Source organism: Notamacropus eugenii, chromosome 3 (genome assembly GCF_028372415.1).
Source record: "Notamacropus eugenii isolate mMacEug1 chromosome 3, mMacEug1.pri_v2, whole genome shotgun sequence".
Classification (NCBI taxonomy): domain Eukaryota; kingdom Metazoa; phylum Chordata; class Mammalia; order Diprotodontia; family Macropodidae; genus Notamacropus; species Notamacropus eugenii.
In genome coordinates this window covers 105,503,579-105,575,667 of record NC_092874.1, presented here as the reverse complement: position 1 = coordinate 105,575,667, position 72,089 = coordinate 105,503,579, and the positions used below count along the sequence as shown (strand labels likewise).

Below are 72,089 nucleotides of genomic sequence, written 5' to 3'. Positions count from 1 at the left end.
TATTTAAACCTAGTAGATAAAGATTTATATAGATGTATCAGTGAAAATTTTTGAGAAAGGAAATTTCTCCATTTTATTTAATAAATTACTTTTTATAAGCTGGGTAGAGTCTCAGAGTTAATTAATTAAATTAAAGACATATTGCCCCTTCAATAATCTATGAGAAAATATAAAAACATACCTCTTGATTGTTTAAGAATCAGGGTTAGAAATTAATAAAAGAATGATAGAGAGAGGTGTGATCTCTCTGCACAGGAAACATGTGAGTGTCAGCCATTAACCTTGTTTGATAAAGAAGCAATAAATATTTGTAAGGCCAGACTAAAATAGAAAGAGATACAATTACTGGATACCTCCATGCATTAGGAAGTAAGAAGCAATGGCAATTTATGTGTACTCTGCAGTTTGAATGGATATGTAGCTTACTGAACAGTAGTCACGTTTCCCCCTATCTCTCTGGTTTTCTCTTGATCTTCCTCAGAAAGTGTGATTTTTGTATTTTTTTTCTTTCTTCCTCTGCTTCCACAGGAGCTCAGAGGGAATTCCCTCTCCTATCATTTGTCAGAACTTTCTCCCTTTTCTGAGGACTAAGAAGCTCATAAATTTCCTTAATTTTTAATTTTCATTGACTATCCAGGTGCTACTTATGCATTCCAGTCAGAATCTAACATGATCCAACAGGAGGAAGGGAAAATATCTTCATTCCTCTGCTGTTTATCCAAAGTAACTTACCAAGTTACAATCTTGACTTCTCTGTCCGATATAATTTGCCTGTCTTTTTCCTTCAATGAAACCTAGCCATGTTCATCTCTCTTCGGTGTATTTTATCCCATATCCCATATTTCACCCTGGTCTCTAATGAACAGGAAAAAAGTTACCTTTTCAAGGCAAGGAAAAAGAAGTGACTTCATATGATAACAAGTACAGCTAGTTTGCCTGCATCAGCTTGGTCGCAGGGACATGTGGCCAAGTTCTACTGTGTTCACACTACACTAATATTGGCTGAATTCATAGAAGGTGTCATTTTATAGCTGGAAGGGAAATTGATGATTATCTAGGCTAACAAACTCATTTTATAAGTGTAAGCAGGAAAAAGTAATTTCACAGTTATACAACTAAACAGAAATGGGGAAAGGGAGGCTTAGAAATTTGACTTCAAGACTGTGTAAGTCTTCCCACTCTGTCCTATTGAAAGCTGAATAGAACTGAGAAACAGGAGACTGTACCACTTATCTAGAGCTAACTTTTATAAGGCTTATGTCCAGAGAGTTCTCTGAATCAGGTACACTCCTGGAGAAATTTTAAAAAAAATTATGGATATGTTTTATATTTGGATTCAGTCAAAGGGCTGCACTTGAGGACTTTGAGGGCCTCATATGGCCTTGAGGAGGGAGGTTCCCAACCCCTGGACTAGCCTATATTGGGTTTTTCTCTATTGGATGAGGCTATAAGTAATGTTGAGAATGACCTACTCTCTAATCAGTGATGACTAAGAACATAGTCAATTTTTCTCACTTTTTCTACCCTACTCTTTCCGTCCTCCAAAGATCGCCAAGACAAATAACCATGGAGTTAGTGCAAGTGATGACAAACAGCTGTCACCAAGGTCCCAAGGGACTCCTTGATCCCATTTTCTATTCCCATTGGAAATCTACTAAGAAAGATAATATATTTCCAGCTAGCCCAGATTCTTATTAATTGGTACTAAGTAATCAGACTTCCAAACAAAAATGAAAGAAAAATAACCAGGCAACAGGCAGCAGGTGCCCAGGGAGAAAAAGAGAAAGCAGTGAACAAAGGGCAGAGTTCAAACAGAAGCATCATTTGTCTCATTTTAGGACCCCTTTCCATCTGGCCTCTTCCAAGTTCACACTCTCTCCTTCTATACTTAGATGGATGCTGCCACTGGATATTGCTGTGAGGGACAGTGAGGCTCTTAGCAGAGTCCACCTTAAGGATTTGGGTCACTCTGGTGTGTTGGTGTATTTTATTTTGGTATGCCTCTTCCTTTCTTCATTCAGTCAGGGGAACTTTTGCTCAAATTGATCTAATTCCACCTAAGTCAGATTTCACTTCTCCATCCTTCATCCACTGAAGAATTCTATTTAGGACAAGGATCCTCATATCTCAGCCAGAGGAATTGTGATGTGCCAGTTAGGAGATGCCAGAGGTAAGTGAAAGGGAAGTTCATTTAGGGAACACTGAGCTAGCTGAGAGACTCAACAGGATAAAACTCATATAGGTTGAATTTCTTCAAATGGCTGAACTGTGAAGTGGTTTCCTGCTATGCAGTACTATGAAGCTAAGAGCTTTTACTGAAATTTGGCTTAATGTTAGGCCCCAAATTTAAGGTTAGCATTGGGCACAATGGGCACTAAGGCTACTCAGGGGTCACTTAAGACAGTCCTTCATCTCTAAATCTGGACCCTTTGACTGTAAGTTATAGAGCTCCACAAAAGGAAGACTGGAAAGTCTAATGTGTTCCTCTCTACAATGGTATTTCACTGTAGAAAATGAAATGATCCCATTCAGCTTCAGTTAATTCCGTTTTAAGTTTTATTTCAAGAATTCTAGAGCCTCTAAGTGCCTTTCTGGAAAATGGGAATATTTATTATCCTTATAACATCTAACCTTGTACCAGAGAAACTTCATGGATGAGTGATAAACTCAGAAATAGGCACAAGAATTTTACATTCGTTATCTCATTTTATGATCACAACTGTTCTGTGATGCACACAGGGCAGGTATTTTTCTCCTTATTTTACAAAAGAGGAAACCAAGGTTCTGAAAATGTTGGGTGAATTACACTGATTGAATTTGAAACCTTAAATAAACTTCAGGTAACGTCTAAATTACTCATTTAATAGAGGAATAAATTTTGGTAAAGTGATTTGCCCAAAGTCCCAGAGCTAGTAAGTGGAAGACTGATAGCTTAGCTCAAATCTACTGACTTCAAATCTAGTCCTCTTGCCACTAGACAATCTTCCTTATCTAAAGCATTGTGGGAATGTATATGTATATCAAAGTGGTATATACTTTTAGCAGTAGTCTTTTCTCAGATCAACATAACCTGCTATTGTGCTTATTTGAGCAATTGAACTCCCACAATTAGAAAGACTGTCCCCTACATTATCAGGACTGTGGATGCCTTCTTTGCAACAACTACTGTCTAATAAAAATTCTGATTTGGGCAAGGTTGAGCATCCATGGATCACTCAGAGCTCAGGGGTTCACATAAGTCATCCTTTAACTAAAAACATATTCCCCTATTCTCAAATGGAAACAAATTCCCAAGGTGGTTAAAAGCAGTTTAGGAAGATAAAAACAGATAAGTCATTGACAAAGAGATAGTGAGATGGATCTTTCTTTGATTCTTCAAAAATAGACAATGTCAATCAATCAGCAAGTATTAATTATGCAAATATTATGTGCAAGGTACCAGCCCTGGGGATAGAATGGCAAACACTAAATACTCCTTCTCCTGAAGAAATTTAGATTCCGAATATATGTGAGTGTAAACGATGAGTAAAGGTGCCATGGAGGAAGGTCGCATTTGATAATTGCTTTGCAAGAATCCAGAAATCCTAAGAGGTTAGAGGAGAGTACCTTTAAGGCATGAGTAATAGACTGTGCAAAGGCATGGAAATGGGAGATGGACTATTATGTTCAGTATCAAGTAAGCAATCCATCTTGGCTATAATGTAGAATATGTGGAGGGTATGAATATACAACCCTGGAAAAGTGGGCTGAAGCTAGATTTCTAAGGGAAAAAATGCCAAATAGAGGAGTTTGTATTTTGTACTAAAAGCAAGAGAGAGTCACTGGTACTTCTTGAGCATAAGGGTGACATGGTCGGACTGCTTTAGGGATATCATTTTGGCCACTTTCTGGAAGATGATTTGGAGAGGAGACAGGCTGGATGTAGGGAGAAAAATTAGGAAGCTATTACAAAAGTAGGAAAAAAGTAACAAGGCACTGAATTATTGGACATGTGGTGAAGGATGAGAGAAAATAAAGAGTTACGATGGATTCTGAGGTGATGAAACTGGATGCCTAGTAGAATGGTTATACTTTGCATAGAGGATGGGAAGGGAGTAAGAGGGATAGTTTTGGGAGAAAAGATAATGAGATTTGTTTTACGCATGTTGAGTTCATTGTGTCTGAAGGAATTCAACTGGAAATGCCCAGTAGGGAGGTGGCAATGGACAACTAAACCTTGGGAGATAACCTACAGCTGGATCTTAGAGTTATCTGAAAAGGGATAGTAATTGAAACAATGAAAGTTGATGAGAGAAGGTCTAAAGAGAGGGGAAAAGCACTCATGAAAGAGCCTTGGGGTACACGCACAGTTGGTTAGGGAGCAGGCTACGGGTGGTGTTTGATCAAAGAAGTTAAAGGAAGTGTCTGGACAGATGACGAAGACGATAGTAGTTACCGTTTACATAATAATTTAAGAGTTTTACAGTCCCTTATAAGTATGATTTCATTTTGTCTCCACAACAGCCCTGGGAGGTAGGTAGCCCCATTTTACAGGTCAGGAAACTGAGGCAGACAGGTTTCTTGCCCACCATCACATGTTCAGTAAATGTTTGGGGCTGGATTAGAACTCCAATCTTTCTAATTCAGAACTTTATCTTCTAGGCCACCTAGCTACCTAACTGAAAGGAGAGCCAAGAGAAGGCAATGTCAGGAAGACCCAGAGAGGAAACAGTATACAGGAGGAAAGGGTGTTCCGTCCAGTCAAATGCTGTAGAGAGGTCAAGAAGGATGAAAACTGAGAACAAATTTCACTTGAGAAATTAAAAGATCACTTAAACTTTGGAAAGAAAAGTTACAGTTGAATGATAAGATCAAGAATCTGGACTACACAGAATTGAGGATTGAGTGAAGGAGAAATGGAAGCCAAGAGTAAAGACAGTAATATCTTCATGTTTGGCTGTTAAAGGGAAAAAAAGATAGAGTTGTTACATTAGGAGGAGGAGGAGCTAGCCAAATGAAAGCCTATATTTCTCAGTAATGTACAAAGCAAGATCCTTTGCTGGGTCCTAAGGAAAATAAGGGTATAGGATTCTTGTGGCAATGATTAGATGACTTTCTTCCTCTATACTCCAGGGTTGGGAATTGACCGAGCCTGGGCAGCAACATAGGATCAGGAGGCTAGAGATTCAAGGGTGAAGGAAAATATAAAGTTGAACTATAGGGTTAGGGTGGAAAAATGTAAAGCATGAATCCATATCAAAGGTGATGGCCAGGTAGAATATTGAGGAATGGAGGGAATGGAGGTCCTGGTAAGGACAAAGAATACTTTTAGAAGGATGGTAGGATGATAGTTTTGTAGGTTAGGGAGCTCAATCTGAGGCTTGTTTAGGCTTCATCAACCTAAAATAGTTATTCCCATGGAATAATCAAGGCCAGCAAGACACTCAGTATTTTATAAGTTGGTTAAGTATTGAACTCAAGAAACATTTATTAAGTATCCACAATGTTCAAGGCACCTCTCTTAGTCAGTTTCCCTGTCTATGCAATGTCTTCATGTTCCATCAATCTCTACTGTGCTAATAATCCTTAAGCTCTGGTGATGTTGCTAAAGCTTCCAGGTTATTAACACTTAAGAGTCACTGTAATTGTAAGTTTTAGAAACTTCAAGAGTGTGAAATCAAACATGACACAGGGCAATGTGTGCAAATGTGCTTACAAACATGAATAGGCACATTTCCAACAGTACATGAAAGAGCATATGGGGTGGGGAAGATGAGTTGGTTGGTAAAGTGATTTTAAAGTTGATAATAATAAGGACAAATTAGATACCTCTGTTACTAGACTGAGCATCTGAAGTGTATGGTAGAATATGTACCTCTGGAAGCCATCAGAGAAAACCAGTTACCCACCGGGTTAAGGTTAGATAGAATCCTTTTAGCCCACATAAAAAGCTGGACTAATGATCTTTCTGAATGCTGTTAATCAAAACAGACAGCAAAGGTCAAACTAAAGGGATTTTTGTGTATTTATTTCATATTCTGGTTGTCCTTAATTCAATAACACTAGTAAGCTTTGAGGTTAACTGAAAAGAAATGAGAAGGAATGTTTCACCACAAAGACAGGGCTTACATCGAAGAAACATGTATCCAAGGAAGCAATAAATTAGCCACTGAGCTATAGTGACAACAAATCCCCAAACCTAAATGATAATATTAATTGGCTTCTTGAGGAGCCTCTGATTCATTTTCATTCTTTTATCTCTCTTCTCCTCTTTCAAAATGTCTCACTGGGTATTTTTATTTCTCTTTCTGTGTCTCTGTTTTTAATTTCCATTCTCTGGGTATGTCTCCCTTTGTTTTTCTCTTTATGCCTTTTTCCTTATCTCTGAATCTATGTCCTTTTCTCTCTTTTCCTTTTATTCTATTTCTTTTACTTTTCTGTAGTGTCTCTTCTTTTACAATTTATCTATTGTCTTTCCCTCTTGATTCCAACTCTTTCCCCTCCTCCCAAAACTCTTTTTCTCTTCTTTTAAATACAGGTGACTTTGGTCAGAAAGTATGGGAAATCTGAGCCATCCATCTGAGTTCATCCTATTGGGCTTTTCAACATTTGGCAAGATACAGGTTGTGCTCTATGGGCCCTTCCTGGTGCTTTATCTCTTGGCTCTTTTAGGAAACATAATCATCATTGCCATGGTCCTTACTGATGCCAACTTACATACCCCCATGTACTTCTTCCTGGGAAATTTTGCTCTATTAGATATCTTGGTCACCATGACTGTAGTGCCCAAGATGCTCTCAGATCTCCTGGTCTCTACCAAGACAATTTCTTTTACCACCTGCAAGGTCCAATTTTACTTCTATTTCTCCTTTGGCTCTACCACTTCTCTCATTCTGGCAGACATGGCTCTGGACCGTTTTGTGGCCATATGCCACCCGCTACGCTATAAAACCCTTATGAGATGGACAGTATGTACCCATCTGGCAGGGGCAGCCTGGGTAGCACCTTTCCTGGCTATGGTGCCTACTATTCTCTCTTGGGTGCAGCTCTCCTATTGCCATGGCAACATCATTAACCACTTCTTCTGCGACAATGCCCCACTGCTACAGCTAGCCTGCTCAGACACATCCCTCCTAGAGTTCTGGGACTTCATGTTGTCTTTAGCCTTTGTCCTCAGCTCCTTCCTGGTGACGCTTCTGTCCTATGGCTACATAGTGACCACCGTGTTGCGTATTTCCTCTGCCAGTGGCCGCCAAAAGGCCTTCTCCACCTGTAGTTCCCACCTCACCCTGGTCTTTATTGGTTTTGGTAGCACAATCTTTGTCTATGTTCAACCTGGCAAGGCTCACTCTGTGGAGCTCAACAAATTTGTTGTTTTAGTCACTAATATTCTGACCCCTGTCCTCAATCCCTTCATCCTCACTTTTCGCAATGAGACAGTCAAGGCTGTTATCCACGGACAGATGCAAAGGCTTAAGAGTCTGAAGAATTTGGCATGAGTGGAAGGGTTGGGTGCATCCAGAAACATAAAATATCAGGGACTAACTGGAAAGAAAAGCGATGGTACATGGCACCTCATGAGAAGTCAGGTCAATAAATTTCATAATAACACCATGAGGTACCGTCTTCTCCCTTCTCCCTTTTTGATACCATCCATGAGTTCTGTTACCACCTTATCCTAGACCTCCATATTGCCATAGGTGAAACTCTCCCTGTCTAAGGACACCAAGCATACTTGGTATCTGGGTCCATTAGGTCAGTTCTCTCCCCCAAATTTCGCTGCCCCCTTAAAGGTATGATTAAGCTAGGATTACATTTATATACTTATGTATTTAAATGCAATGGTTTTTGTATGTTTTATTTATTTTTAAAGCTGTTTTATTGAATACTACACTATTTAAAAAGGAAAATAAAATCTTTGAAAACTAAATTATTATGATTTTACTTATATCTTGGATACAGCTTAACCAAATAATTCACTGTAAGAAATATATACATATATCTTTTTCAGAACAAAGGAATAAAGTAAATCGTTGTGTTAAGGGTTTTGTTTGTTGTTCTTGTCCAGTTGTTTTAATTGTGTCCAGTTTTGTGATCCTATTGGGGGTTTTCTTGGCAAAGATACTGAAGCAGTTTGCCATTTTCTTATCCAACCAATTTTATAGATGAGGAAACTAAGGCAAACAGAGTTAAATGACTTGTCCAGGGTCGTATAACTAGTAAATATCTAGGGTCACATTTGAACTCAGGAGGATGAGTCTTTCTGACACCAGGCCTAGCACTTTATCCATTGTACCACCTAGGGTACAGTGGGTTTAGCCCCACTGAAAACATTTTTCACCTTCATGAAAAAATCTCCAATCACAATTTTATTCAATTACAAAACTTAAAAAAAAACTTAACCTAAATTAAGTCAAATTATTCCCTTTGGAAATGATATCTTAAATTCCTATATTTAAAAATAAATGACTCACCTTTTCAAAAATAATAAAAATGTTTGCCTGAATGTCAATTGTACTATTGATAAATAAAATGAAACCCAGTATCTCTGTGATTTTGTTATTGTTGTTATTGCATCTTTGTGGAGATCCTACAGTCCAGAAAATGATCTAAAGAAGATGATAGTTGGAGCAAAAATTGAGAGATACCACTCACTAGTCAACAAATATTTATCAAGTACCTACTATGTGCCAGAGACAAGCTAAGCACTGGGGATATAAAAGAGGCAAAAGATTGTCCCTTTCCTCAAGGAGCTCATATTCCAATGGGAGAGTCAACCAGCAAACAAATATGTACCATCAAGCTATATATGGGATAAATAAGAAATGATTAAAAGAGGATAGGCACTAGAATGAAGAGGGATTGAGAAAGCCTTCCTGAAAAAGGTAGGATTTTTAAAGGGATATGAAGGAATTGGGGAAGTCAATAGATAGAGATAAGAAGGGGGAGCATGGAGAAAATGTCCATAGCAAAAAGATGGAGTGTCTTATTCATGGCCAGTATCACCAGCTCAAAGAGATAGTAGACAGCAAGATGGTAGACAGCATGGTCTACGAACACTAAAAGAAAGGGTAGGTGGAAGATACTAGGTTATGAAGGGCTTTGGATGATGAAAAGAGGATTTTGTATTTGATCTGGAGATGATAGGGAGCCACTGGCATTTATTAAGTAGTAGAGGTGCTCAATCAGAGACTGTACCTACTCTCTCTGAGACAGGGAGAACATAGCAGAAGCTATCCTGCCTCAAGTGCTCTGTGACTGGAAGGCAGGAGAACAGGTCAAAGGAGTGCTACTTGTATACTTCCATCCTTTTGCCTTTTTCTACTCTCCATTTTCCTTCTCTCCCGCTTCTTTTGAAATCCCTCCTCTGTCCTCATGATGTGAGCTTCCTCTGAGATTTAAGTATACTAAGACTTAAACAGGACACTATAAAAATTAGACAGACATGGGCAGTGAGGATTGGAGCAGTCTGGCAGCCAGAAAGACAGTCATGTGCCTGCAGGCAGTGAAATGAGAGATAATATCTTCTCTCCTTTCCCTTTTAGGTCTCTGATCCTAGGGTCAGAGAGAACAATCATCCCTCCACTTGTTTTTTTCTATGAACTTCAGGTGAGTGTTATTTTATTTCACCCTTTTCTATTCCCACTCTCTCCCCCACACTCCTATGCATACCTAGAGATCTGGAAGGAAGCAAGGAAGAGGGGTAGGAAATTGTTGGTGGTGAATATCTCCATAGAGAAATCTTTTTCCATTGTGTTTTTTATAGACAATAAACTATGTGATCACAGGATGCTAAATCTCTAAATCTTCTAGTATATGGGAAGGTAATCCAAAATAATAAAATATTTCATGTGGAATCCCAGTCCCAAAGCCCTTTGGCATGAAACTCTCTGCTTATCAGTGAAGATCAAAGCCCTATGTCCCCAACTCAAGAATGGAACAGTGATCTCTACCAATAAGGAGAGAGTCCAATACAAATGAGCTTTGGGACTAGGGTTGTACATGTAAATGGAAGCTCAGAGAGATATAGACTGATTTCATATTTAATATTTTGTGTGATATTCCATTTTATCCCCAGTGTTACATCTGAAACCCAACCAACATAGGATTAATCAAAGTTGCTTTGGAGCTATGTACCAAAGGGAAAGCAGGCCATGTTGGTGAAGCAGCCTAGGTGTCTTCAGTATGTACACCCTCAAGCAACTAGTGATTCTGTGTGGAGAAAAAAATAAAAAGTAAAGTGAAAATCTCTCCTGAACTGATCAGGGAGAAACTGATAAGAATAGGGTTGGTAACTCAAATTACTTGGTGACCAATTTAGATAGACATATCTCCTAATTAATCTCCTTTGCTGGATAATTAACACAGTGACACAATCTCCCTTTGGGCTTAAGAAATGGAGGCAAGAGCCAAAGCAAAGTGTCACAAGATAAAATAAAACAAAACAAAATTAAAAGATAATTTCCTCTGTCTAATCATGTCACTTAGCCTGTTTCTAAGCAAGGCCTTTCTCTCCCTGCATCCTGACAAGCCCTCATTCTTCTGAGGATTTAAAAAGTCTCCAATTATATTCGTTGGCAAGGAATCTTGTTATTTTTAACTTGTACTCTTAAATCAACTTTCCTCCTCTTAACTTATCTGAGGAATAGCTCCTGATCTTCAACCACTGCCAAACTAAGTCAACTTCTCCATTTCTCCAGTTATCTTGTACTTCCAAATCAGTTCTATCATCATCATCATCATCAACACTGCAATCATAATAATTGGTTGGTTGTGTTCTTTGTGCTTGAAGAAGACCCAAAGGACATCACCGTTAAAGGATAAGGGTAGAGTCTGTCCAACCAACTGTGGCTGATCAGACCAATATGAGTGTTGGAAGGTTCTGCCACAGGTGGGGCATACATGAACATTTAGAATGGAGATATCTTTAAATATGTGCATCTTGTGTTTCTTTTGAGCTACCACAATTCTGCTTTGCAACAATAAAGATAATACCAAACATAGATATTCTGATTTATAGTTCACATGCATTTTCTCGAGTTTATGTTCATAGCAATTTTGTGAGAAATTTGGATTTCATGGTTTCAAGAGTTCTTTGCAGCTCTAATTCCTCTGATCCTATGAAATATGAAGGAGAATCCTCTTTGTGTCCTTCTTATAGACACAGAGAACTGCAACTCTTAGCAGTTAAGTGTCTAGTGGTCATCATCACAAAACTTGCAAGTGACAGAACTAGGACTAGAGACCAATTATTCAAACTGCTAATCCATTGTTCTCCCCTCTGAGACCTATTGGAAGTGGATCACGAGGGTCCTACAGCTTCTTATGGTCACTTGTTTACACATTATGCATTAACTCTTAATAATCCCTCTACAGCCTAGACCCTTAACATGGCTGTATCAAAGGTTAGAGTTAATGATACCACAGCAGCTTCACGTATCAGCAAACAGGACAATGGAGACTTTTTTTACCGCCAGAGTTCACTTTGTGTTCAGGGTATGTAGCTGCCATTGAGAACCATTGAGGAAAGTCCCTTTTCTTAAATTTTTTTCTACATCCATCTACCACAGTATAAGATTCTACTAACAGGGAGTCGGTCCTTAATTAGCCACCTTTGTTTTGTTATTCTTGGAGAAATATGCCAAATCCTCATCAGACATTTACACCTTAGAATGAGATAGGTCAACAGAACAATTTCCCTGTGACAGCCAGAATAAGAACAGGGCACTGAGGAAAAGGGAATTTTAGAGGAAAAGTGTATTGCCCTGGAAGGCCAGGTCTGTTTTAAGGCAAGAGGCTTCAGTGGGTAACATCGTCACGTTGTCCCACTGAGGGAAGACAGTTAGAAATAAAGGGGAGTGTAAGTACCCCAATAGGGAAAACCAGTATCTTTGTCAAGAAAACCCCGAATGAGGTGACAGTCAGATACGACTGATATGACTGAACAACAAGAACCACCAAGATAAAGTTGACTTACTTTATATACAGTTTTCTCTTCTTGATATAATACTGTTTCTAGTTTATTTTTTTTTACTTCTAGTTTCTGTTAGAGCAAAAACAAAACTTAAGCTAACTAAGATAGAAAAGCAAATTGTGAACGTGATGTGGAGATATTTGGAGTTTCAACAAAATATTTGTTGAAGAGGAGAAATTTGAGAGGAAAAGTTGAGAGGGAAAAATCTCCAAGTTAAAATTCTACTTCCTGTTTTCTAAAAGGATGCAGGAGGAGGAACAAGAGAGAAGAACATAAACAAGTCTAATAAGAAGAAAGTATCAAGGTGATTCTGAGGGATTTGGACATAATTTGGGACAGAGATTCAACTTGCTGGATAAAAATTTTGGTAGGACTTGAGGAAAAGCTGAAGGAAGAAGAGGATTAGGAGGGTAGGACCCAGAGAAATGGAATCCAAGAGAAGGCATAAGAGAAATAATTAGCAAATCAAGGTAAGAAAATTTAAGTAAAAGAAATTTGCAAAACAAGTTGGCATGTAAAGTGACTTTTCCCCATAAATAAGAAGTTAGTTAGAAAAGGGAGAGTGGGAATTGTTCATCAATTTATTAAGTCCAAAGGAAGTTGATCATGTCTGTCATGTTAAGAGACAATAAATGGTTATAAAAAGAGGAGCTTAGAAAATTAGGTATTAACAATCAAAAGTAATTAGAAAAAACAGCTGCCAGCCTCAGTCAACATGAAAAGCAAATAGTTCTTTACAGCAATTTGACTTGAAAGTAAAATGCTTTTATATCTTCCACAGCTAAATGAATACCATCTGTGTTCTGAATCTAGACTTGTCTCTCTTCTGGAAGAGGAAATAAAAGTACTCATGAACTGTCGCTGTGCTATCCAGGCTATAAGCAACAGAATTTTGGAAGTGTTTTTAAAAGAATAATAATTTCAAAAAACCAGAAAAAATGTAAGTGCCACAATGAAACAAAGGAAATAACCTTTAGTGAGAGAAAAGGACAAGAACTGGCTCAATGGAAACTTGACCATTATCAGAAAGATGGAAAGGGAAAGGAAGAAAAAAGACAACTATATTCTTTGAGCTAAATTCAAAGCAAAACAAAATGCACTAGAGATTCTTCCTAAAGAGAAGGAAGGTAGGTTCTCTGAGGAGCAGTCACTTGTCCTGCAAAGAAGAAAAATGTAGACTTATGGTACTTGCAAATGAGAATTAACCCAATAAGAATGAAAGAATTGAAGTTATAGGTGACTCTCTTCACAGGAGTACCAGAACAGCTGTCTGTTGATCCTTCAACAACAAAATAGAGGTTGATTATCATCCCAGTGCATAAATCCCAGACATAACAGTGAATCTCCTAAGACTTGTCAAAACATATGATGACAACTCACTTATGATGATTCATTTGGGTGCCAGTGATACTGGTGGAAGGAACTTAGAACGTATCGTTAAACATTACTAAGACTTGGGCAACAAATCTGAACACCACAGGGAAAGATGCTGTGTTTTTCTCACTGCTAAATATTAAAGACAAGGGATGCAGAAGAGAAAAATGGATTTAGGAAGTGTATATTTAGAAGATGGTATCTGAAACTGGGACTTGGATGTCTGGACCACAGTCTAGGATATATGAGTAACAGCCTCCTACCCAAGAATATGCATAACAAACACTGGCAACAGTATATTTACCTGTCTCTGACACATCTAACAAAAATTACTTTAAAATAATATTTTTAAATTAAAAAAATGTGAAGAGAGATAATTGCTTGTATATTTCAAAAAAAAAAAAACTAACTAAATACCATAGAGAGTAGCTACAATAAAGGAATAAGATTAGTAGATGATAGATTCAAAAGTTTATAAGAGCTCAAATCCAAGAAGAAAGCCAGCAGCAAAATAAATGCCTTAAAATGTCTACACAAAAATGCTAAAGTTTAGATAAGTAAGAGAAATTAAAGACGCTAATACAAGGAATCAATTCTGAAGACATAAAGGGATATAATTCCCATCACAAGAAAAATGGAAGCTATCTGAAGAGACGAATTCAGAAGGCCAGGGAACTCATCAAGCAACTTAGATTTTAAGAACATCTGCACAAAATGCAAAAGCAAGGACAGAGAACAGAAACTGATATTGCTATAAGTGGTGAAAACTCAGATGAGACTAGTGAAGAAAGTAAGAAAAGCAAAAAGAGGCCTTTAAAAATGAACATTCAGGCAAAGAGAAGAATCAAAGAAGGGATAGGATTATTGCTTGGGATTGATCTGATGTTGATAACTGAAAACAAAAATTGCACAGAACCACTCCATTCAAATTGGACTTACGTTTTCTCCGCCAAAAGAATAACTTCTATATTGACAATGACAGACCACATAGCTAACAGAGATTTAATAATAAAGTTAAATATGAAGAGTGAAAGAACCCTGGGTTGTCTTTATGAATTCAAATCACTGACCCATATGAATTATATCCTCTGTTACTGAAAGAACTGGTGGATATAATAACAGATATTGTCAGGGATGGGTGAAAGATTGTGGATAGTAGGAAAGTACTAGAGAAGAATTAGAAAAGGACAAATGTCCAATTTTTTCCCCAAAGTGAAGGAAATAGTGTTGGCAAATGATAGGTCTTTAATTTGACATTGAATCTTTGGATATAGATCCATTAAAGTTAAGAAGTCAGGCCAGACCAACCTTTTCCTGACTAAGTAACTAAGTTGACAGATTAGAGGAAAATCATACATAGATATGGCTTACCTCGATTTTTACAAAGAATTGAATGATATATCTAATGCTATTCTTATGAAAAATATAAAGAGATATGGCCTCGCTGTAATACAATTGTATGAATTCAGAACTGGTTGAAAGGATGAATTTTAAAAGTAGTTCAGTTTCAACTTTGCAGTATAACAGTGTGGTAAAACTCAAGCACACATCATCTGACTGAGTTTGGAGGGTAAGGGGGAAAAATGAAGAAGCATTTACCCTCTCCTTTGGTCCTCACCCTTGTAATATAGGATTGCCATGCTTTCCCTTTTCTCATCCTGGAATGTCTAAATCATTACTTCCTAGTCACAAACTTTACTCCTTCCCTAAAGAGACTGCTTTCTGAGCCTAGACATCAATGGAAAGGATAGTGTGACATAACAGTACTCATCACTCAGGGGACATCAATGACTTCTGGTTTGTTTTAGCTTGGGGGGGGGAATAAAAACAGTGAGATAAGCATTGGAATGTTCATAAAAAATTATGACTCAAAAATCAATGAAATTTTCTCCTTTTTGGATCAATCTTTCCAACCAGGATTAGTTTCTGGTTAGAACCTTGGTCCTTTATATATCTATGTACCAATCGTAGACATTCACTGGATTTTTTCTTTCTGCTTCACTTATATACATGAACAGGAAGTTAGGCTCAACCCTTGATTTCAAATTGGCCATTTTATTACTAATTAAAACAAAAAGTAGATAACTAAATAAGAGAAAATAACTCTAGATTAGATATCTGCCCTCCTGGAAGGGAAGAAGGGAAAGAGGCACTTTACCAACTGTATAATTGCTTTGTCAGAAGGTAGGTCAGCACCAATCAGGTATGTTTTTCATTCTAACCTCCTGGGAGAAGGTAGTGGCAAAGGCAATGAAGCCTAAGGGCCCTCAGCACCAGCCAGACTAGTTGTCTACCTTTTCCTCTGTCTCCCTAGCCCTTTTCCATCCTCCTCACTCTTCCTTGTCCAAAATATTTTGAATCATTTACTCGGCATCTCCTCCCTTCATCTCATTTCACAACTCCAAAGATATTCTCTTTGAGATTACCTGCAGAAGACAATTGGTCTCCCCAAAGTCTTACTACATTTGTTTAACATTTCTATTAATGCCTTGAAAAAAGACATTGGTGTCATGCAAATCAGATTTGCTAATGTTACAAAGTTGGGAGAGATGGGAAAAACATTGAATTACAAATTCAATTTAAAGAGTGAGTTTTATAGAAAACTAGAGTGAATCTAATAATATAAAATCAAATGCAGTCTAAGTTTAAAGCCTTACAAACAAATTAACTTCAGAAGTACAAGATGGGCTCCTCAGTTGATAAATGGTCAAATGATATGTACAGACAGTTTTCAGAGGAAGAAGTTAAAGATATCTATAATCATATGAAAAATGCTCTAAATCACTTTTGATTAGAGAAATGCAAATCAAAACAGCTCTGAGGTACCACATCACACCTATCAGATTGGCAAACATGACAGAACAGGAAGATGATAAATGTTGGAGAGGATGTGGGAGAGTTGGAACACTAATTCATTGTTGGTGGAGCTGTAAGCTGATCCAACCATTCTGGAGAGCAATTTGGAAGCATGCCCAAAGGGCTACAAAAATATGCATACCCTTTGTCCAAGAAATATTACTTCTAGGACTGTATCCCCAACAGACCATAAAAATCAGAAAGGGACCTACATGTATAAAAATATTTATAGCACCACTTTTTGTGGTGGCCAAAAACTGGAAATCAAGGGGATGCCCATCAATTGGGAAATGGCTGAATAAATTATGGTATATGAATGTAATGGAATACTATCTTGCTATAAAAAATGATGAGCAGGAAGACTTCAGAGAGACCTGGAAAGACTTGTATGAGCTGATGCTGAGTGAAAGGAGCAGAACCAGGAGAACTTTGTGCACAGCAATGACCACAGTGTGTGAGAGTTTTTTCTGGTAGACTTGGAACTTCATTGCAATGCAAGGACTTTAAAAAATTCACAATAATCTTCTAAGGCAAAATGCCTTCCACATCCAGAGAAAGAACTGTGGAACTCAATCGCAGAATGTAGCAGATCATTTTTTTGTGTGTGTATTATGTTTTGGTATGCTATATGATTTCTCCCATTCATTTTAATTCTCCTGCACAGCATGACTATAGTGAAAATGTATTTGATAGGAATGTATGTGTAGAACCTATATAAAACTGTATGCCATCTCAGGAAGGAAGGAGGAAGGGAGGGGGGAGGGAGGGGAAAATATCTAAGTTATATGGTAGTGATTGTAGAACACTGAAAATAAATAAAACTAGTTAATTAAAAAATAAAAATAAAAAAGTACAAGATGGGGATTAAACAGCAGTTTGTTTAAAAGACACCAATACAAATCAGAAGTGGGATGTCATAGTAAAAATAAACTAAGACTTAGGTTCCATTCAGAGAAATATAGATTCTAGAAATATGAAGATTATACTGCCATCGTTCTCTGCCTTGTCAAATCACATCTGAAAAAAACGAGTTCAGTTCTTAGGGTCATAATTTAGAAAGGACACAGATAAAGCCAAAGCATGTCCAAAGGAGGCCAAGCAGGATGGCAAAAGGCCTTGAGTTCATATCATGTGATAATCTGTTGGACAAGCTAGGGATTTTACTTTGGAAAGAGAAGACTCACAGAGCATAACTGTGTTCCAGTATTTGAAGGATTCTCATGTGGGAAAGGGATTAAATTTATTCTAACCCAAAATGTAAAATAAAGAACATAAGAGTAGAAGTTGCAAAAACAAAAACTTAAGCTTGATCTTGGAAAAAACTTCCTGTCAACTACATCTATTGAAAAGAGGAATGGATTTCCTCAGAAGGAAGTCGATTCTTCTTTATTGGGTGTTTTTAAGCAGAAGTTGGGTAATTTGTGTTCTGACATGTCATAGTAGAAATTCCTTTCTTGGTTATGCAAAGACCTAGAGGCTTTTGAGGTTTTCCCATCACTAATCTGCAATTCTTTGATATCAGGGGAAATCATCTGAGAAACTTTGACCTGACAAGCCAGAATGCTCATGATTAGCCACACCCACAACTTATAATTCCCTATTTATTGAACATTTCCTGATATTTTTCATGCTTCAGTAATCTATCCTCCAGTAGGAGCAAAGTCCATCTCCCTCTCTAATACACTGGCAATGTCCAGGTGCCTCTGTGAACTTCTTCTTCAGATTAAAGTTTGAGCCAGTCATCATTTTCCTTAATAGATAGTAAGTAACTATGACCACGGGCAGCTAGGTGGCACAGTGGATAGAGTGCCAGGCCTAGAGTTATGACGACTCATCTTCCTGAGTTCAAATTTGGCCTCAGAAACTTACTAGATATATCATCCTGGACAAGTCATCTAACACTATTTCCCTCAAATTCCTCATCTATAAAATTAGCTGGTGAAGGAAGTGGCAAACCAATCCAAATGGGGTCGTGAAGAGTCAGACACAACTGAAAATAACTCAACAGCAACAACAAAAACTGTAGCCAATGTGCAAAGTTACATTTTCACCAGTATGGAATCATGGGGTAAAGCCAAAATTGTGCAATTGAACAGGTATAGATGGTGTATTTAAATTTCTTAAAATATTAATTGTGCAAGTATGAGATGAAGAGAACTAGCTTGATAGCACTTCCTGTAGAAAATACACTAGTTTCCATGATGACAAACTTAGACCAAGAATTGCCACTAAAGTTTTAAAAAAGAGATCTTAGGTTCAGTTGACAGAAGTGGAATGTCTGAGACAAGGGAGGTTATAGTCTTACTATGTTGTGTCCTAGTCAGAACATCTCTGAAATATTAAGTTCCAGATGATAATACTATTATTATCCAGATAATAAATAATAATTTAGAGCACCACATTTAAAGAAGGTTATCAAAAGACTGGAATATGTTCAAAGGTGGTCAATCATAATGGTATGAATGTGAAGCTGTGAGAGCAGGGGTTGAAGGTGAGGATCTTAAGCCTAGAGGACAGAAGACTTGGGTAGGTGGCAGGAGGCATGTTATTTGCGTACAAACATAAAAGCTTTCACTTCAAAGAGGGAGGAAGACTTATTTTTCTTTTGATGGGGGTCAGGCCTAGGACTAAGGACTTAAAGTCATAGGGAAATAGAGAGTTACATCTAGAGGGTGTAATGGATGTAATACTAGATTTGATTAAAACCTGCCTCAGACATTTACTAGCAGTATGACCCAACTTTGGGGAGGAAGTTAGAGTATATGACCTCTCAATTCTCTTTCAATCCTAGGATTCTATGATTTGTGACATGAAAAGCCATCAATCAATATTAGGTGCTTACTATATGCCAGGATTATAGGGGCAGTTAGGTGGCACAGTGGATAGAGGGGCAGGCCTGGAGTCAGGAAGACTCATCTTCCTGTTCAGATCATCAGATATTTACTAGCTGTATGTCTCTGAGCAAGTCACTTAATCCTTTTTGCCTCAATTTTATCATCTGTAAAATGAGCTAAAGAAGAAAATGGCAAACCACTCCAGCACTGCTGCCAAGAAAACCCCAGATGGGGTCATGAGGAGTCATACACAACTGAAAAGCACCTCAGCATATTCTAGGCATTGTACTAGGGTCTAGGAATATGATACAAAGGAAGGAGTAAATCCTACTCTCAAGGAGGTGACATTCTCATGAGAGAGATACTAAGTATACATGTAAGTATATATAGAATAAACTGACCAAGTTTGGAAGTCCCTACCCTAGAAGTTATTCTACCCAAGAACTTGGGACTCCCAGCTTAGATATTACAGTGAATTTTTCTCAGCCTATTGTCAGATAACGTCTAGCCCTAGAGTTCCCATAGTTCATCTCTGGTGTGGATCTGCCAATTTTTAATTGAACAATTTCTATGGCTTTTCACCCGTGTGAAATAAATTATACAACCAAAGAGCACGGACCCCATCCCACCCCAGCCTGGGATCCATTCAAGCTTCCCAGAAGCATGTAGGAAAACAATGGATATAATAACAAATATGAATTCTTGCAACTGTCAAAGCAAAGCATTTAACTGAGGGTGTTAAGGCTAAGGTGCTAAAACAAGATGACCATACCTGAAAGTTATTTGTCTTCAAGTCAAGAACTCTGTTCTCCCCTGCCCTGCCTCCGCCTGTGTCTAGAATGCCTTTGTGTCCCTTCTCCCAGTCTTATATCCAACTTTGGTTAAGGTCTCTATGGGAAGAAAGAGGTCAGTAACGTGGCAATTGGGTGTTGAGGATGTTTCAATGTAAGGAATATTAACTCTCCATAACCTTCATGATTCATCTCTGCCACCATTCTTTCATGAAGCTTTTTTGTGATTCTCCCTTCTAGAAATAATCTCTACTTCCTTATATCTCTAATAGTCAATAAGAATGTATTAAGCACCTACTACGTGTCAAGTACTGCGCAAACTTTACACTAACCATATTCTAATTTGTAAGCTTTGTATGCACATGAGTTTCATCTCCCAAACTAAATTGTAAACTATTGAGGACAAGGACCACACTTTAATTATTTTCGTAATCCCAGTCATAACTCAGTGCCTTATCCATTGTAAGTACTTCATACACAATTATTGAATGAAAATAGGTGAGTTGCATACATGTGTTGGGAGATAGCATAGAAGTCAGGTGGAAACAGTTTTCCAAATAGGAGTTAGGGAAGAAGAGATAATCTCAAGGGGAAAAACTGAGAAAAGTTTTGCATAGTCCCAGAAGGAAGATGTTTCTTCAGTACTTCACCAAGTTTACAAAGAAAGGGAATAATTAGCCCCTTAAGGACCAAGGCAGAGAAACTTCAGAGGCTGAGAAAACTACTGACTACATTGCCCCTTTACAGAAAACACACCAAGCCACCCCAATTTAAGGGGGCAGGGGTGAGGAGTGGGAAGTGGACAGCCCAGAAAATGGCTGCTTTCTTCCTCCAGTTCCTATCATAGGAGATAAAGAAATTCTTTTAATGGATGGCAAAAGTCGAAGTTGCTAATAAGAGATATCAGCATCTTTGAGCTGTGTCTCTACCATGCTCACTACTCCAGGTAGCACTCCAGGAGAGTTTTGGTTTGGCTTTTATCCAAGGGTTTCCCTCCTCCCTTTTCACTATTCCCAGCATCATTCACTGGAATGGTAGAGCCTTAGTTTCCCTTAGTGGAAGAGATCAAGGCCCTGTCATATCAGCCTCTGTCACTCTGACTTCCCACAAATAGATCTACTAAGAACTTATTCCCCCCTATCTAGCCCTGCCCCTATGCCTGTTTAAGTTCCCCCATTAAATTCCTTCTTTCTAGCCCTCCACAATTCCTCTTTTCATCACCCAGTAGATTTCCAGGATCCTGAAGTCTCAAGCCAGACTACATTCAGGTCCCACAGCCTCAGTGAGTAGGGTGAGGGGGGTGAAGTGGGAGTACCCAAACTAGAGGGCCCAAAATTCCAGGAAACAAGAGATCAGTTCCTATCTCAGAGAGGACTTTAGTTTAGATTTCTATGGGACTAAGAAGTTAATAGCATGGCCAGTAAGTGTTGTGGAAGAGAAGGGATTTGAGTTCATGGCTTCTGTATAGCAATTTGATAGATAGATAGATAGATAGATAGATAGATAGATAGATAGATAGATAGATAGATAGATAGATAGATAGATAGAATAGCAATTTGCAGCAATAGGTGTTGACTTTAATCACTCTGCGGGTAACTTTTTGGGGCTTTTTCTCTGAGAAGCACGTGACTCCCTTTTAGTCAATGGGTGCCTGAACCTCTCATCCATTCCACTCCCTCTGGTACGCTCATCTTGTTGTAGCGGACACTCACCCTCCATATGAAGAACCCTGCCCCAAGCATCAAAGGCAGATACCAAGGAAAACATGCACCTGGTGAATGCGTAGGACATGAAAAGAAAAGCAACTGCATGCAAATATAGTACCTAGGGGAGTACCTGTCAACTCCGAGGGTTATTCCTCAAGATCAGGCTCTCCTACACTAAAACCAAAGTTCGTGGACCTGAGGTCATAAATAGTTCACAGCAAATTTATTTAATGAAATGGCATGACAAAGAAAGTAGCTAGGAAGTACTTCTCCTATAAACATAAGACATTTTGTTTGGTTGCTCTTACTTAGTCATGTCAGTCGTGTCCAACTCTGCAACCTCATTTGGGGTTTCCTGCAAAGATACTAAAGTGGTTCGCCATTTCCTTCTCCAGCTCATTTTACAAATGAGAAAACTGAGACAAACCAGGTTAAATGACTTGACCAAGGTCATATAGCTAGTAACTGTCTGGGGCTGGATTTGAATTCAGGTCTTTCTCAATTCACACCTCTTCCTCTATCCAATGTGCCACCTAGTGACCCTATAAAACTAGAGTATGCTCTCCCACAAATGCACATCATCATTGGGAAGAATGGACACATATGTCCACATGGCACCCATATGGAAGAGTAATTCATTCTTGCAGTTCTGATGACATTTCTAAGAATGCCATTTGGCTGCTTCAGGTCTGCTGGATGCTGTTCCACTAGGTATGGCCCATTGGAGGGGTTAGGGAATTTTCCACCTTCTAGCTTCAGGTGCAATTCTTGGTTATGTAGTCAACTCTTCCAAATGAGGAGAATGGACTCCTCAAGGCTCCTTCAGGCAGGGTTGTCTTGGGACCCAAATGAGATAACTGATAGAAAACACTTTGCCAATCTTCAAGTGTTACATAAATACCAGCTGCTATCAGTGGTATTGGTCTATCATCAGCAGGCCTCCAGTCTGCTGTTGACTTCATTCCATGGGCTTCCTACTGTGTTCCTGCTGAGCTTAGGCAATGTTTATAGAGCAATCTGGGAGTGTCCTCGTAAATGTCTGACAACTGCTCTGGGGATTGGGTTGCTGAGGGAGAAGGCTCATCACTTTTAAGATTAATCTGTATTATTCACACTTTCTTAAGTCCAAACAACCAGCAAAATAATAAATCAAGCCCTAGTTTGAAGTGATTGCTTATTTCTGAGGAGTAAACGCTCATACGGAAAATTTAACAAGGGCTCTCCCAAGCTTGTTAAAGCTGACTCCTACACACCTTTGCCCTTGGTTCAGAAGACCAAAGGCTTTTGTACAGCTCTTAAAAAAGTGGCCACCCCTAATGCTGTAAAAGCAGCAGTAGCCTTAGGAGAAATAACAATAAACAAACAATAATACTTGGCTTTTTCTCTTCTTTTTGCTTTATGAATTATTTTATTCCTTTCTAGGGTCTTGACTAGAAGAATACCTTTCATCTCCTGGAGGAGTTTCTTTGCCCCAGGAACCAAACTCTTCAGGCCATGAGGCAAGATTTTCCTAGTTAACAAAGGCCCTCAAGCCTAATATTTTCATTGTGCTAAACCTGATCCAAAGGCTTTGGAGCTTCTTCTTGAAAATTTCATTTTATCTTCTGGACTGTCTCTGATTTCATTTTGTCTGATGGCTTCACTAGTCCTGGTCTTCATCCATATGAAGGCTGCTCACTTAATGATTTCCAAATAATCCAACTTTAAGGTTACCCAGTTTTTCAACTCTAAAGCCCTTTCACTTTCCCATGTAGATCAGTGAGCTGGGAAAGAGATAGAAACAAAACTAAATTTAGGGGGCAGGCTAATTGTCTTTCTCACCTGCTCGGTCACATTCCTAGGCCTTCAGCTACAGGTGTTTCCTGCCAAAGCCTAAGAGGATTTTGAGCTCACCCTTAGACATATAAAGTGTAGGTGGGGGTGCTGAACCTTTAGAAAGCAAAGAGGAGCCATCATTTGCACTCCACAGACCCCAGAGAAGCAAGCATGACCACATCTGATTTCAGGTTAATAAAGTACTTTGTCCTGAGTTATTCCAGAAAATGAATGTGTTTCTCAGATATTTGTGAAGTCAAAAAAAAAGAATATAATTAATAATAGTACTAGAAAACACAGAGATTAGAGAAGTATAGTAGAAAAGGAGAGCCTTCAAAGGGTAAGGAGATGATGAAGTCTCATCTGGGCCCACACCTATAACTAAAACTCCTAGAAATATATAACCTATTTATTGTTCCCCAAAACCCTCTCATCTGAAGGCTATTGGCTCTCTGAAGAGAATTCCTTTGACAATATCTTGAAATGACCTTATTGATCTTCTCATTATAGAATGTGGGGGGAAAATGAGTTGAAAAATGTTATCATAAGGGCCACTATCTTGTGGGTACTATAGGTAGTACCTTTCAATCAGTTGGGAACACATCTCACTATGTTATGGTCGATACCACATTTCTAAATCTTTTCCATAACACAATGTTGGGGAATTTCTCAGTCTAGGTTGCTTGAGACCCCTTGGAGAATCTCCCTAACCAATATGTCCAGAAGACAGGTGGTCTGATAAAGTGAATAGACACACTGAAAGGAAAAGAAATTTATTAGTCCACCAAGGAAGACATCTTTCTGGTAGCAGCTTCAGTTTCCTAGGTTGCAGATTTGGCTTCTAAATCTTTTTCAACTCTGCTTAGAGTATGCAATCAATTAGCCACATTCTGTGGTATTTAAAGGACAAACAGGATATAGTCTTTCCTATAAGGAAGTTGTTCTAGAAATTTCCTAGTTGTGTTTTGGGTGCAACATTTATGGGGTCCTATGTGACTAAAAAGTGTTGTGCACAACAGAGTTTTATATATTCAGCCTAAGTAGGATGGATGTAGTTGAGTCAGGTTTTGTTATTCATTCTAAGAAGGGAAGTAATTCAGTCAAATTCTGATAACAAAGTTGTTTTCCCTCCATAAGAGTATGAAATTATCTATCAAATGCTTTGCTAAAAATATACATCTATAACATTTCCATCATCTACAAATTGACTTGTATTTTAATTCAGATTTGTAACTTCATTGCATAGAGAATTCCTGGGGAGGCTACTTCCTCAACCAATGCAAACCAGCAACAACTGCTTGGAAGTTTAGTCTTATGAAGGTGTCCAGAGACAATGAGAGGTTAAGTGAATTGCTCAGGGTCACATAGCTAATGTGTTAGATTGAAGCTAGGTCTCTCTAACTCTGTGACTCACCTTCCTCATCTCTAACAACCAAATGTTAATTTCAGGCAGATAGGCACAGGAGAGGTGGAACCCTATCCCCCACTCTTCCTCCCTCAGAGAGTAAATTCTTATAGACCAGCCCTCACAGCCATTATCTATGTGAATTTATGTGAGGAAAGGACCAGTTATCCCCACCAAGTGTCATCCAGTAAGACACTCTAGGAGAGAGACAGGAAGCAGCATGTGTTGGGCAGGGCAGGTCACCTCCACCACCTTGACAACCTTCTCTCCTCAAACCCTGGAGTCAAGTAGAGCCAAGATGGCAGAGTAAAGGCAAGGGACTCAACTGAGCTCTCCTAAATTCCACTCCAAATAATTTTAAATTATGCCTCAAAATGACCTCTGAAGCCACAGAACCAACAAAAAGAAAGGGTGAAACAATTTTCTAGCCCAGGATAAGTTAGAAGGTCAGCAGGAAAAGTCTGTCTCATTGGAGTGAGAGTGGAATGCAGTACAGAATGCACCCAGCAAGCCAGCAGCAGGCCTTGGGGGCAAATAAATCAGTAACTGCAGCTTCAGAGCTCTTAGCAGGCAGACTGTGAGGAGGTTGGACAGTTGGTGGCTCTTTGTGACCTACTTTTTTCTCCAATGATTTCTTTAATGATTTTTAATGATCAATTCTAGAATTTTCCTAGAAATTAAACTTGTCTGTAATTTTCAGTTGCTATTATCTCCTTAAAAAAAACAAATCAGGTCATTTACAATTCTCTAGTCTTGTGGTACCTCATCCATTCTCCCTGATCTCTCAAATATCACTGGCCAAAAAACTGGAATTCAAGAGGATGCCCATCATTTGGGGAAAGGCTGAATACATTATAGTATATGAATGTAATGAAATTATTGCACTATAAGAAATGATTAACAGAAAGGCCTCAGAGAGGCCTGGAAAGACTTATATGATCTGGTTTTGAGCTAAAGGAGCAGAACCAGGAGAACTTTGTGCACAGCAACAACCACAGTGCGCAAGGACTTTTTCTGGTAGTCTTAGAACTTCATTGTAATGCAAAGACTTAAAAACTTCCCAATGGTCTCTTAAGGCAAAATGCCTTCCACATCCAGAGAAAGAACTATGGAATTCGATAGCAGATCGTAGCAGATCATTTTCTTGTGTATTACATTTTGGTTTATTATGTGATTTCTCTCATTCATTTTAATTCTTCTGTACAACATGATTATGGTGAAAATGTATTTGATAGGAATTTATGTGTAGAACGTATATAAAATTGTATGCTGTCTTGGGGAGGGAGGGGGAATGTGCAGGGGAAGTAAGGGGGAGGGAGGAAAAGAAAAAATCCAGGTTGTATGGTGGTGATTGTGGAACATTGAAAATAAATTTTAAAAAAAGAAATACAAATATCACTGTCCAGTAACTCAGTAATCACATAGGCTGTTCTTTGAATTCTAGAAAATATATTTCAATAGGGACAGGTGATTTGAATTCATTAAGGGCATCTCAGTGCTTTCTCATTCTTTCCTGATTTACCTTGGACTTCAAATCCTGAATGCATTTCCTGCCTGTCATTTACACTGTTTTTCCTTGGTCTAGAAAACAAAGGAAAAATATGTATTAATCAAGGTCTTTGTTCTATGTGTTGTCAGATCTCCTCTCTATGCCAATACAGCCAAATTAAAACACCTTTTGGTGGTCCTTGATTTTCCTGACCAATTTACCTGTCCTATCTCTGAACTCTTTGGAATTTACTCTGTCCAAATCTGCAAAATCAGTGGGATTTTTTTCCCTCTTTTTCCTTCTTGACATCTCTGTAGCATTCTGCTTTTTGTGTTTTTGTGACAGTCTTGGAAAGGAGTTAACAGGTGTTGATTTTTCCTATAACCTGACAAAGAGGCATGAGGAAGTTCCTCCATATACCTGATGTTAACTGACAACACCTAGTGTCCAATTATTTGCTCAGAAAATATCATGCCCCTTAGACCTACATAAAAAAAAAAAACAAACAAACAAACAAAAAAAAAAAAAACCATGCTAGATCCACTCTAGGCTGTAAATGCTAACAATTGAGAAAAGAACCCATTATGAAGAAAAAACTCAGCCCCAATCTTCTCCCTTATGCATTTTATAGAATGAAGCAAGGATACTGGAATTTTTATTTTCAGTCTTGATCCCCATTGGCAATGGTGTGATGGGATCATTTTCCTCACAATGCTTTTTTCCACCCACCCACAACATGGGGAGGTCCAAGACTTTCCTTCTTCTTTATGGTACGGTAGATAAAGTACCAGGCTGGAGTCAGGAAGACCTGAGTTCAAATCTGGCCTCAGACACTTACTAACTATATGACCCTGGGCAAGTCACTTAACCCTGTTTGCCTCAGTTTCCTCATCTGTAAAATGAACCAGAGAAGAAAATGGCAAACTATTCTGGTATCTTTGCCAAGAAAACTCCAAATGGGGTCACGGAGTCAGACATAACTGAAACTGAACAATAACAACAAAAGAAACAAAGCTATGTCCAAGATCTAATTGACTCCAGCTTCTCATGAGGCTTTCTGGTCACCTGAAGGTAGAAGAAGTCCCCACTATAGGGGACCCTTGGAAAAGGAATAAACATTTACTGTATCTACTGTGTAGCAGGCACTGTGCTGAACACTTTTACAAATATTCTCTCAACAATCCAGCAAAATAGATGCTATTAACCTTATTTTACAGTTGAGGAAACTGAGGCAAATGAAAGTTAACTGACTTGGCCAGGGGTGTATAGCTAGTAAGTGGCTGAAACCACATCTGAACTCAGATCTTCCTGACTCTAAATCTGGTAATCTAATCACTGTCCCACCTAGCTCCTTCAGATTTGGTGATTTTCTGAAAATAACTCAAATCCACTCTGATGAACAAACTGGTTTCCATATGGAGATGAGGGAAGCCTAGTTGAGAGAAGCTAAGAAATGTTGTATCTTTCTTCTATATCCTTGCTGCATTGGGGAAAGAAGACTTCATGTTGTTAAGGAGGCAGCTAAGTAGCACCACGGACAGAGCACTGGACCCTGAGGCAGGAAGACCTAAGTTCAAATCTAACCTCAGACCCTGCTGAGCCGTCTGACCTGGATAAGTCACTTAAGTACTGCCTACCTCAGTTTCCACCTATAAAATGGCTGTAGTAATAGCACTAAATTTCTAGAGTTGTTGTGAGGATCAAATGAGATAATATTTGTAAAGCATTTAGTAGAGTTCTGGCATATAGCAAATGGACACAACTCAATGACGATGGAATATGAGTTATTATTATTTTACATAATGAATTCTGATTTCTCACTTGAAAGAATAACCCAGCATAATAGCCTTGGGACTTGCCAGATAATTGGCATCTCTATTCTGTATGTAACACAACCTACTATGGTCTTTACTGACTAGAAAGCCAAGCAGATAAGACTTCAGCTCACTCCCAGCTGCAAATTGCTTTAATCCCTACCAAGGGTGTTCTTCCACTAGTAGGGGGGAGGTCCCATGTATGCCAGTTCCATTCAGTCACTGAAAGCCACCCTAGCCTTAATAAAGAAATATTTACTTAAAAAGATCATTTTTTTTTTCAAGAAAAGAAGGGAGCACAGAGTAAGTCCTTTCTTTCTCATTCATTCAACTCATTGCATCTGTGCTAATGTTGAAGGTACAAGGGAAAGACCTGCATAGGAAAAAGTGGATTAAAGGAGAACGAGCAGTTTGCCCTCCCTAATTTTAAAGATGTAGACAGTCAATTAAAGGAGGATACCGCCCCCCTCCCCCCCACTGATGTGGTAGGGGACCCAAGGCCTCCATGCTAGGGAAACTGGGCATGCTCAGACAAGCCTGAGCTACATAAGGGTTAACTGTCCCTTGCTTTTGGCTTTAATCCTTAAAACCATGCCACTCCCAGATGCTAGCAACTCTCTCTGGTTAAAATTATACTTTGTGTATTTTTTCCTCTCTATTTCTAGGCATGCCAGTTCCCACCCCCACCCCAATCCCCAATACAATATAAGATTCTTGATGCCAGAATTTTTATTGTTATATAACCAAGACTTAGCACAGTGACTGGATAGCATAGGTGCTTATCAATTGATCGATTAATTCTAAGGATCAGTTTATACCTGAAATGAACTTGGGTAATCACCTGGTCCAATTTTTGTTTTTCAGCTGAGGAAACATGTTTCCTGGCTTTCTACTCCATCTTAGCTCCACCTAGAACTAAAAAAAAAAACTTTTTTAAGTTTACTGACTTTTACTTTTTTATATACCATAGCTATATGGTGATAGCATGCCCCACCACACACTAAACCCTCGCATATAATCTCACCTCATCACAAAAAGAGCAAAATTTACAAATCTAGTAACCATTTCTTATGGTGCATGCACCACTTTGCATTCATCATCCCTCACTTTTTGCAAAAGCAGGGGAGTGTGTTTCATCATTCTATTCTCTGGGACCAAAAGGTCAACCCACAACTCCTCCTGGACATAATGCAACGAGATAATAGAAAACATTGAGATATGAGAGACAAGGGAGTACAAAAAGTTGAAGATCAAATTTCATGTATCAGAGATTGAATGAATAGTAACATTATTGACATAAGTAGGATAATCAGAAAAAGGAACAAGATTTTGGAGAAAGACAAAAGTTTAAACTTTGGACACACTGGATTTGAGAGATAACCAAGTAGAAATATCTCATAGACATCTGGATATGTAGATTCTGAGAATAAAATGATTAACAGAAATAGAGATAAAGACTCAGATCTCTTTGAGAGGAACTAATCTTCTTGTGTAGAGATAGTGGGTTGAGATCATTTGGAGAAATGTTTTTTCCAAGTGAGAAAATATAAAGAAAGTAGTAAAGTGGGCTGATGGAAAAAGCTTAGAAGTGCTCTGACATCATTTCAGAGGGTCAGGAAAAGGACAAGTGACGAAGAAAAGGAAGAGGTGGAGTGGAGTTGTATGCATGAAACCAAGAGAGAAAACAGTTTGGACATGCAGACATAGATTACTGGAGGAAAATGTTGCACAGATCGTGGAGAGAAGGAAAGAGACAGAGATCAAGAGTGTCAAGTACTAAACCATAAGACATTGATTTTTGGCAAATAAGAGTTTATAAGTGACCTTTGAAAGACCATTTATAATGAATGGTGAGGGACAGAGGATGATTGCAAAGAATTGATGAGAGAGTAGATGATGAAGAAATGGATGGATCAGTTGTAGACAACTTTTTCAAAAGTTTGGTTATGAAGGGTAGGAGAAAGATAGTTCCCTTCTGTGATAGTTCTTCTCACTTCTTACAAATAATTAATCCCATGGGCCTGAGTCATTCAGGGAATTATCTATAGCTACAATCCTGGAGTTCAGTATTCCCGTTTCTCTTATGGGATAGAACCAGAACGTGGGGGGGAGATATCCCTTCAAAGGTCTTGAATGTCAAACCTCTCAGCTTGCTAACTCTCCACCCCTCTGCTTTGTCATATAGTTTTAACTGATACAGGATGAAAATTCTTAAACATACACACACATGCACGCATTCACTCATGCACAACCTAGATGCTCATAGAGAAGTATAGTCTAAAGTTCCTGAGGCTAAGATGTATCTCTTAACATGGGCCCAGCTGGCTTTGTTGAGAGTGAGAATTGGATCAGGCTGTTATGCATTAGAAGCACGTGCAGCACACATGTATAGCCACCCAGACTTGAGAGAGATGTCCTCTATCCTCCAATTGCTATTATGCATCTCTCAAGGCCATGGAGTGAGAATATATTGTATTTCCACCATTTTTTCCCTGATTTTGACTCCGAGAATAACCTGTATAGGACCTTTCCTTCTGAGGCTATAGGCAAGAATGAGAGCTAACTATCTTCCAACCAACACTAACTGTGGTGCATCAATCAGGACAGATCAGAGGTGAGTCCATTGAAGGGACCCATTGACTCACCTATAGTCAGTTAACTCTAGTGAATCTCCGTAATTCTTTCTCCCCTTCTTTTCTTGACCTTCTCATTCCTTTCTGAGGCACTGATCCCGTAATTAGGCTACAAAGGAGCCTTTCTCCAATCTCCTAGGAGTTTCTACCTCCCATCCCTATGGGAAATATCCTGGTGGCAGAAAGAGTAGAGGAATAGAGGCAGGCATGAGGCATTCTGAGAGAAGAGAAAGTAGTGGATTAGAACAGTAGTGGACCCAGCGTTCAGAGGGCTTTAATTTGTCTCTGTGGGACCCGTCCCCATCTGGCTTCCTACATAGCTGCATTCCTTCCTGTGCCTTCATGGATGCTGACATTCTGGAGTTTGACGTAAGGAATATTGGGACTTTTAGCAGAATCCACAGGAAGAAGTTGAGCCATTTTCAGTTTTAGTTGTATTTTATTTTGTGGTTGTTATTTGAGTGTTATGGAGTAGCAGTTGTTTCGTTATTCCTGCCTTTACTCCCTCCTGTCTGCCCAGTTGAACCTGACTTCACTTCCTTCTCTTCAATCCAATGAAGACTGATTTAAGGCAATGAGTCTAATATCTCAACAATAAATGCTATGGTACAGCAACCAGAAGAGACCAGAAGTAAGTGAATGAATGGTAAGCCCACTGCTGAGGGGGCTCAAAGCTAAGTGGCAGGAGGAGATCCAGCCAAGTCTATCAATCAGTTTAGTTTAGGGTCTGGGTTTTGATTTGGAATTGATGTTGAAAGGAACAGGAAGCATGGTTCAGACAGATCCTTTTCGACAGACTTAGACCTTCATCTCTATATCTGAATCGTTCAGTTCCCCAAACCAGTGCTCTCTTATAGAGTTGCTTCATATAGGAATGAAGAATGAGACCAAGCTTGAATCTTGCTTTTAAATATTGTTTCACTGTAGAAAGTGAAATTGTTCAATGATGTTTCAGTAAATCCCTAAGCCTTTATTCTAAGAATTCAATGGCCTCCTCCTTCTCTTTCTGGGAAATGGGAACATCAGCTTGCCTCTTAATGCTGCCTCTGACACTTGCTACCTGTGTGATCTTGGGCAAGTCACACTCTACCACCCTCTGCTTCAGTTTCTTCATCTGGAAAATGAGGGCTTTAGAAGAGATGGCCTCTGACGTCCCTTCCAACTCTCAATCTAACCATACTTGGAAACTTAGCCTTGTAGCCAGAAAGCCTTAATATAGCTATGTTAAACTATAGCTATAAACTTTTATGGATATTATACACATCATATATGTGTATCATACATAATATATGATGTATATAATCTATAATATATTGTATAACTATATTAACCCTATACCTCTAATTAAACTCTATTAATTCTAATAATATCATATTTGCATAGTGCTTTATAATTTACAAAGCATTTTCATGTTCAGAAGTTCACTTGATGAGCACAACCATTCTAGGACATAGATGGAGTATCATTATACCCATTTGATAGAAAAAGAAATTAAGACTCAGAGAGGTGGAATAACACACTCATAGAATTGAGAAGATAGAAAAAATTCTAGATAATGTCTAATATATACTTCCCCATTTTACAGATTAAGAAACTGAGTTTCAGAGAGGTAAAAATAATTCACCCAAGGTCACTGATGTAGTAAGTGGCAAAAAGAACCCAAAGGTTCTGGCCCCATGTCCACTTCTCTTTCCACTATATCATAACTATGAACATAGGCAGGTGGGTAGTACTTGTTTTCTAGTGGTAACCTTTCATCAGCCAAGCACAACCTTCTGGGTGTAAGTATCCCTTCTATTGTATTTTCAGTCAAAAACACATCAGGAATATTGATGGCATTCTTTCTAGCATCAATGACTTCTTTAGTACCTCAAAGATATAAAAAAGCAAGATGTTCTTAAAGCTCAGTTTGAAATTTGCCTAGGTGTCAACAGACAGAATATTTAATTCCATAATATGTTTGACCAAGAAGACATTTAATCCTTCATAACTTTTAAAATTCAATTTAATTCAATAAACATTTGTTTTTAACTCACTGTGTGAAAGATATTCTCCAAGCCCCAATTTCTCCATCTGTAAAATCAGCTAATATCTCTTTTAGCTCCAGATTTCTGAGTCTAGTTACTCAAAATATTTTATTCTGAGAACTTTACAAAGTTTTATTATTTTTTTGATGAGTATTGTGGGGCACATAAAAGCATTAAACCTTTAATAAACATAAATAAAATATTAGTATATTAATATTTATTTCAAATAAAAACTTTAAACTCAAAATGTTAACTGAAATATAAAAACTGACAAAATGGTGCTTCATACATTCCCATGCAAGCACATAAATACATGAATATTTGAATAAAAGTAGAGAATTAGGTCAGAAAGATGAATTGAAGTAGAAAGCATAAAATGTTGTTAGGAAGAAAGAATTGGACACAGTTAAAAATGTACATTATGAGAAACATGCTATCCACCTCCCAGAGAATTGATGGACTCACAGTGCAGAGTGAGACATATATTTTTTCTGGACATGGCCAATGGGGGATTTTTTTGCATGTCTATGCATATTTATTACAAGTATTTTCATTTTGGGGGGGAGGAGGGCAGAGGATGGAAGGGAAATAGAGTTTTGTTCATTGAAAAATAAATTTTTAAGTGCATGGGAGCATTTGTGATTCAGGAGTGCTTCCAAAAATACCAACTCCATAAACCAGCTGGCTTGGGCTGAATGGTATCCCGCTATAGTCACTCTGGCAGTAGTGGGGTCACCTGAAAGAGCTTTGGTGTATTGTTTTTCTATTCTGGCTGCTCTCAGTTTGGTAGTTCTAGGCAGCTTTGACATCAAAAACTTAAAAAAAAAAGAATTTCCACATCACAATGATGCATGAGTTTAGCTACTAAAATACAATCCTTGAATAAAATTAAGCAATGCCTAAACCTAATTCCACCATGCTGTCTTCGTGAGGTCTTCTCTTTCTGTCTTTTACTCTCTTTTTATCTCTGTCTTTGTCACTCTGTCTCTACCTCTGTCTCTGTCTCTCTCTGCCTCTCTCCCTCTCTTTCCCATCTGTCATTGCTCTCTCTCTCTCTCTCTCTCTCTCTTTCTCTCTCTCTCTTTCTCTGTCTCTCTCTCTCACTATCTCTCCCTTCTCTCTTTTTCTCTCTTCCCCCTTCCCTCTCTCTTTTCTCTCACTCCCCGTGCTTCTGCTTTTCTGTATATGTATTTCTCTGTTCTATTTCTCTATATATGTACATCTCTGGTTTGTTTCTGTTTCTCTGTGTGCGTTTCCCTTTAACTTTGCATCTCTTTCTCTTATATCTCTGCATTTTTCTCCTTTACCTTTGTGTCCTTTTTCTGTTTATTCCTTCCATCTCTGTTTCTCTTTCACAGTTTCTCTGAAAACTCCTTCCACCCCTCCCTCCAAACTCCTTCCCAACATCGCTCTATTCCTTTCAGTACAGGTGACCCTGGTCTGGGATATGGCAAATCTAAGTCATCCATCTGAGTTTATCCTATTGGGTTTCTCGACATTTGGTGAGTTGCAGGTGCTGCTCTATGGACCCTTCCTGGTTCTCTATCTTTTGGCCTTCATGGGAAATGCCATCATCATTGCAATGGTCCTAGTGGATGCTCACCTACACACTCCTATGTACTTCTTCCTGGGAAATTTTGCCTTACTGGAGATCTTGGTTACCATGACTGTGGTGCCCAAGATGCTCTCAGACCTCCTGGTCTCCACCAAGACAATTTCCTTTACCACTTGCATGGTCCAGTTCTACTTTTACTTCTCCCTTGGCTCTACTTCCTTCCTCATTCTGGCAGACATGGCTGTGGACCGCTTTGTAGCCATTTGCCACCCACTACACTATGGCACCCTTATGAACTGGGCAGTATGTGTCCGTCTGGCAGGAGCAGCCTGGGCAGCACCCTTCCTAGCTATGGTGCCCACTGTTCTCTCTCGGGTGCAGCTCTCCTATTGTTATGGCAACATCATTAACCACTTTTTCTGCGACAATGCCCCACTGCTTCAGCTAGCCTGCTCAGATACATCATTCCTAGAATTCTGGGACTTCATGTTGTCTTTGGCCTTCATCCTGAGCTCCTTCTTAGTGACACTTGTCTCCTATGGCTATATTGTGACCACTGTGTTGCGTATTCCTTCTGCAAGTGGCCGCCAAAAGGCCTTCTCCACCTGTAGTTCCCACCTCATTCTGGTCTTCATTGGCTATAGCAGCACAATCTTTGTCTATGTTCGACCTGGCAAGGCTCACTCTGTGGAACTCAATAAGATGGTGGTCTTAGTCACTTCCATCCTGACTCCTGTTCTCAATCCCTTCATCCTCACTTTCCGAAATGAAACAGTGAAGACTGTTATCCAAGGACAGATGCAGAGGGTAAAGGATCTGAAAAATTCAACATGAGTAAAAGGACTGCCTCCATTTTGAAACATGAAAATATTAGGAACTAATTGCAAGAGAAAGAGAAGTCTATATTACCCCATAAGGAGGCAGGTACCAGATTGCATGATGGGACCATGGAGGAGTACCTTTGCCATCTCCCTTCTCCTTTTTTGATGCCATCCATGAACTCTGTTACCATGCTTACTTATTATGAACTTTCACCTATCCTGGGGAAAGGGCACCCTGTACCCACATGGGCAGACTTGAAGTCCCTGAATACACAGTATACACAGGACAAATGGGATGGTTAGCAAAGAAGACATGTATATGCAAGTCATTTATCAAGTGTCTACACAGGAGACTCCATTTGAGTGTGTGTTTACGCCTATGAATGTATGTGCCACCTATGAATATGTGTGTGTTTGTGTGTGTGTGTGTGTGTGTGTGTGTGTGTGTGTGTGTGTGTGGAGAGAGAGCAAGAGAGAGCATCCACTATGAGTATGTTGCACCAAGGATATGTGCTTTGGGTGTTTGCTGAAAGCATATGAAAGTTCTTATCTCTGTGAGTAAATACCACACGTTCATGTATATGTGATTGTATAATGGTGGGTCAACTCTATGTATATCAGTGTGTGTGTGTTTGTATACTGCCTTTTATGTGTGCTGTGTCCACTGCAGGCATGCCAAGTGTGTCTATGTGTGCGCCATTTAAGTCTCTGGGTCTGTTTTGAGTATACATGTGCCTTTCACACATACAACACATATTGCAGACATTCTGAGTTTGTGTGGTCTATATATCTGTTTGGCCACACAATTTACGAGTATATGTGTGTTTATATAACCATTAACATGTATGATGCACATATTTGCCAAATGGCAGAGCATTCCCTGTGTGTATTTACATATTCATCTGTGCTACTGTTCTGTGGAGTAAGATTTCTAGGAAAAGCTTGAGGAGAGACTCAGGAATGATTTCTAGGGGGAAAAAGCCTTCAAGAAGTTTTCTTTTTATATTCATTTACACATTCTTTCAAAAGACTAAATGTGCACTGTCATGGGCTGTTGGGGAGACACAAAGAAAGCAAGACATGGTCTCTACCCTCAAGGCATTTATAGAATAGTAGGAGAGCTGGGATACACACATACACAACACTAATACAAGTCAGACTGTCACATGTGAGAAGAGTACAAAGTGCTCTGAGATCGGGGGAGAAAGATCCCTTCCAGCATGCGAATTTCAAATATGTTGGACTGAACACGTAAGGAGGCTGAAATTAGTTATTCTTCATGTTCCAGAAGGATCAAAGAAGAGGAAATGGGCTAAAACTAAAGCAAACAAAATTTCAGTTGGGCATAAGAAAGAATTTCTGGACCATCAGGAAAGGAAAGTGTGAGGATCTGTCCATGAAGATCATCAAGAAGTGAAAGGAAAACCAGTCATCTTTCCCAAAGTGTATGACCTCCTCAGGTTGAAAGACAGGAAGCTAAATGATCTCTGGAGGTCTCTTTGAGATGGAAAGCTTAGCTCACTTCCTATGCAGCCACCACCAGAAGGGTATGTTCTCCTCTAGTGGAAAAAAGTAGAAAAAAAAAGTTATTTTACTCTGGGTGTGAGGATTTATCAGGACCTATACATTTTATTAACAGAGGCACAACTAGGAATTTTGTGACCTAGGACAGTACTTGATTTACCCCTCCCCCCAATAGGACATGGGGGATGGGCAGTTCTTCAGGATCCTGGATCCTTCTTGGATGATTTTGAGGTGCTCCAGGGATGGAGATCTGTTTCTCTATACCAAAAGCTGCATATAGAGAGAAAGCACTAGTCTCTACCAATCTAATTTAATTCCTTTTTCTAGGAGTCTGCAGATTCTCAGCTGCATTCCTTAATGATAACTGTAACTAGTAAATAAAAGTGTAGATGAATCACAATACTTACATACCGGTTTAGTATTTACAAAAGACTTCATTTGAATTTATTGTCCCACCCACCCACCCCCTCCCAATCTTGTGAAGGGGTTCATTTCTAAAATTTTCCAAATCCTATAAGAAAATCAGGAGAAATATTATGGTGGCCTCATTTTAGACATGGAATGCTGAGACTCTGAGAAGTTAATTGACTTATATAGTTGTACTTGGTCATATAGTTGTACTTGGCAGAACCAGGGCTGATTTATAACTCATTGCCTATAGGTGTTTTGGAGTTTGGACTTGCAGACCCTTTGGGTTTTTTGGACTTCTATTCATTAACTCTTTTTAAAATATATTTAATTGATAATCTTTTGTTTTTATATTGTCTAAATACTCCAATGTCTCTCCCTCCCAGAAAGCCATCATATATAATAAGAATTAATTTTTAAAAGAAAAAAGAAGAAGAAAAGAAAAAAAAATCAATCAGCAAAACAATCTATATCTGGAAGAATTCCAAAATTATTTACACAATTCCATATCCACAGACCTCCAGCCTCTGCAAAGGAACTGAGGGAAGTGTTTTTTTCAACCTCTTCTTTGAGATCAAGCTTTTTCTTTGTAATTTTGCAATATTCACTTTTGATTGTTTTGTGTTTAATGTTTCATTCATTAACATTGTTATAGTTGCATATATTGTAAACTCTGCTCCACATCATGTAGTCTTCATGTAGTCTTTCCATACTTCTCTGTATTCATCACATTTACCATTTCTTACAGTTCCATAAAATGTCATTATATGCATATACCATAATTTGTTAATCCATTTCCTAACCAATGGATATCTCCTTAGTTTCCAGTTCCCTGTTACCATAAAATAAAAGTTGCTGTAATTATTCTGAATATATAGGAACTTTTCTCTTATCACTGACATTACTGGTGTATAAACCTAGTAGTAGGCAGATCTTGGGTCAAAGATTATGGACATTTTGGTTACTTTATGTGTATAATTCCCAACTGTTTCCCAAATAATTGTGCTAATTAGCAGTTGTACCAACAACATACTAGCGTTCCCATGTTCCCACAACCTTTCCAACAATTTTTTGAGTACTATTTGCTTATATCCTTTGACCAACTATTTATTGGGGAATGGTTTCTAGTTAGATAGATAGATATATATATATTTCCCCTTCATTTCTCTCTTTTCATTGCTTTCCTTTGCATTCCATATCTTTTGTTTCTCATTGAATATTAATATTATTTTGAGTCTATAAAGTATCATTTAATAGTTTGGCTGCCATAGTATTTAAATTAACTGTGACAACATTGCCATTTTTATTATATTGCCATGACCCAGCCATGAATACTGAATCCCTTCAAGTATACAAACTGTTTTTTATTTCTTTAAGGAGAATTTTGTCTTTGAATTTATATAGGCATTTTATTTTCTTTCCAAAATCAATCCCCAAATATTTCTTGCATTTTGTATTTATTCCAAATAGTATTTACTTTTCTGATATGACTTCTTGGATTTTGTTATTATGTTCATTGACTCTTAATAATACCCAAGTCTTAGCATATATTTTTAGTATACAGTTTACCTCATTAAGGGGCCGTGATTGATAGGACTGACATATAATTCCTGCTACCAGAAAAAGCTGATGCTGGTGGATCACCTGAGCTCAGAATTTCTGAGATGCAGTAAGGCTAAAGTTGAACAGATATCCTCACTAAGTTTTGTACCAATAAGGTGAGCACCCTGGGAGCCAACAGGATGCCTAAGGAGGTAAGAATCAACCTAGATCAGAAACAGAGTAGATCAAAGCTCAACAACAGGGGAATCAATCTCTTAACCGGCCACTGAACTTCCAATCTGGGGAAATTAAGGAAAACTAGCCTCAAAAACTTTTTTTTTTAAATGGAATGTTTCAACCTTCTCTAATTCCCCATACTAGAGATAATTGCTGCCTCCTTAGGACTCTCATAGCACTTTGAGTCTCTCATACACTTTCAGATTCTAGTTTGATTGTACTTATCTACAATGCTAACCTCACACATCTACAAAAAAAAGGGGGGATTTCCATCAAGCTGGGTGTTAATTTTTTACATAGGTAGAATAAATAGTTAAATATGTGGTATAATTTCAGAGTCACTGGGAAAGTCATCCTACTCTCAAATATCTCCTTCATCATCTGCCTCAGTTAATAAGCTAATAAGATCCCTCCATCTTATTAATCCTGAGAAAATATACCAAACCTTTATCAGTTCTTTAGATCTTACCATGAAATAATTTGCAAAATAATTTCTTCCATTACTGCCAGATGAGATTACATTTTTTCAATTTTTTAAAAAATAAATACTTATACATTAATATTCATTTAAAAAATTTTGAGTTCCAGATTTTTCCCTCCCTTCCCCCCCAAGGAGAAGGCAAGCAATTTCGTATCAGTTATATATGTGAAGTCATGTAAAACTTGTTGAAAAAAGAAGTAAGAAGAATAAAGTGAAAAAATATGTTTCAATCTGAATGCAGAGATTATCTCTCTGTCTCTCTCTGTCTCTCTGTTTCTGTCTCTGTCTTCTCTCTCTCTCTCTCTCTCTCTCTCTCTCTCTCTCTCTCTCTCTCTCTCTCATTCTTCATTATAGGGCCTTTGGAATTTTCTTAAATCATTGTCTTGATTGGAATAGCTAAGCTGTTCACAGTTGATCATTTTTACGTTATTGCTGGTAGTGCGCACAATATTCTCCTAGTTCTGCTCTCTTTTTTTTTGTATCAGTTCATAAAAGTCTTCCCAGGTTTTTCAGAAAGCACCCTGCTCATCCTTTTTTATATACAATAATATTCCATGACAATCATATACTACAACTTGTTTAGCCATTCTCCAATGAATGGCATCCCTTCAATTTTCAATTCTTTGACATCACAAAAAGAGCTGCCATAAATGTTTTTGTACATATAAGTCCTTTTACTTTTTCTTTGATTTCTTTGGAATGCAAACCTAGTCATAGTTTTGCTAGGTAAAATGATATGCACAATTTTATAACCCTTTGGACACAGTTCAAATTGCTCTCCAAAATGGTTGGATCAGTTTATAACTCTATCAACAATGCATTAGTGTCCTTATTTTTCCACATTCCTTCTAGCATTTGTTATTTTCCTGTGGCCATATTAGCCAATCTGATAGGTGTAAGGTGGTACCTCAGAGTTGTTTTAATTTGCATTTCTCTAATCAATAGTGATTTAAAGCATTTCTTTTCATGAGAGCAGGGAATTTAGGTGAAGGTAGATTTAATGGAATAAGAGGAAGGAATAATTACAGAATATGGGGAGAAACAGACTTACAGGGGATTTAGGAGCCATAGGTCACAGTTTTGGAACATTAGGTAACTTTCGGAGGAAAAAAGACACTAGGAGGGAAGGAGGGGGAAAAAAAGAAAGGGAGATGGGAGTTTAGTCTAAGTGTTTATATAAATAGGTACAACACAGACTCTCAGAACTGGCAGAGACTGAAAAATAATATAGTCCATTCCCCTGCTTCTGGAAACCATCACACCTTACTATGTTTGAAAGTTCTCCAGAGCAGGAATGCTTAACCTGGAGTCCATGAACTTGTGTGGTATTTTTAAAAATATATTTTGATAACAGTATTTCAGTGTCATTGGTTTCCTCTATAATTTTAAAGATTTCATTTCATGTATTTTAAAATATTATTCTAAGAAGGTGTCTCTAGACTTTCTCAGATTGGCAAAAGATCCATGAAAAAAATGTTAAGAACACCTGCTCCAATTCAACACTGGACACATATCTATGACCTCTTTTCCTTCAAAGATGAATATATAAGACTAAAGCACTCCCCCATCTAAAATCCATTTTTGTTTCCCAGAAAGCATGTAGGGACATATTGGAGGAGAGAGGTCAGATCATATCATCAAAGTCTTCCAACAAGTCAGTAGAAAGCCTAGAAAGATTCTCAATGTTTTAATTTCTAGTCCTTGCCAAAAAAAAGAGTTTTATGAGAAAAATTATCAAAGAATGATGACTCAGAAAATTATGTCAATTATCTTCCACTATTCCTTTCTTGGAGATTGTTCTTCAGGTCCTTAAACAAAGGTCCTTGTCTATCACCCCTCCCAGTTCCATAGCTGATTTCCCTCCATAGGTAAGGCATTTCTGCAATTGTTAAAGCATTTAACTGGTGTGAATGGTGGTTTCAATGTAGGAAGTGACCAAACCCTTAAAAACAGAAATCGATTTCTTTTTAAGTTGGACACTCTGAGCCACAGTGTTCTGCCTCCATATCTTTGGCTGGTACATCTTCAAATGTGCAACTCTTCTTTCCAAAATCATACCCATCCTTCAAGAGTTAGCTCAGGTACTATTCACTGAGGAAATTATCAATCTGGGTTCCTAGAGAGCCCGAACACCAATGGGGTGAGTGGGCTGGAAGTCAAATAAAGTGAGTAGTTTACCTAAAAGTAGTATACCCAAAGAGATAGCCTGCTGATAGCATTCCTGTCCAATCCTCCCTAGTATACAGATTCATTTTATAGATCTTTTCAGACTTCCTTAGAGTGCAGAGCCATAATGCATTTTGTGGCATGTAAGTGAAACTTAACTAACCAGTGAAGTGTTAAGGTCCCATATTTGGAAGGGTGATTCCTGGAACCTACAACATTTCTAAGATCTAATGGCCATACAGATATTACGAAAGAATGGGAAAGTTGAAGAGCTGCTGGTCACAAGCATATATTATAAGAGCTAAAAAGCCTCAAGTTACAGACCTAGATTATTTGAGATGGGTGCAGGGCCTTGTCAGTGCATTCCAGTCATAATGGTGGTCACATGCAGTATATGATTAAGATAGCACTGTTTCCTCTCCACAAACTTCCAAGAAACTCTTCTCTAATTCCCTGATCTCTGCCTTCTTGGGTCTCTCCCAGCACTTTGTGCCTTTCCTAGCACTTACAGAATCTAATTTCTTTGTACGTGACTATATATGTCTTTCATTTCCCTAACTAATTTATTGGCTCTTTTAGGTCAAAAATTATATCTCATTTCTTTTTCTAATCCTAGCATTTAACACATTGTGTAACAAATTATTTTTGTCTACATCTATGAATTCATTAGTGTATGAATGTGGAATCATAGATTTAAAAACTGAAGGGAATTTCAAGGCCCTAGTCCAGTTTCTTTTTACTGTTGAAGAAACTGAGGCTTGGAGATAAAGCAACTTGCTTAAGATCATGAAGGTTGAAAAACACAAATTAGAATCTTGTTTTTTTTAATACCAAGGTGACTATTCTTTCCACTGTACCAGGAAACTTGTTTCACTTTATTTTACTCATTTTGCCAATGTACATCAAAACTAGATGGCCATTTATAGCACTAGAGAGTTTCCTGAAACAATGAGATTTTAATTACTTGTTATAGATTTCACAGTCAGTATGAGTCAGAAGCGGGACTGGAACCTGGATCAATTAAAGTATGGAGAAACAGATTGGGGGTAGGGGAGAGATATAAGGAGGGAAAGAAGTACCATTGAAAGAGCTAGAGAGGCAGAAATGATCTCAGGAGGAAGAACTAAGTAAAGTTTTTGTGGAGTCCCAGAAGGAGATAATTGTTTCCCACTTGTTTCTTCAGTGTTGTTGTTTTTTTCACTAAATTTACAAAGAAGAGGAATAATTAGCCCCTTGGGAACCAAAGCAGAGAAACTTCAAAGAATGAGAAAATCACTGTCTCTGTTGGACCCTTTAAATGAATATAGTAGACAAGCTCCATTCAGGGAGGGTAGCAGGGGAGAAATGCATTCTAGAGATCCCAACAAGTGGCTAATCTCCACCTATGCTCCCTATGACAGGTAGAGGACTCCCTCAATTAAAAACAAAATAACAAAGTTTTAGCAGAAAGAAATTAAGGGCTCTGGGTGATGAATCTGTAACATGGATTCTGTGGGTGGGCACCTATTTTCTGGATTCATGAAACCAAATGTAGAAAAATGAATGATCAGGAGTTTTCGGTACTCTACACATCACTTTAGAAAGAATTTGACCACAGCCTATCTCCCTAGAGAGAAGCATTTTATGTTGGAGGGGTATCTTCTTACTTTCCATTTTTGGGGGAGGTCTCATTCCCTGGAGGTGCTATAGCCTATATGAATAAGAAAGACCAAATCTCTAGGTGTCTCCACTCTGTAATTCTGACTCTTTAGATCACAAACATAACTTCTAGGAACCCCTTCTCTTGTGTTGACCTTTGCCTTCTTGCCTTCTCTTCCATCATATTTCCTCTCTAATCCCCCTCAGCCATCACCACCAATTACATCCTTGTCTACACTACCAGCTTTTAAGACTAATGGTCCCCAGTCTGAGTTGCGTACAAGTCCCCCAGCCTCAGTGTACATGATGTAAAGGGCCTAATTTACAGGAAGCTAAATAGCTATATCTAATTCAGGGGGTTATGACTAAAGATTCCTTGGAAAGGAAGAGTTCTATAGCATGGATAGTTAATGTTAGGATGACTTGAGCATCTAGGCTCCCATAACCCATCTATGTCTTGGGGCTGTAGAAAAAGACCAAAGATCAGGCCAAAAAGGTACCACAAACTAATGATACAGAAGAAAGAGGGCTGCAATCAGTTAGACTTTGGATCCTAGGTCTATAAGACTGGGCAAGTGACCTATATCTTCTCTGCACCTCAGTTTTCTCATCTATATAATAAGAAAGGGATCCAACCAAATGTCCCCTACAGTCTTCTTCAGTTCTAAATCTTTCACCTGTATGACCCGGGAACAATTGTCTTCTAAGTTGCTTGTGTTTTTGATGGTTACAGTGCAAATCTGGTACCTTTGTGAAATATCCTAATGGGAACTGAGATTAAAGAGATTAATTGAATGATATGGAATTACCATGCGGAAGTCATGGCATCCTGAGATCTCTAAGCAGATGGCCTTAGCCCTCAGATAAGATCTTTCCCATTTCACTCCTGTTTTCTGCAGTGGGAAGAGTGGAGGCTAGATTACCAGATATCCATTAAGGACAAAGATCAACCAATCAATCAATAAGCATTTATTAAAGTGATTACTGTGTGCTAGGCACTAAAGATTCATACACACACACATAGGAGTTAAACCATTTCTTAAGAAAAGAACCAAGCTCCAACCTCAATGAAGGAGATGAGAGCCAAAAATTCTCCTAGCTGAGGGACAGATGCCCATGTCTGGGAAGGAGCTAGATCTCAAGAACAAGTTTGAGTAAGGGCTCAGAGATGCAGAGTAGTTAGAGGTAACCTGGACTCACATCTCCCTTGAGTGGATAATTACCTTTTAATGGTCCCAGGCGTTATAATGATTCCTTCTGATTCTTAAATGGGATCAGCCTGACTGCAACCTTGGTTTGCCTTTACCTCATTTAGGAGTAATGCTACAGGGTCTATCCAATGAGAAACCATGGTTTCCTCTTAGCCATGGGTTGCCTGGCCCTCTCTGCTATCCCACCCCCTCTGCTACACTCATTTTCCTTTTTACTTCCTCTATTGTTGGGAATACTTGCCAGGTGATAATCTCTATCCTGGACACTGAAGCATGATACAGAAGATGGAGTACTACCTGGAAAAAACGAAAGACATTCAAAGAAAACTAAGTGAATGCAAATAAAGACACAGAAACCAAGTTGGGAGACAAGAATTTTTATAAAGCAATGAGATTTCATTATTTGCTCTACAATTCCAGAGAAGAAAACATCTTATGACTTTTTTCTGTAAGTGATTCTAAGTGGTTAGTGAAATCCATAGTTAAAAAACAGTACAAAAGAAGAAAAAAGTTAAAAGTAGTGTGGAAATAGTGAGGCTAGATGCAGAGTGAGAAGGAGAAGCCAAGGAAATAGCAGACCTGAATAGCACATAGGCTGCTGCAGCTCCTTGAAATTTAGAACATGACCTGTATTCTGTAGTCTTCTCATCTGAAGGCTCCAGGGTCTCTGGAAAATGTCTTTTTGACAATGTCCTCAATGACCCCCTTGACCTTTTCATTCCGAAAGGTGAAGATGAAAGGATTGAGGAAGGGAGTCACCACAGATGTCATTAGGGCCACCACCTTGTTGAAGTCTGTGGAGTGACCCTTGCTAGGCCTCACATAGATGAAGATGGCACTGCCATAGCCAAGCACCACCACAGTGAGGTGTGAGGCACAGGTGGAGAAGGCCTTCTGGCGTCCAGAGGAAGAGGGAATACGCAGCACTGAAGCCACAATGAGGATGTAGGAGATCAAAATTAGCAGCATGGTAGTCAATACAAAGAGGAAAGAAAGGAAGAAATCCATGCGCTCAATGTGGTGGGTTGCTGAACAGGAAAGTTTTAGGAGTGGGGCAGAGTCACAAAAAAAGTGGTCAATGATATTGGGACCACAGAACCAAAGCTGGCTTTTTTGGATGGTGGGGGAAATTATGGAGAAGAAGCCAACCACCCAACATGCCACCACCAGCCTAACACAAACCTGGCTACTCATGATGGTTGGGTAATGCAGAGGGCGGCAGATTGCAACATAACGGTCAAAGGCCATGGCAGTGAGAATAAGGAAATCAGTAGAGCCCAGGGAAAAGTAGAAGAATGATTGGATCAGACATTCACCCAGGGAGATAGTTTTGTGTGTGGACAGCAGATCAGCCAGCATCCTGGGCACAACAGTGGAGGTGACAAGCATCTCCATGAGGGAAAAGTTGCAGAGGAAGAAGTACATGGGTGAGTGGAGGCGAGAATCAAGGTAGGTGATTGTGATGATGGACAGGTTCCCCAGCATGATCATGACATACACCAACAGAATAAATAGGAAGAGAAGGACCTGGAATTCTTTGAGATGAGAGAAACCCCAGAGCACAAAGTCCCTGACCATGGTGTGATTGTTCATCCTTCAGGATACCAGCTTACTGTACTAGCTGTGAGGCAGGACAAGTTCATTAAGAGGTCATCTCAACAAGCACCACACATACATGTATCCGCTGGGGTCTTTGGAACATTGGTCTTCCAGATATGTCTCTGAAAAACCTAAAGTGATAAAATCCAATTAGAATTTCAAATGGAGGAAGGACAAGACTACCTGATAAGAAATTTTCTTGGTGGGGTAGGGGTGGTTGGCATTTTCCCTATATACTGCAGGTCTTAGAAGAAGAGTTACATCCAACTACTTTGGGAATCTAAGTATCCTAATCTCAACCACAGTCAACCCTTTTTATAGTCAATATAGATATAATAAGTAAACAAAAATATCAAACTTCACAGTAGATTAGCAAAGCACTAGAACTTTCTTGTAGAGAAAAACAGTAAATTCAAGGAGACTTATTTTCTGGATTCCTTATGTGTGGAGCCTATATAGTTTTCCATCAAACACTTTCTATAGGTGTAATATTTGGCACAGACCTCATGGCTCTGAATTCGTTCTTCACATCCCTGCTTATAGTAAGTAGTTAATAAGTAGCGACTGAATCAATGAATCGGTGAAAGAATAAATTTCTCCTTGAAATACTTCCCGCGACTATTGGTCACAATTATCTTATCTCCAAAGATGGTTGGGATGGCAGGGGAGAAAAGAAAGGCTTTTTCCAGGTTGGGGTAATAGAACCCCAAATTGGCATTATGACAGACATTTTGGAGGTCCACAAACACTCCCATTATCTTCACTCTGGCCCATCCCATACATGACTGTTGTAAAAGAACCCACAGTGTACTCAATGATCAAATAGTGGAGTTCAGATTCTTCATCTTGGTTTTCTAATTTCCTCCCTCCAATCACCTGGTCCCATATAATTGACCCACCTCATCTGATTCCACCACCCCTACTTGACCTTATTGAGAAATAAATAATTAAATGAATGTTGGAATTAGTTTAAGAGAACAAGAATTCTCAACCTAGTTCTGTCACTAACTGACTTTGTGACCTTAAAGTCACTTATTCAGAGGAATCATCATATAATAAAGAGAGAAGTGGACTTTAGGTCAAGAAGACTGAAGTTCAAATCCTGGTTATGCAATTTATTAACTGTCGGATTTTGAACAAGTTACTTCACCTCCGTCATAATCTACAAAACAGAGGTCGTGGACTAGCTGACCCTTTCAGCTCTAGATCCGGCAAGAGTCCCTGAATATCTACTTCCTCAGCTCTAAAATTAGAATAATATTTCATGGGATACTATTCTACTCTTAAAGTAGGTAAATAATAAGGCATAATTACTTTTGTCAAATAATAATAAATAAGGTGATTACTTTTGGAAAAGTGCATTGAAAGCTAGAAAGTGAAATAAAAGATTATGCGTTAATATCATTTCTCTTTACTCTTCAATGCATGCCTTTCTCATCAGTAAGAATTGTTCTAAAGGTGTGGTCATTTTCTATGCTCATTATGTTCCCTCCACCTGGAATATCCTTCCCACTCCTTTCTATCTAGTTTAATTTTTCAAGGTCCATTTAGCTCAAATCCAAATCCTTCATCTTCCCTTTCCTGATCATTCCAATCCATGATGATCTCTGCTTTCTCTAATCCTAACAGGGTATTCTGTCCCATTCTAGTAAAAATATTTTGGGGCATTAAGTGAAAGTGATGTCATCTGTGTATCAGCTTATGGAGTGACCTCCAACCCTCCCTCCAGGCCCTCTCAGCATCAAAGTTAATCTGAGACGATAAAACTCTAGACCACCAAAATCCCTAGGAACTGGGTCAGCCACTACCTTGGCTACTTACCACTTCTCTAAGTTTTTTTTTTTTATCTGTAAAATGAAGAGTGTGGAATAAATGATGTCTAAAAGTCTTTCTAATCTTGTGTACAAAAACTTAAAAGATAGTAAGGAGCCAGGTTATAAAGAACTTTACATGCCAAACAGAAGCATGGAGGTAATAGGGAGTCCCTAGTGCTTAAGGAGTAGATTACTTATAATATGGTCACATGTACGAGTAATTTGGGAAAGCCACTTTATCAATTTGGTGGAAGAGGTGGGAGAGAGGAGGTGGCTCAAAGCAGTAAAACAATGAGGAGGCTATTGTAACAGTCCAGGCAAAAGGGAATGAGGGCCTGATAGTGTAATTGCTATTAAGAATAGAGAGAAGGAGTGTGTGGAAGACTGGGAGATAGGAAGAAGATTTGACAACCGATAAGAAATGTTCAGTGAGTGAAAATGAAGAGTTGAGAATAACAGTAAGGTTGCTATCTCATGTAACTAGAAGGAAGTAGTACTCTCAACATGGAAGTTATGAAAAGGTGTGGGTTAGGAGGAAAGATAATGTGTTCTCTTTTGGACATGGTTAATTTGAGCTTAATGAATAGGAGAAAGCCTACAGCACAAACTCAGTGATAGTGCTTTCTATTTAGCCTAATTATATACAACAGCAGAATACATTTATTGTTGTTTAGACACTTTCAGTCATGTGTGACTCTTTATGACCCTATTTCATAGTTTTCTTGGCAGATATTGACAGAGAACTCCAGCTAATTTTACAGATGAGGGAACTGAGGCAAACAGGATTAAGTAACTTGCCCATGGTCACATAGCTACTAAGATTCTGAGGCTGGACTTGAACTCAGGAAGATGAATCTTCCAAACTCCAGGCCTGGCACTCTATCCAATGTGTCACCTAGCTGCCCTAATATAATAAATAGTACTTATATCATGATTTAAGGCTTTCAAAGCTCTTTATAAATGTTATCTCATTGTATCTTCACAATACCCCTGGACTATTATTGTCCCCATTTTACAGATGAAGAAAGTAAGATAGAAGTTAAGTGACTTGCTTACATTTACACAGTTAATAAGTGTCTGACATCAAATTCAAATTCATGTATTCTTGATTCCAGGTTCACTACTCTATCCATTACAGCACCTAGCTGCCTATAATAGATAGATAGATAAATAGATAGATAGATAGATAGATAGATAGATAGATAGATAGATAGATAGATAGATAGACACATACATACATACATACATACATACATACATACATACATAAACATAAACTTTAAGAGCTGGTAGATATGAGTGATCATGCATCCAGTCCTCCTGTTTTAGGGTACTACCTCATCTTACTGTGCTTTAAAGTCTTACAAAAGAAGGGTTCCTAACCTGGGGTCCATGAATAGATTTTTATAAGGTCTATGAACTCGGATGCAAAGGTAATTACAGATTTATTTTCCCTCATTTCAAGCTGATTTAGCATTTCTTTTAACTTCAAAGCCTTATCCTGATAAGGGATTCATACGTCTTATCAGGCTGCCAAAGAGATTGATGACATAAAAAAAGTTTGAGGATACCCAAGTTTTTCTGTCACTCATTCCCATATTCCATGTCTGTCAGCAAGCTCTCTGGGGTGGCTGAATGGAAAAACTACTGGATCTGGTGTCACAGGGTCAGATTCTGAATTCCCTGCCTCCTCATTTACTGCCTGTGTAATCATAGATAGGCAAGAAGATATTTGGGGTCTCAGTTTCTCTATCTGAAAAATGATTTCTGAAGCTTCTTCCAACTTTGAAAAACATTAAACTCTTATCTGCACATTTCCAAATTCCTCATACTCTAGATCTCCAATTCACAGTTAAATCACAGTCAGTTTTTGATTAGAGTAAAATTTTCTGTGTTAGAAGGGCCTTCAGCTGTCATTGAGTCCCACTACACTTTAAAAAGAAGCTGCCTCCACCCCCTTAAAAATGTCAAGTGTCCATTTTATGTTTATTAGGGAGTGAATAGTTCCACTGTCTTCTGCCACCGTCGCATAACTTATGAAATATTATGTTCAGGGGGAAGGAGCCAAGATGTTGGAGTAGAAAGATGCACATATGCTAGCTCCAAACCCACAGCCCATAAATTACCTGTAAAGAAGAACTCCCAACAAATTCTGGAGCAGCAGAAGCCACAGAACAATGGAGCAGACAAGATTTCTGTTCCAGAGAGACCTGAAAACCTGATGGGAAGGGTCCATCATGCACCTGACCCAGAGCAGAGCCCAGCCCTGCCTTGGCTGCACAGCACCAAGAGGAGCAGATCCGAGCAGGCTTCAGGGACAGAATCTCCAGCAGCCACGCAGGTCCCTACCCACATGCATGGTGGGTGAGTGAGTCTTTTTGGCTCACTGAGAGGGGAGCAGGGTGTCTCCATAACTCAGGCCCCCTTGGGAGGCAGCAGCGGAGGCAGGAGCAGACCGAGGTTCCCAAAGCAGGCAGGAGCTCGGATCCATTGTTGAAAGTCTTCCCATAAACCCCCTGAGGGAACTGAGCCCCTTGTGGTGGCCCTGCTCCCACCCCAGCATCTGAACTTAATCTCACACCGAATAGCAGCCCCGCCCCTACCCAAATCCATGAGGCTAGGAAGCAGCATTTGAATCTCAGACCCCAAGCATTGCTGGGTGGATCTGGGGCAAGGTGGGGGTGGAGAGGACACTCAGAAGTCAACTCACTGGCTGGGAAAATGGCCAGAAAAGGGAAAAAAAGTAAGACTGTAGAAGGTTTCTTTCTTAGTGAACAGATATTTCCTCCCTTCCTTTCTGATGAGGAAGAACAAGGCTTACCATCAGGGAAAGACACAGAAGTCAAGGCTTCTGTATCTCAGCCCAGCCAATGGGCTCAGGCCATGGGAGAGCTCAAAAAGGATTTTGAAAATCAAGTAAGAGAGGTGGAGGAAAAACTGGGAAGAGAAATGAGAGAGATGAAAGAAAAGCATGAAAAGCAGATCAACAGCTTGCTAAAGGAGACCCAAAAAAATGCTGAAGAAAATAACACCTTGAAAAATAGGCTAACTCAATTGGCAAAAGAGGTTCATAAAAGCCAATGAGGAGAAGAAGGCTTTGAAAAGCAGAACTAGCTAAATGGAAAAGGAGGTTCAAAAGCTCACTGAAGAAAACAGTTCTTTAAAAATTAGAATGGAACAGATGGAGGCTAATGACTTTATGAGAAACCAAGAAATCACAAAACAAAACCAAAAGAATGAAAAAATGGAAGATAATGTGAAATATCTCATTGGAAAAACAATTGACCTGGAAAAGAGATCCAGGAGAGACAATTTAAAAATTATGGGACTACCTGAAAGCCATGATCAAAAAAGAGCCTAGACATCATCTTTCATGAAATTATCAAGGAAAACTGCCCTGGTATTCTAGAACCAGAGGGCAAAATAAATACTCAAGGAATTCACCAATCACTGCCTGAAAGAGATCCAAAAAGAGAAACTCCTAGGAACATTGTGGCCAAATTTCAGAGTTTCCTGGTCAAGGAGAAAATATTGCAAGCACCTGGAAAGAAACAATTCAAGTATTGTGGAAATACAATCAGGATAACACAAGATCTAGCAGCTTCTACATTAAGGGATTGAAGGGCATGGAATATGATATTCCAGAAGTCAAAGGAACTAGGACTAAAACCAAGAATCACCTACCCAGCAAAACTGACTATAATACTTCAGGGAAAAAATGGTCTTTCAATGAAACAGAGGACTTTCAAGAATTCTTGATGAAAAGACCAGAGCTGAAAAGATAATTTGACTTTCAAACATAAGAATGAAGAGAAGCATGAAAAGGTAAACAGTAAAGAGAAGTCATAAGGGACTTACTAAAATTGAACTGTTTCCATTCCTACATGGAAAGAAAATATTTGTAACTCTTCAAATTTTTCAGTATCTGGGTAGTGAGTAGGATTACACAAACACACACACACACACACATGCACACACACACAGAGAGACAGAGAGCACAGAGTGAATTGAATAGGATGGGATCATATCTTAAAAAAAATGAAATTAAGGGGTGAGAGAGAAATATATTGGGAGGAGAAAGGGAGAAATGGAGTGGGGCAAATTATGTCTCATAAAAGAGGCAAGCAAAAGACCCTTTAGTGGAGGGAAAAAGAAAGGAGGTGAGAGAAAAACATGAAGTCTTCTTTCATCACATTCCACTAAAGGAAGGAATAAAATGCACACTCATTTTGGTATGAAAACCTATCTTACAATACAGGAAAGTGGGGGGAGAAGGGGATAAGCAGGGTGGGGGGGATGATGGAAGGGAGAGCAATGGGAGGAGGGAGCAATTTGAAGTCAACACTCTTAGGAAGGGACATGATCAAAAAAGAGAACAGAAGCAATGGGGGGCAGGATAGAATGGAGGGAAACACGACTATTATGGAAGTCATTTGCAAAACTACACAGATATGGCCTATATTGAATTGCTTGCCTTCCAAAGGGAATGAGTAGGGAGGGAGGGATGAAGAGAAGTTGGAACTTCAAGTTTTAGAAACAACTGTCGAGTACTCTTCTTGCTACTAGGAAATAAGAAATACAAGTAAAGGGGTATAGAGATTTATCTGGCCCTACAGGACAAAAGAGAAGATGGGGACAAGGGAAGGGAGGGATGATAAAAGAGAGGGCAGATTGGTGATAGAGGCAGTTAGAATGCTCAGTGTTTTGGGGTGGGGGAGGAGAGAAATGGGGAGAAAATTTGGAACCCAAAATTTTGTGAAAATGAATGTTAAAAGTTAAATAAATTAATTCAAAAAATTCAAAAAAAATAAAAACAATAAAAAAATAAAAATTGTTAATACAAGAAAGCATCTGTGTAGGTGAGAGAAATTCAGAAATGACATTCACATTAAAACAAAAAATATCAATAAAAACTTTAGAGATGCTATCAAAAAAAAAAAGGAAATATGTTCATTTGGGGCACCATATTTGGGGGCATTAATAAGCTAGAATGAGTTCGAGGGAAGGCATCTAGGTTGGTGAATTGCCTCAAGATCATTCCAGATAGAGAACAAATGAAGATGTGGACAGTAATTGCTGTTTCTCAAATAAGATACTCCATCACCCACTCTGGGCATTTTCCCTGGCTGTCTCTCATGACTGGAATACTCTCCCTCCTCAATTCCATCTGCTGGCTATCCTGGCTTCCTTCAAATCCCAGCCAAAATCTTGCCATCTACAGGAAGTCTTTTCCAATCCCCTTCATTCTAATGTCTTTCTCCTATGGATTATTTCCAGTTTCTACCATATATAGCTTTGTTTGTACATAGTTGTTGGCATGCTGAACTTTAAGACCCTTGAGAGCAGAGGTTGCCTTTTATCTTTCTTTATATCTCCAGTGCTTAACATAGTTCATGGCACATAGCTAGTATTAATATGTTTCCTGATTGATGTTTAGCCTAGAGAAGAAAAGATGTAGAAGGAACACAGTAATCGCCTTGAGCATTTGAAGGGCTATCCTATGGAAGAGGGATAGGACTCATTTTGCTTGACCCTTGAAAGGAAAACAAGGAACACTAGATGGGGTTTTGAGAGAGGCAGATTTGGTTATATATAAGAGGTGGCACCCCACAATGAGTGCACCCGCTCTTTATTGCTCATCTTCCTAAATTCGAATCTGGCATCAGACACTTGCAAGCTGTGTGACCCTGGGCAAGTTACTTAACCCTCCTTGCCTGAAGGAAATGGCAAACCACTCCAGTATCTCTGCCACAAAAACCCCCAATGGGATCACAAAGAGTTGGACACAACTGAAAAAAAATGACTGAAAAAAGACTATTTAGAGTCCTAATAATTAGGGCAAAACAAAAGTTGAATTAACTGCCCTGGTGGATAATGGGTTCCTCTCACAATGAAGGACTTCAAATAGAAGGTAGAAGATTATTTGTCATTCCCTATTGAGGAGAATTGCTGTTAAATTCAGATTAGACAATAAGGCTTTTGAGTTCCCTATGAACATAAACATTCTGGGATAATGAGGGTAGTTTGAGGAAGATGTAAAAATATAGATCTTGCAAATAGGCTTGTCCTCCTTACATTACCTCTATAAGGTACCCAAGGGAAGCAATTCAGACACACATTCCAAGCCTTTACCTTTCTTGTTTCACTGAAGACCTCAGGACCAGGCAGACAGGGACTTGGAAAGCTCTATTCATCAATGGAAGGATGCGACAAAAGTGTCACTCTTCATCTCAGAATGTTTCCTTCCATCCTGTATTTTAATAGTGCTTACCATAGTGTATAGCACATAGTAAGAACTCAGTAAGTATTCTCTGTTTGCCTCTTGTCTGTCTTGATCTCTGTCTCTCTCTCTCTGTCTCTCTCTCTCTCTCACACACACACACACATACACACTTTCTCTCCCCCTTTTTCTTTGCCTCTCTCTCTCCTCCCTTGCCTTCCTCTCTCTCCCTCTGCCTTTCCCTCTCCCTGTCATTTTGCATACCTGGTGGAATCCAAGGTGATCAAGGATAGAAACCTGCATGGGATTAAGACTATTATAGCTCATCACTTTTCCCTTGTCTTTTCTATTCTGCCTCACTAATCAGGACTCTCAGAGACAGGAGTTATATTATCTACTCACCTGGCTCAGCTGGAAACCACCATCTCCTCCCATCTCTGGTAACTGAATGATATTTGTGCCAGCAATAAAAGCCTGTTATCAGTTCACAGGTAGCCGTCACCACCTGGGGACAGTCATTTCTCAGATACTGTCCGCAATTCTGAGGATAGGAGCCCCAGGGAGGAACTGTGTCAGACCCAGGACCTTAGAGAGGAACAGTGAACCCTGAGAGGAACCCAGGAGTGCCCTGCCTGCCTACTCACTCTTGTCTTTCTCTCTCTGTGGCTGAGCCCTCTCTTGCTGTCCTAACACCTCCTGCAACCGGCATTCTAGGGGAGTGAAATACAGTAGCTCTAGATTATAGGTATTTCAGGAGTATAGGTTAGTAAGAAAAAAAAAAATGAATCCACGCTTCCAACTCCCTGAAAGGAGAGGGCTGGGCTAACCAAGTCATTTGTTTTCTTTATATGCAACAGGTCCCCACAAAGGTAAGTCCTTAGAGGTAAAGGGGGGAGGGAGAAAATGTCTCTGAGGGCCTAGGAGACTGGAAGTCAGTAAATCTGGATTCCTGTTCTCACACAACTGTGTGACTTGACCCCCCGCCCCATTCACTCAGACTATTATAGTAAATACTTTATGGTGTTATCTACACTACTTCCCTCTCTCCTCAAATATATAGTCAGTTAATGTCTGTTAAGATTATAAAGGAAACACTACTTCTAAAGTCTTTATGATTCTGATAAATACCATGACATAGCACAATTCCAGGGAACTGAAGATGAAGCACTTTCTGACAAAGAGGCGATAGATGAAAAATGCAGAGCAAGACATATATCTTGGGACCTAGTTAACTTGGGAATTTATTTTGCTTTACTGCGAATATTTGTTATGAAAGCCTTTTTTATTCAAATGGAAGAAATGGGAATGAGAGAAAATGAATGACTATTAATTGTAAAACTAAATACATTTAAATTTTTAAAGTGAATCTTGTCAGTTCTGTCTTCACAATGCCACCAGCATCTATCCCTCGTTTTTCTCTTTCCCTGTCATGACCCTAACCAAGTTTCACTACCACCTTCCTGCACTTTTATAATAACTATCTAACAGATCTCTATCCAATGAATCTTTTTATGCTTAAAATTGTCCATATTCTCTTCTGCTCTAAACCCTTCAATGACTTGCCCTTAAAGCTCAACTTCCTGAACTAGAATTCAAGATCCCCCTCACCACTCTTCCCTTCCTACCTTATCTCATACCTGTAGCACAGCAGGCACACCCTGATAAAACCGTCTTGGCAGATGGGCTAACCCAGGATGAAGGTAACCAACCAACAGGTCTCAAACCCATTGGTGAGTTAGAGAATGTCTACCTCAAACGTGTGAAGACTTTGCCCAGTCAAATGAGAGGATGAAAACAATTTATTCCAATGCCCATAAAAGTTGCTGAAGCAAGCTCTGCAGAGCACATAGAAATTGGTCAGACATAGAAGATGGCAAGGTCATTCACTGCATCCTGGTCCATCACCAGTCTTCCTGACTTGCTTCTGGACTTCAGTGACTCTGGAAGAGATAATGAGACCAATGATTTTGGGCAGCTCTGCCTCACTTGAATCCAATTCACTTGACAATCAAAATATCATCCCACGATGTCATTGGTCCTTTTTGAAAATGAAAGATGAACAACATTTCATACTACTCCCCTCCACATATTTTATGCTTCAGGTGAACTGCACAAGTCACCATTTTAGTACTTTTCTCATACTTTTTCATTCATTTCTTTGTTATTTGGTATCATAGGTATATTTTTTTATTGTAGTGTTACCATTAGAATACAAGCTCGATGAAGGACAGCTCTTGTTTTATATAAACACTGCATCTTTCCCAGAGCTTACCACAGTATTCTACAGATATTTGTTGAATCTTGGGGACATCACCTGAAAATATTTCAGTTTATTCATTTATAGCTAATGAAAATAAGCTAAATTCACTTTTCCTAAGTTTTCTGGTATGTGTGTGGGATGGATGTGGTGAAAGAGTCAACCAGAGGTGTGGGAATCAAAAGTTATTATCTCCAGACACCAAAAAATCAAAAGGACATCAGAGAGAACTAGAGGACACATGAAAACAAATGCACAGTGCTGAAATATCGATGCAATGTGTTAGACCTTCATGGTGTGTGTTAGTCATGACCATTCTCACCACATCTTAGAGAAGTTCAGATTTACAAGATGATGTAGAGACTGAGATCATTAATTATTTATCCCAAAACTTTTTATTGCCAACCTGAACCCAGAAAAGCTGAGAAAGAATTGGCATAGTTCAACTCAATTCAATTTAACATTTACCTAATGTTCATCCTATGCAAGGTTTGATTCTCAATCATCATTCTTGATGCCAAAGGAGAGAGAGAAAGAGAGAGACAGAGACAGAGAGAGAGAGAGAGAGAGAGAGAGAGACAGAGAGACAGAGAGACAGAGAGACAGAGAGACAGAGAGACAGAAACAGAGAGACAGAGACAGAGAAACTGGCTCAGGGACTACAAAATATATACAGATCAGTATATACTAAGATTTCAGGAACAAGAGAACTCCCAGAACTGATGGGGATTAAAACCGGTTTCCAGTAGTAGGGGACATCTAAGTTATGACTCAAAGGGATTGCAAGAAGTAGATATAAAGAAGGAATTTATTTCAGGAATGGAGGACAGTTTGTGAAAGGTACATTTGGGAGATGGTAAGTTGAGTCTGCAGAACATCTTAGAAAAATAGGTGGGAATCAGACTGTGGAAGATCTGATGAATTTGTATCTAATTCTAGAGTCACTAGGGATGCAAAGGGAATTCTTGATGAAGGCAAAAATCCATATCTTTGACAGATTAATTTGGCAGCAGTGTGGAAGATGGATTTGAGAGTGAGAGATTAGAAATAAGAATGTCAATTATGAAACTGTTTCACCAGACCAGCCATGAACTTATCATTTCTTACTCTGAGATGGATGAGAACTTGAAATAGGCTTGTAGCCAAGTGAGCAAAAAGAAGGTAAAGGATGATATTATGGCAGTCGACCAGAGAAGACTTGATACCTGATTAGAAATAGTAGAAAAGAGAAAAGGAATAGTTAAGAATGATTCCAAGACTGTGAAGTTGAATGAATAGAATGTTGTGGAATCAAATGACTTGCTAGTTTGAACAGACAGTTTGCATTAGTTGAGAGCCAATGAGAGAATAAAGACAGAATATCTGGGACAAAAAGTTCAAAGAAACAGAAAGGTTTAAAAGCTTTTAAAGAGACAGAAGGAAGGAAGGAAGAATTGAATTTTTCTTTCATAAACTAAAATTAAGTGGGTCCACCATGAACTTGATCTCAAAATATAGCACAAAGCAATAATTATCAAAAATAAATGGTGTTGGTTATAAATAATTATCAAGTAATTTTCAAAAACACTTGGTACTGGTTATAAAATAGAAAAGTAGGTCAGCAGAATGGACTGGATGGGCAAGATTCAGATACAATTGAATGTAGGAGTGCAGTAACTGATAAACAAAAGAACATAAAGTACTTGGGGAAAAACCCTCAGTCTGACAAGAACTTCATGGGAAACTGCAAAATAGTTTAGCAAAGATCCATTTAGACCAGTATCTTACACCACATACCACAAAAGGTTCCAAGTAGATAAGTAATCTAAATGTGAAAGGTAACTTGTCTTTTCCAAACAAGAGGATGGAAGTGGATGCCTTTCAAAACCAAGGTAGTTGGACATTTCACAAACAAAAATGAGGGTAAAGATGATTACAATGAACAAAAGAAATGACAGCTTATACACAATTTGGGAGATTTTGCACAAACAAGATCTATTTCAAATAGAATAAGACTGTGATGAAAGGTAAAACAAATGCACATTATATAAGTTGGATAAAAGTTACAAGGTCATGATACAGGAAAAGAACACAAATTTATAAAAACAAAAACCATTCCTCAATGGAGAAATGGCAAAAGGATCTGAGTGGTTATCAAAAGAATTGTCAGACATCAATAAAAAAAGAGAAATTGAAGTTAAAAGTCTCAGATTTTGCCTTATATCCACAACAAAACATAGCAACAAAAATAGTGTTGGAGGTTACGTGAGAAAACAATACACTGATACACTTTTTTTGGAGCTGTGACATATCCCAATTGTTCTACAAGTCAATTTGGAATTTTATGAAAGAAAAAGTAGTTAAACTTTTTATACCCTTTGGCTCAGTGAGCAAAATACTCAGAGTGTACTCCAAAAGGGAAAGGATCCATTTATATTAAAGTATTCATGGAAGTATTTTTGTGATAACAAAAAGAAATGGAAATAAAAGAAGTACTCAATGACTGGTAGATGACTGAATAAACTGCGGCATACAAATGTGATGGAAGTATATAACGGCACTATAAGAAAGTATAAATAGGATTTCAAAGGAATATGGGAAGATTTGTAATGAATTGATGTACAGTGAAGAAAACAGAAGCAAGACATCAATATACACAATGACTAAAAAAGAAGAAAAGAAAAACACCAAAAGACATAATAATTTAATTCAAATTTAATGAACATTATTCACTATGGATTACAGATGACAAAACACATTTCCCTCTCTTGTATATGCCTTTACTATGTCAATTTATTTTACTTATCTACTTTTCGTTGTTGTCATAAATTGTGCTATGAAGTAGGACATTGGAAAATTACTGTGATTATTTTTAAAAGGCAAAAAGTGACCAGGAGGAACTCTCCTGGTTGTATACACATACAACTCTCATGAACTTCCTACCTCAAAGTAGTTAATTGCTCCTGAAGCAGGAATCTTATCCCCTTGCCCCCATTCTTCACTGTCCTTCTTACCAAGGTAGAAAAGAAAAGACAAAAATAAACCCAAAAGGCAAAAAAGAGGCTAAGCAAGTCTGTTGGCTCCCTTTTATAAGCCTGCACAGAGTAACTACTCCTAACAAAGTCAATCCACCCACCCAGGGTTCTGAGTGAAACCTTTCATCACAGAGGTAGCTCCAGTCACTACCACATAGTGGGCACCAAGGGACTCTTCAAAAGCATCTAATTTGTCTTGATACAGTTCCAGCTGCTGAGGCTTAATGGAGAGTTCTCTTTTTTGCTATTAATAAGTACATTTAAAGCCTCTTTGAGATGATTTCAAACAAAAATGGTTTCTTTTTTATTTCATTTAATTTTCTTTTTAAATTGTCAAGCATTTATTTTTTTTTTCTTTCCACATGTACCTTTGGAAAAACAAAGCAAAAGCCTTGTAACAAATAGATATGGCCAAGCAAAATAAATTTCCATATTGTCCATGTCCAGAAATGAATAACTCATCCTGCATTTTAGACCATCACCTACCTATCATGAAGTGGGCAGTACTTTGGCCCTCTGGAATCATGCTTGATCCAAGTTCATAATAAAAAGTCATTTTACAATAAGCTCATCAAATTGATCAGGGAATTTCTTTGATAAATCCATTATAAATTCACAAATTACATGTATTCGTGTCATTTATGGAAAAGTATAAGATTATACATCACAATTGTGGAAATAACTTTCGCTATTTTACATTCCATAAGTTGAAAAATGCATATACCCTGTTCCTTTAGTACGGCAGGTTGTTGTTCTTTAGTCATGTCAGACTCTTCATGACCCTGTTTGGGGTTTTCTTAAAAGTGGAACTGAAGGAAGGTAGGGGAGGTACAGAAGTAATTAAAAATAGAGCATTGTGTTATCACTTGGCTAAACTAGTGTTTGTGTATGTGTTTGAAAAAAATAAAGTACAACTTTAGTTTCTTATACCATTTTCTTCACTGTTCATTGTGTCTGGAAATATAGGAGATTCTTGATGGTTGCTTGCACAACAAAAAATGACATTTTAAGAAGTACTGTCAAAAATACAGTTGTTTTGGCCTTGTGACATAGCATTGTCACTGACCAAGAAAACCTTTGATTGATGCTGCATCTTAAGACCTCAAACAACCTTCTATTGGAGACTTTCCCCAAAACCACACATAATTCAAGAGAACATAAACAAAAACACAAACTGTGAAATCCATCCACCAGGGCTATACTCTATAAGCATCCAGACATCATGGTAGATAGGGGGCTGGGCTTTGGAGTGAGGAAGACCTGCAATCAAATTCTGCCTAGGACACTTTAGTTATGTGATCCCAGGCAAATCATTTAACCTCCCTCTGTCTCAGTTTCCTCTTCTACAGAATGCGAGTTATAATAGCACTTCTCTCACAGGGTTGTTGTGAGGATTAAATGAGTTAACCTACATATCTAAAGCACTTTGCAAACTTGAAAGTACCATATAAATGCTAGTTGTAATTGATTAGCACTGCTACCATGACGACTACTGTGACTAATTCTGTCCTATGGAGGTCTCGCCTGACTCCCTGGCTCTGGCTCTCTTATTCTGCCTCTTGACAGCCCAGTACACTGAGCACTGTGTGGAATAATTTACAAACAATGTTACAGACTATGGAGGACTATCTGGCAAAATCTGAATGCCATTTCTCAAAGGGAAGCTCTCCTATGATCACCAATCACTTTTCTTCTCCAGTCATGACCCAAATATCAATTCCTCCAAGGCCCAGCCTCCTCTACTACCCGGGTCACAGATTGATCCCACCAGGTTGGACACATGGTATAATATTTGTTTCTTGGGTGATTTCATTTCCAATATATTCTTGCTCTATTCCCCATAACACTCCTATCTGATGTCTCAAGTTAATCTTCTTCCCTTGTGGTAGGTAATAAAAACCTACTGCTTTTATTACTTAATTGTTTTATTTCTTCTGTGAAAAGTTCCAAGCCTCCAATAAAGTAGTTGCAATAAACTGAAACAGATTTGAAAAGTGTTTTGCATATATTATCTCATTTGATACTCATCACAATCTTGTGTAACGAAGGTGTAAAGTTTTCCTACAACCCCACTAGCGACTGGAAGAAGTAATGTAAATGAGCTGTTAATGAGTTTTCCTGAAATTACTTTATTGCCAGAGCAAACAAATGAGCTATGCCTCTGGGGACTTCAAATAGCTAAGACCTGCAGAGTTGGAGGGTGGCTACTAGCTTCTTTAAGTTTCTGCAAGAAGTTTTTCCCAGTCCTCCTTAATCAGAGCACATTTCCTCTGAGGCTTCCCCAGTTTATCTCACGCTTGTGTTGTTTGCACATAATTGTTTGCATGCCATCTCCCATTGACTTATTGAGAATAGAGATTCTTTTGTTTTATTTTGTGTGTGTGTGTCTTTGTGGGCCTAGCACTAGGTGCCTGAAACATAGTAGGTACTTAGTAAATGCTAGTTAATTGATTAATAACCACCAGAAAACAGAGGACACTGAAGTATAAGAGGTTTAGATTGTTTCTCCACATTGTATGCACTGACTTACATATATTCCCTATGTTTTCTCTCTATGTGTGCTCTCTGATGTGTCCACTGGTGGTTTGTGCAATCAAGGAAAAGTATGTCCTGGACTTATGAAAAGAATTTCCTCTTGCCCCTCTCACACAGGTATAGGCTACATGTGATGCTTGGGGTGCTAAAGTAGTGGAGGCAGGCCACATCATCCTGTGTGTTGTTTTACATAAGCTTACAAAACACATGGTGCCATTTTATTAATGAACAATCAGTTACGTGATATACTATGTAATTTCTCTCCAGCAGATGCTATACTCAAGCTACCTATTGTCAGCTTCCACTGAGTTTATTCTAAGAAAGGAGACAAACAAAATTAGGTTGTGTCCATGTCTTAAATTCTCTCAAGTTGGCAACATACATGCATTGCATAGGAGTTACAGTCCAGAACTGGCTTGATTTGGGGGTTGGGGTACCCAGTTTATATACCTTTTAAACAGGGGGTATCACCCTACCATCATTTTACCTCCAGACAGAAGAAATACCTGTGAGAGCAGATCAACCTCTAACCAGACGAGACCACTTCCAAACTTGGGCTGTCTAGACAGAAGAATCTCTCTCCATCCAAGCCTGAGTACAATGCAATGCGGTATCCATACCTTTGATTAAATCAGTTCCGGCTTGGGTTGGGGTTTGACCAGGATAAGACACACTGCAACCTCATTAGCAGTAATGTCCTTCTGAAGACCTTTAGAGAAGGGAACTAGCCAGGGAGGGGGAGTCTAGCTCTGAGTCTCCAAGGTACTGATTACTAAGAAAAGTCCTTTTTCATACTACCCAGTGGTCTTGTCAATCTCTCTCTGGTACATTCATAAGAAATCCCCTCTCTCCCCACCCCACCAAGCTGAGTCACACACTTGTTATTGTTGTCTGGTCATTCTTCAGTCCTGTCTGACTCTTCAGACCCCATCTGGAGTTTTCTTGGCACTGATATTCAACTGGCTTTCCATTTCCTTCTTCAGCTCATTTTATGAGAAACTGAGGTAAATGACTTGCCCAGGATGACATAGCTAGAAGTTTTTGAGGCCAGATTTGAAAACAGGAAGATGAGTCTTCTAGACTATAGGACCAATACTTTATCCAATGAATCACCTAGCTGCCCCTAGTAATATTATTCTACATTCATATGACACAATTTGTTCAGTCATTTTCTAATCAATTGGGTGCCCATGGCTACCATAACACTGGTATTTTCCTACATTTTAAAATATCTGAGCATGCCTACTGTTATGCTACAGAATCTAGGTAGGTTTGGGTATACTATATACCATTGCTGGGGCTATAAATTGGTCCATCTATTCTGTAATACAATTGGAGCAATGCGAGAAAAGCCACTAGGCTATTGTACCACTTGGCCCAGGGATAGCACAACTAGACTATTTAACAAAATATTCATAGTGGAACTATTTGGGGTAACAAAAAAAATGGAAACATGTCCAAATATTTTAAAAAACGTAGGAAAAGGCAATGTTATGGTGGTCAAGGACTAAATTGGCTAGGCATCAGAATTATCAGAGGGTAGGATTAGGTAGATCTGTCCAGAAGCTGGATTGGGTCCAAGAATGGAAAATGGGAAACACAAAATAATAGATTTAAAACAGGAAAGGATCTTAGAGGTCATCTAGTTTACCTCCTACCCCATATTACAGATGACACCCAGAAGCTGAGTGAGTTTACCAAAAGTATAATATTAATAAGTAGGACAACTTGGATTTGACCCCCAGTCCTCTGACTGCAAACACAGCATCTTCATCCTTTCAACTGATCCACTGGTTTCAACTTTATCTTTAAGAAGGTATTGTATACCCTTTTCTCTTAAAAGCATTTTATCTCAAGGAAAACAATGAGATACAAGACAAATGGAAGGAGACACTTTGAAGAATCAGATACCCTTGGGTGCCCCACTTCAGCCTGAGCCCCACAGAAGTGGGTAGTTGGATAACTGATAAACAAGAGTTCAAGATGTAAGGAAGCAGCAGGAGCTGAAAAGATAGAGATTCGGGCCTTCATTTTCTTAGCCTCCATGCAGTTTCTCTGTTCTGTCTCCCAGGGGCCCAATTACTCCTTCACCTACTGAAGTTGATAAGAAACTAAAGAAATAAGTAGAAAACAATTATATCCTTGAGATTTAATACAACTTTACTAAGTCCTTCCTCCTAAAATAATCTCTCTTCCTCCTAGTCTCATTCAAACTTTTGCCCTCTCCCTCCCTGATCTATCTGCACCTCTGGAGTGCACAACTAGCATTCTTGACTCATATAAATGGATCATGGTTCAAGATTCAACCTTCAAAACAGGTTCCCTGTTCAATGCCTATGATACTCTGTTCAACCCTTATGCAAAAGCCTGAGAATTACAGCATGTTGTCTCACCCTAAATCCAAATTTCTTATCCTGACATTTAAGCCCTTATACCAACTATCATTGTTAACCCCCTAGCCCAACCCTCTTTACCCCATACTTACTTCTCTAGCTTCATTTTTCCTTTCTTTCACTTTTCCTTTCCTTTCTTTCAGTCCCATAGGCCCTTGTTAATTTTTATTATTGCCACAACATGGTTTGTTCAGTCTGCTTGTGTATCTTTGTTCACTCATTCCTCCTACCTAGAATACACCCCCTCTTCTCTCATTCCTCCACTTCCACTCTTATCACTCAACTTCAGAACATGGCCCAAAATTCTCCTAAATTTACCTGGTTCTGATCTTTCTTTCATTATTTAGAGATTCAGTTTGTATTACATTCAAATCCTCCTTTATGCTTTTATAAACACTATGGAGAAATTCCACAAAGAGCAAGAAAGCCCTGAGGGAAGTTAGTCAACTCCCTAGAATCTTTGGAGTCTGATTGGTTCTACTTCTACAGAACCTCTGGCATCCATTATCTTTTCTCTGTTCTCACAATTGCCGCTACCCCAGTCTAGAACTTCATCCTCTCCATCTCTCACTTGGACTACTAAAGTAGCAGCTGTAAAGAAGACCATCCCTAATTGGTCTTCTAGATTCTAGTCTCTCCCCCTTTCCAAGCCTCCAAATATTTGCCAGAGTGACTTTCCTATAACCCTGCTCGGATGATTTCATTCCCCCTATCCACCAATCTCCAGTATCTCCTCATTGGCTCTAAGATCAAACACAGTTATCCCTTCCCCATCATGAGGTTTAGGGGTACAGTGTGCCCATGATCTGGAAAATCTGCATAAAAACTTTTGGCCCTCTCCTCATACCAAAAAAGAAGTCTGAATTTTTTCTTTTTCTTTTTCTTTCATTGGCCCCCATTTTCAAACTGCAGTCCCTCCTCACTTCAAATGTACTTTCTCATCATCTCTGACTCAGAATTAATACCTTCCCAGTTTGGAATTGTGCTCTTTAGAGTCAAGAACAATTTCATTTTGACTTTGTATCTCAAATTCCTAGCACATTCTTTTAAGGGGTGTTTATAGTATATTCTTGTAAAATTTGGATTAAGTATTTGGGTATAGGCTTTGTGTCATCTACTGGCCTTTACGTATTGTCCAGCCTAATGCCATGGGCTGCTGGGTCGCTTACCTAGACCAGGTCCTTGGTGATCAGCCAGATGAACATACGAGAGAAGAGACCGCCAGAGTGAAGCAGACGTGTTGGCTTTATTCAGGATATAAGCTACATATCAGCATGCAGGGCAAGCTCTCCCAGAGAGAGAGCCCCCCCTTCTCAGGCTTTCCTGACCCTACTTAAGCTCTCCAAGTCGCATGGTTCACTCATGGACAGTGCATGCTCCCAGCCCATCAGCCAATTAACAAAGGCATGCTCAGACCACTGACCAGTCTCAAGCATGGGATGCTTTCCCCAGCACATTCCCACCGAGAAGAGGTGGAAAACAATATATGACCTGTCTCACTCCCTCAATTGCCGGTTGTTATCTGGGGGCGCCTCGTAAGAGCTCTGCGATTTCAAGAGACCCTCACCTTTACTTGACCCTAAACTGGTCCCCTGAGACTGAGCCTGTGCCTCCACAACGTATCATCTACAACTTCTGCAAAACTCGCCCCAAATTTCCACTTGATTTCTTAGGCCAACCCATGATATATCAAAATGGTGATAGGGTAAGTCAGTGTGGAAGGGGTAACTGTACAAACTTTTCTGCTGGACATTTAAAGCCCTTCATAAACTGGCTTTTCTAGTTTTTTTTAGACATTACTCCTTTTCATTTAGGCTTTGGGCTGGCTAGATAGGTCTTCTTCCTGCCCCTCACAACTGGCATAATTTCATGTCTCCATGCCTTCTCATATGCGGGCTCCCATCCTGGAAATGCAGTCCCTCCTCATCTCAAATGAACCTTCTCATCATCTCTGACTCAGAATTCCTGCCTTCCCAATTTGGAATTGTGCTCCTTAAAGTCAAAAGCAGTTTCATTTTGGTTTTGTATCTCAGATTCCCAGCACATGGTACATGCTTAATAAATGCTTGTAGATTGATTGACTTGCCATGTTATTCCTTCTCAGGTATCTTCATTGGCTCCCTCTGGTCTTTAGGACCAAATACGTATTTCTCAGCTTGCCTTTGCAAGTTCTGCACTATCGGACTCTGGTCTCCCTGATTAACTTATCTCGTTGTTAGTCTTCCTTTTCTGTGAGTTTCAGCCAAACTAGCTCCTTGCTTTTTATTTATTTGTTCAGGTGTCATTCTCTATTAAACTGTAAGCTATTGGAGTTCAGGGGCGTTTTTCATTTTACTCTTTGTGTCTGCAGATGTAGCACAAAGTCTTAACTACACTCATTTAGGGGGCACTACCACAGAGTGGGTAGACAGTTAGACTTGGAGTCAGAGGCGCTTGAATTTAACTTAACGCTGCTGACACATCCCAGCCTTGTAATCAACCTCCCAGTGCCCCTAGATATTTCAGATTGGAAATGATAGAACTATCTAAAAATCAGCATTGTTGGAGAGGATTTCTAGACTGGGAGTTCCTTACACCAGTAGTATTTCAGGTCCTACCTCAAAAAAGGTAAGAATTAATGAATAAATAAATTTAAAAGCCCAGCACTTAGCACAGTGCCTTGCACGTAGCATAAACTTAATTAATATTTATTGGCTGAGTGTGTACACACACACATACACGCACACACAGACATTTATTTATTTATTTAACGGCAACAATATTAAATTGTAATTATGACTAAGATCATTAGTATAAATTTTCATTATTTAAGGAAGCCAGGTGGTACACTGGATAGAGTGCTGGGCTTAAAAATCAGGAAGCTTTATTTTCCTTAGCTCACATCTGGCTTCCAGCTCTTACTAGTTATGTACCCATGGGCAAGTCATTTCACCCTGTTTGCCTCAGTTTCCTCATCTGTAAAATGAGCTGGAGAAGGAAATGGCAAATCACTCTGTGTCTCTGCCAAGAAAACCCCAAATGGCGTCACAAGGAGTCATAACTGAAAACCAATAGAATAATAAATTCTCACAGCTCATTTCACCGTGTTAGCTTAGGTAACAGCTTAGTACCAGTTTCTAAGTGTTAAACATATATTGTCACAATTGGTAAAGGATTTAGTGGAATTCAGCTGTAGGAGTTCTTCACAGGTGCTAAGCAATCAACAGAAACTTGAATGGGAACTTCTGTCTTTTGACCTTGGTTTTATATTCTATATTAACCTAATGACCCTGAGTATGTGTTTTAGCCACTGATGCCTTCCAGAATACTGATAGATATGTCATGTATGGTGATGAGTCAACCTGTAATCACCCATAGAAGCATATGTACTAGCAAAACAAGAAGTACCAAAGGGAAAGTTTACTCTTTAATAATCATTGTCTCTTGACATCTACCTCCTACCTATTCCTCACTTCCATCATCACCACCCCCCCAAAACCAAACAAGTAATTGGCATTTTGAGCCTTGAACTGCCTCAAGCGGTAGTTACTCACATAGTTCATTCTGGAGTTAACTGATTTCTTTCTTAAATTTGTTGGGTGCTCCACTCTGCATCATCCGCATTTAAAAGTCTACATACCCCACTTGTGGTTTGGAACTTTGACCTTGGAAAATGTTGACCTTTCTTTGTGTCTGGAGAGAATTTAATTTCCTTATGGACTCTGTATAGGAGCTCCATTTATATTCCAGTTCTCTCAGGAGTAAGTCAGACTAGTCAGCTGCACCAATAGAAAAGTCAACCAACACAAGTAAGAGATGAAAACGTTTGACCCATAGCCTGGCATTTGAAATGTTAGCTATACTGAGATCCTTCCATTTCATCTAGAAGAACTGGGGAATAGGAATAAACATGAATTTATGATGTGTCTTGCTAGGCTTGTTCCGAAGCCAACAACTTATAATCACTTATAATTCTTCCTTTATTAAAAAAAATTATAAAATGCTTTAAGGTTTAAAAAGTACTATACTCACCATGAAAGATGGAGTGACATCATGTTTAGCGAGTTGGATTGACATCCTATCTCTAATACCTACTGGTTTTATGACCTTAGTCAAAAAACTGGACATTGAGATATTAAGCAATTCTTTAAGACTACATAATAACCATGTGAAGTTACTGTTGATATTATTACCTATATTTTTTAGATGAGAAAATGGAGGTTTGGAGAATTTTCCATCGTCACATAGATGTCAGGGGTGAAATTGGAGCATGGGTCTTCTGACTGGTCTACTTTCTACAATACCACAATGGTGCTCTAAGAAAAATATGTCTGAAAAATGAGTGGAAATGGGAAAGTTGGTACATTAGTTACATGGCTAACTGAGACTACAGATTCTAATGAACATAGCAACTTAACCTCATTATGGTTGGTTGTAAGGCATTTACTCAAAAGTATCTGTCTTGGTCACTAGGGCTATGGTACTGAGTTTACTGTAGGCTGCCTGTGCTTTTCCACTCTCAAGGTCCCCCTCTAAACTAACTAAGCCATTCATGTAGTCTAAGCACATAAATGTAACTCATGGAGGGAATGATAAGTCATTATGTTAAAGTACCAAAAAAAAAAAAAAAGACATGACTGGTAACCAACGGTAGGAAAACTATTAAGGAAAATTCCAGTGCACTCATCTACAGTCAGAGGCTGGCCACATTCAATGTGATGCCCAAGAAAAAGAACTCTGGACCTGTAGACAGAGGTTGGATATGACCTCCAGCACTTAGCTATATGACCTTGGACAAATCCCATAGTCTCTCTGTGCCTTAGTATCCACACCTGTAAGATGGAGATGATAATGTTTTCCCTCCACGCTTTACAGAGTTGTTAGAAAAGCATATTTAATTCAAATTCTGTGCCATTGTCAGAAAACAGTTAAGATGATAATCTGATCTGGACTCATGCTGCCACCTTGTGGCCATTCTGAGGAATTATCTAATCCTACACCACTTGGTTACTTTCTGGTCATCTGTGGTGAAGAGGCAAGGCTCTCTATTTTTTCTCTAACTTTCACCACTCACTTAATGTCACTCCAACATTTTCTCACACCCATACACACATCCGTCCAGCTTCCTTCTCTTTGCTCTCTCTTCCAAGTTTTGTCCAGGTATCTTAGGAAAATGGTTTTCCCTCTTGAACTTCCTTCTCTTTGTAAACCAAACTCTAATCAAAGTTGAAAAGTACAAACTAGTAATATTAATTATAAAGGATTAAGTAAAATAAGATGTGATAAATACCCCTAAAGTCCTTGAAAGTGCCCAGAAGTTCTTGTTTAATATTTTATCTACCTTTACTACTTAGCTGCCCTATTGCTTCCCTGTCCATGGAAGCTAAGCTTGTAGCCCAAGACTGTATTCACTTTTTTTCTGAAAGAGAGCTACCATATTACATTCCTTACATATTAAATGTGAAATTTGGCTTACATATTAAATTAAATATAAATTTCACTCCACTAAAAACTTCCATGTTGTTTTCGGAGGGGGATGTTGTCATCTAACTATGCTTTCTCATCTTGTACTTGTGAAGTTAATTCATTCAACAAGATTTATTAAGTGTTGCCTATATGCCAGCCTTGTTTGAGGAAATAGACCAACGACGTGGTTTCTGAGCAAAGAAACACCATTGAGTACCATGAGGTGGTAGCAGAAACAGTTTATATTGAATGGAAAATAAGTTCCCATTTGAACATCCAGCAAAGACCTTGCCTTTGAAAATGTGTTTCACAAGCTTGATGTGGAGGCTTAGACAAACACAATCAAGAAAATTTCTTTTTATGTGGACTTGATGTATACATTGGGAAAAATAATATAGGTAGCTAGAGATAAGGGAGCTTACCTGGTCAGAATAATGCTACCACCTGGTTGAGCAGTGTGGCAAAAAAAAGAATGTGACTGTTCTGGATGTGACAGGAGTCAATACTATAAATGGAAATCAATAGAGAATCTTTACTTGCTCTGTCTTTCGTATAGAAAGTCTTTTGGTGAATTCTGTCTCCTCTACCATATTCTGAAGATGCAAAGAAAGAAGTAAGACAATTCTCGCACTAAAAGAAATTGCATTCTATTGGAGTGATATAGCCTGTATAAAGATGTGTAAATATCTCATGGCTTCTTTGGGCTGATTCTTCTTTTTATTGAAAAATTATTGCTGTTTAGCATCAGAATAACAAGTTTCTTAGCTTTCATGTGGGGGAGTAGAGGTGTGGCAGAGCTGAGAAGCATCCTTGGACCAGAACGAGGAACTCAGGGAGGTGGATGCACATAGACTCAAGCAGAATTTTTCCAGCAACGACACAAGTCAAACAGCTGAAACTCTTTCCCTAGTGGTCGAATTTTCTGGTAAAGTGTTTCGTTTCCACTGGTGTATAAATCTCTGAGAGGTATATGGGAGAAGGGGCTGGGGATGAATTCACAGCTTCAAGTCTCCTGTGTAATTTCCTTTATTGTTAATTTATTCTATTTCACCCTTTTTTTCGTGGTTTGCTGCTATTGCTTACAAATAGTTCTGCATGATTAAAAAGGTTGCTAGTAAATAAACTAATTCCTTTTGTTTGAAAGATTCTTTCTTTAGTAATGACCTAATGAAGATATTTCTGGCTAAGTTAAATTAAAAGTTCCTCTCTGACAAATGCCATACTATTTTTGGATTTGACAAAATGATAATAAATTATATTCAAGGTCCAGATTTTTTCTCTGAATATCATTATATATTAATTATGTTTTCTTATAGTAGGTAGTTCAGTGGTGCAGTAGACAGAATGCCAGGCCTGGAATCAGGAAGATTCTTCCACCTGAGCTTAAATCTGACCTCAGACACCTACTACCTGTGTGACCATGGGCAAGTCACTTAATTCTGTCTACCTCAGTTTTCTCATATTTAAAATGAACTGGGAAATGAAATGGCAAACCACTTTGGTATCTCTGCCAAGAAAATCCAAATGGGGTCGTGAGCAGTCAGACACAACCGAAAAATAACTGAACAACAATTTTGTATATCACAAATTATTGGATTCTGCTTTATCCATGTTTAAAGCCATTTTAAATTCTTTTTGGTGTTGCTATTAATTGTTCTGGGAAAATTAGACTTCCTTCAAATATCTAACACCACCATCTTGAAATCAAAACTGATTCTAGTTTGTCAGTTTGAGCCAATAAGGATGATCCTGTGAAGGAGACTTCCAACTAGCCCAGTCTGATCTTGTAAGTCTTGGCTGGAATCTCCTTCCCTGAAATACTTAAGAAAAAGTCCAATTTGGGTAGGGGTACTATCATGAAAAACATAAGGTCTGTTGTCTAAGATTTCACCTCATCCTCTCCCCTCAAAAGCCCTAAGTCAAATCTGTCACTTGCAGGGAGAAAAGAAAGATTTTTCTTCTTCTAAGTTCAAGCTCTGGGTACAAGGATATTCCATTCTTCCCTCATGGACTATGATATTCAGTTTGTACACTTTTACCATCTTCTGACAGGGCTGCTGGACATTCAAAGATTATTACAGATAGTGAAAGGGCTTCAGGTTATAGAATGTTACAATTAATCTTGACATCATCTTAGTGACAACTTATTCAATGGATTTTTAGTCTAGTAGTAATCTCCAGAACCATTTCTAGTAATACAGTTTAATGTTCATCTATTTGCCCCCTTAGCCACAGGATAACAAGGTAGTTACATAGCTTCTCACATCATCACTTATTAACTTAGATTTTCAAATACCACTTCAATCCCTTCAGCTAGGTGGCAAAGTGGGTAAAGTACTAGACCTGGAGTCACGAAGACCTGAAGGCCAATACTGCCTCTGATATTTGATAGCTATGTGAACTTGGACCAGTCACTTAACCTCTGTTTGCCTCAATTTCCTCATCTGTGAAATAGGAATGATAATAGTACCTACTTCCCAGGTTTATTGTAACAAGCAAACGAGACCATATTAGTAAAGTACTTTACAAATC

General features: G+C 38.7%; 3 protein-coding genes across 3 annotated transcripts; 2 read left to right on the top strand and 1 right to left on the bottom strand.

Annotated features, from left to right (window-relative positions):
- The first annotated feature begins 6,536 nt into the window (after positions 1-6,536).
- On the top strand, positions 6,537-7,478 carry LOC140531866 (olfactory receptor 6V1-like). The gene has a single exon (XM_072650534.1). The coding sequence runs from the start codon at positions 6,537-6,539 to the stop codon at positions 7,476-7,478; it is 942 nt and encodes a 313-aa protein (XP_072506635.1).
- Positions 7,479-34,144: 26,666 nt separating this feature from the next.
- Positions 34,145-35,086, top strand: LOC140531233 (olfactory receptor 6V1-like). The gene has a single exon (XM_072650293.1). It carries the CDS (start codon positions 34,145-34,147, stop codon positions 35,084-35,086), a length of 942 nt encoding a protein of 313 aa, XP_072506394.1.
- A 9,608-nt stretch (positions 35,087-44,694) lies between these two features.
- On the bottom strand, positions 44,695-46,006 carry LOC140531232 (olfactory receptor 6V1-like). The gene has a single exon (XM_072650292.1). It carries the CDS (start codon positions 45,871-45,873, stop codon positions 44,926-44,928), a length of 948 nt encoding a protein of 315 aa, XP_072506393.1. The 5' UTR covers positions 45,874-46,006; the 3' UTR covers positions 44,695-44,925.
- Between the last annotated feature and the right edge of the window lie 26,083 nt (positions 46,007-72,089).

Excerpts from the sequence above, each read along its gene's own strand:
- LOC140531232 (XM_072650292.1), bottom strand. The coding sequence starts at position 45,873 with ATGAACAATCACACCATGGTCAGGGACTTTGTGCTCTGGGGTTTCTCT.
- LOC140531866 (XM_072650534.1), top strand. The coding sequence starts at position 6,537 with ATGGGAAATCTGAGCCATCCATCTGAGTTCATCCTATTGGGCTTTTCA.
- LOC140531233 (XM_072650293.1), top strand. The coding sequence starts at position 34,145 with ATGGCAAATCTAAGTCATCCATCTGAGTTTATCCTATTGGGTTTCTCG.